Here is a 72,089-nt window from a genome sequence, read left to right on the forward strand (position 1 = left end):
AATTCGGTTTATAAACGTGCACCAACTTTAACTAATTAGGTGGGAATTATTTGATTTAAATAAATGGACTGGAGTACTTTGAGTAACGGCGGAATATTGGAGGCGCGCTGGGACGAGAAGCAGCTCCTCACAGCTCCTCAAAAAGGTAGAGTTGCGAGGGGAGGGGCTGGAGAGAGCGAAAGTGTGGCTTTTGGAGCCAGAAAAGACTGGCAGTTGGCTGGGAACGCATGTGGGTATCTGACGAGAGAATGTCCTAAACTTGCTCACCGAGCGTAGACGTGCGTTGGGTGAGAAAGTAGAGAATGTTTACATTTGCATTTTTGGTAATTTGGCAGGTGCTCTTGTCTAGAGCGATTTATGGGAGCAATTGGGGTTGAGTGCCTTGCTCGAGGGCACATCGGCAGATTTTTCGCCTGGTCGGCTCGGGGATTGTAATCGGTGACCTCTCGGTTGTTGGAGCGGCGCTATTGGTCACTAAACTGTCGGCCGCCCCATATGAGTTTAAGATTGTGGCGTTGTTGGATAATATGATGGCGGAATAAACTGACCATAAGTAATGTTGTTTTAGACGTAATGTATAATATAGTACAAAACAAATAGAGGGTTAAATTGAACTAATTATCATGGTAGAGCTAACGTAGTACAGTGAGGGAACTTCATTTTGTGTCAGAGGGTAAGATGAGATCATTAATGGTACTATTAGTGGAAATCTATTTATCATTTCAAGGCATGGAGTAACAATCTGCATTTATGAGTGTAAATTCCACGGCTGATGTGTTGATTGAATGGGTACGATGGAGTATTTGGTTTGGTAATGTTGAATGGACTATTTGTAGCGTGTTTATGGGTTAAATAGAAAAACTAAATTATACAATAGGGAATCAAAAGGAGAGAGAGTTTTTTGCTGAGGTGAAAGCTACTGCGATTTTCATTTGGTGACGTCACTTGCTCTATGAGCTGGGAGTAGTTACTTTGAGAGCATCGCAGATGGTGTGAAGTGACTGGCGATGTCCCTGGTTCGAATACAGGTAGGGACAGTAGACAAAGCTTTCGCAGTGGGGCTATATACCTAAATTACTATGTGGATTGAGAAATGTGAAAGATTGAATTACATAGCTTAAATAGAAGTATTCTAGAAAAGTCTATGAAAATATGTTATAAGGTTACCATGCGCTCTCCCCGAAGGAGCAAGGGGAGGGTGAGAGACAGTATAGTTCAGATGATAAGAATGTCATTAAGCGTATGCTGACCAACGATAGCAAGTATTTGTTTTATTAATTAGGGCATAATCAGAGAGAACAGTTAAATACATTGAATAGCGAACTGAAATGGGTTAGCGGGAAAATACAGAATAATTGGACGATTTTAAAACAATAATTTATTTTGGTTAGGATGAAAGTATGCATTGGCTGTTGTGCTGGGGAATAGCGCCAGCCTGTAGTGGGTTATGGATTTGTTACATAAACTTATATTTTAAATTAAAGTGATGGAATAGGCTACAATTATAACATTATCAGAAAAAAGACACAATTTAATGTGAAATAGTTATTACAAGTATTATTGATAGTTATTACAGTTATTATCATTGATCCAGTAATGATATAAGGATAGTAGAGGAAGGCAGGGGATTTAATCTCATTTAGGGAAGTTATATTAGGAAGAAAATACCATTAAATGAGGGAACATTTGATGTAACCGTGATTGTATTGGCTAAAAACTCAAATATGACATTTACAGGGAGGACAGGAACAATAGAAGGGAAGACAGGTTTTCCTAGGGGGTTGAATAAATAATTGATAAATGGATCATTTGAGATGAGATCACATGTAGCAGAGTTAGGGTAATCAATTAAATAATCATTGTATACTCGAGGAATTTTGAGTGGTTTAATGGATTAGTTAGGAGGAATTAGAATGATACAAACAATTATTGATGGGTTAAGACTGGGAATATCTATCATGTTTTGTGTGTACTACCATCTTTAGATTATAACTAGGAGAAAGAGATTAGCTCATCTCAGTTAGGCAGTATTTAGGTCATAAAAGTGAGCTATCAAATTGAGTGAGGCCTGGCTATTTGTGATTGTCGTTTTTTCAAATTGGGTTAAAATGGGTTCACAGAGCCAGAGGCTGTACAGAGAAAGTTGGAGCCCCCATGTTGCCCTAGTGAAAGAACATTCAGAGGAATGGTTAACACTAGGTACATGGATAAAACAGGGGAAAAACATTACTGACTGGCAGAATACACCAAATGGGGATCAGTATGGCCACTCCACTGGGAGATATAGAAGAAAGTTAAATTGGAGAGCAAAAACCCAGCCCAGTGTCCATCTGGAGATAAGTTTTAACGGATGACAGGAAGAGATTTTCTTAACTCAGGAACAGGAGGCTGAGTTAGAAGCAATTCCGTTCAAATTATGGTCACAAGGATAACAGATGTAGGACTAATTAAGGGGGTAGCTCCAGTACAAGTGATTCCTCGATTCGATAATAGACCATACCAAAAGCAATATACTATGAAACCAGAAGCAATAAAAGGGATAACACCTACATTTGAGCATTTACTTAAGGGAGGGGTGATAATTCCTGGAGATGAGGTACAATGAAACTCTCCAATATTTCCTGTTAGAAAGGAGGCACCTAGCGCCGACTGGAGGATGGTCATGGACTTGCAGGGGGTTAATAGAAATATCATTGCTGAAATACATTGCTGAACCAATTGAAACCAGAGAACTCCTATTTTACAGTGATAGATTTAGCTAATGCTTTCTTTAGTATCCAAGTTCGTCCGGATAGTCAGGGGTGGTTTGGCTTTACATTTCAGGAAAGGAAATGGACTTAGGCTAGGATGCCTCAAGGCTACTCGGAAAGTCTTACAATCTTAGCCCAGGCTATAACTAAAAATTTGGGAAAGTTTGAACCTAGGGAAGGAAGCAAATGTTAGTTTATGTAGATGATATTCTATTGGCTAATCCCACTCAGGAGGGATGTAAGAGGGATACAATCCAATTGTTAACCTTCCTGGCAGAACAGGGACACAAAGTGAGCAAAAGAAACTTCCAACTTTGGTAGAGCGAGGTCATTTACCTAGGACACACTATAACACAGGAGGGGCGAATGTTAAACTCATCCAGGAAAACTGCTATATTTGGCGCGCCAAAACCGTTAAAACAAAAAACAAATGATGAGCTTATTGGTAATGATAAAGTGCTGTAAAGTTTGCATACTCCATTATGTACTGCATACGGGTAAATTAAGTGATCTTATCTATGGGAAGGCAATGGTAGCCCATGGTAAAGTAATTTGGAACTCTAAGGAGGCATACATACATCAGGGATGTTATCCAAATGGTAGAGAGTAACGAGGGATATGACATTGGTAGTGATTTAAAGATGATGAAGATTTTTGGTGGGCTATTAGATATAACTGGGTTAATCATGATTTTAATCAAGATTTTTATTCTTTGTTGCTAGACAGAAGACTTAGGTGACTTAAAAAATAGACTTGTCATGTCCAACAATTAGTCTTCAGGTCAAGCCCGGGAGAGCCTGGGTAGAACAGAGTTTGAACTAAACATGAGTGTTTTTACAAGATAAGAGATTGAATGATTGGATTACTAATTGATTCTGAACTGGATGAAAGTTGAATTTAGCTGCCATAAAAGACAAAGGAAGTGGGAGGAGTAATAAAGAAGCAAAAGATAATCTAAAAAATGAAAGGCATGGCAATTGGATGATACATTGCATAAGGAAGGGTTTAGAAAGGTGGTAATATTGACACATGGGCAAATCATGTGTCAAAAAAGGGGGAGTGATAGGATTAGATAATAAAGATAGGATTAAATAAAAATAAAAAAACAACAATAGAAATTGAGAGCTCAACATGTATGTGTGAAGATAGTTTATTAACCACACCCGTATGTCAGAGGTTTTGTGCCCCACAGGTGAACTAAAGGAGAAGGTGACCCACTCTATCTCACCAGGAGACTGGGTGTGGATCCAGTCCCTAAAAGAAGAAATACTGGAAGCAGGCCTGTTGGAAAGGGCCCTATCAAGTTCTATTAGATCCATCTGGGTGCATGTCACACACTGCAAAAAGGTAAACCCAGTTACACCTGATGAACAAACACAGAGTTAGGAGAAAGATCCGATCACCATTAGGGCTCGGGGGTTGGCTCCTTAACGAAGATTCCCTTACCCTGTCTGATCATCCCTGTGTGAGTTTGGTAGAAGGTGAAGTAATGGGTTGGCGTCTGACATGTTCTCAGGGCAAGGGTGGGGATTCACAGGTCTCCTGACGGTAGGTAGCTGTCTGATTGTGGGGGCCATATTCCTAACACACTCAAACCCTTCTGATCAGCCAAAAGTAGTAGTTAACCTAAAACAAGTTGATAAAATAATACCTGAGCACAGTCTATGAAGGCATAGGAGACAGCTAGACGTAGGGAAAGGGGAAGATTAGGGACTTTAGGGGAGGACATCACTGTATGTGTGTCGCCGTGTACATCCTGGGACTATGTAGTTGCTTATGTCGAGAGCGTGGGGGATGTGTAGGTCTCCGTGCACAGTTTAGGGACAGGTGAAGTATTGTGAAAATAGGGAATTACCAGAAATGGCAGTGCGACCCATAGAAGGGTAGGTACTGTCTGAAAGTCTGAAGTACGCAAAAACAGGTTACAGACCTGACAAGTGAGATATCCTCTTCAACTGGGGCACCCTATAGAGTAAACCTCTCTGAGGGAGGTAGTGAGACAGTGCAACCTATAGACCTGAAGAAAGTAGGACAGGTGGAGATGGGGTGTAGGAATCTTGACCGGTGGTTGGAATGGATTTAGTATACGGCAAGAACTATGTCTAAAGAGGACTGTTATGCCTGTGGGACAGCCAAACCAAGGTTAACAACTACTCCGTTCCCCTTGACAGGCTTTGACTCTCTGACAGGTTTATCCTCCATACAAGCCACCTGGGAATGTGGTGAAAGAGTCTTGTAGTAACTTGAACTATCAGTATCCCCCGATAACAAAGTCATTCCGACCTAGGTTGCCTACGTTTGAAGTCTCAGGGGATTCTAATTGTTATTCTAGGACTAGTAAGATAGGATACAGAGTAGGGCATCTTAGCTCTGCTCCTACACAGAGAATATCACAACTGAAAGAGACCATGACTAATCTCTCCTCTTTGTTGCAGCCAGAGGATTGTAGGAACTAAAACCAGGCCCGTGCTGACATCTGATGGTTGTGTGGTGATAACTGATTGTGAACTCACCTACATACGCAAACAATCAAACGTGTCAGAGACTGGTGAGTTGTCACGTAGAAAGTATTACCTCCTCCCGGGATCCTTTGATGAAAGGATCCTTTGATGGGGTAGGAGTACCTCGAGAGGTTCCAGAACAATTCAAAGCTAGGAATCAGATCGCAGTTGAGTTTGAATCAAGTATTTTTTGGTGGTCAACAATTAATAAAAACGTAGATTGGATAAATTATATTTACTATAACCAGCAAAGATTTATAAACCACACTTGTGATGCAATAAAGGGATTAGATGAGCAGACAGCGGCAACTATCTTAATGACAAGGCAGAATAGAATAGCTTTAGATATGCTTTTGGCTGAGAGGGGCGGAGTTTGTGTTCTGTTTGGATCTATGTGCTGTATTTTCATCCTCAAACAATATAGCACCGGACGGGTCAGTGACAAAAGAGCTTCATGGGAGTAACTACACTGACGAACAAACTGGCTGAGAGATCTGATATTGATAGCTCCATAAACGGTTGGTTTGATAACATATTTGATAAATGGAAAACTATTGTTGTAACTATTCTGGGTGAAGTTATAGCCTCTATGGGTATACTTGTTCTTTGTGGATGTTGTCTTATTTCCTGTGTCTGAGGTTTGGTGAGAAAGGAGATGGAGAAGGTGATTTCCCACAGATGGTGAGATAAGGCCCAATCCTGGACTCCAACCTAGGAATGGAGGATATGACCTACCAGGCTTGGTGGAGTGACACTAGAGGGTGTCTAAAGGGGGGCAAAATATACTTCTCTGTTTGTGTTTTATGTTTTAATAGTCTTATGTTTTGTGTTCTATTAATCCTGTGTTTTATGCTTTATTAATCAAGTTAACCATGTGAATGTTTGTCTTTTCTTATGTGATGGTTTGAAGTTCCTTGGTGACTGGTAACAATTTGCAAGTGGGGTGTAGATGGACTGAGGGTTTGAATTTTTTAGTATCATTATGGCCTATTAATAAAAGTGTGATTTTTTGTTTGTATTGTATTATAATGAATGACAATCTGTGTTTTCTTATTTTTTGAATCACACCTTATGAGGTGTGAAAAGGGGGACTATTGGGGATTTATTATTTATATTATTAACTTAGAAAGAATGCAGTCTTGACTGGGCTAATGTAGGCTGTGACACCTGGCAAGGCTGTGATTGATGTGAAGAGCTGTTTTAGGGGTTAAAATAAGATAAGGATTGTGTCTTCAAATGCTAGACTATAATAGTTATTTGTGATCTGTGAGCCTTCCTTTGACTAGGAATGATGTCTAAGGGAGCTGGCTCTTCTCACTATGATAGGTTGTTATGATAATCTTGTGCCTGGCTGAAGTGTGTAACAAATGGCGCCGAGGAGATGAGAGCAACCCCTGAATCAACGGATTGGCTGAGAAAGTTTAAACCACGCTCAAGTCTTTACTCTAATTGGCCAGCAGAGAAGTGGGAAACTCCCTCTGTCAGAGTATTTGGGTATTGTTTCTGGAACAATGTGTTAGTTGTCTGGGGTGTTCTGCGAGACATCTCAGAGAGCCCGTATATACGAAACATCATATTTACCATTGAAGGTTTTTGCATTAATTAAAGTAACTAGTATACCTTAGAAGTCGTGTTGACCTCTTTTGTTCCTAATACCAGATTTGAATTGACGCGACTTTGACACTACCTAACAGGGCCAGTTGGCGGTGTCAACTCGTCGTTAACGCTAGCTTGCTCGGAACTTAGCTACGTTAGCTAGCTAGCTATTCTAGCTAACGTTTACATGTGTCCACTTAATTTGCATTACTACCTACCCGTAACAAGCTATCTTTCTACCCTTAGCAAGCTATCTCTGTAGCTAATATTTCTGCTAAAGCTAACTAAATCACCAGTAGCTAGCTAGACACGCCGTTATAACTAGTCAACTAGCTAGGTTATATCAGGGATTTTGCCAAATGTTGCGGTGGGTACCGTTTAGCTAGCTAGTTAACGTTAACTAGCCTACTTTGAAGTAACTTAGTAGCTAGCTAACTACTCTTGCATTGTTTCCATTGCACCGTAGTGATATATTTGCTTGCTATGTTTAAATGCTTTTAACTAATACCTTTCCAGAGGCTTAACAACATTTGGTCATACTGCTGTTAAAGTGGAAAACAAAGGAAGTGCCCATGCTATTCAAACTGGGTTTCCAGGTTGATGTTGGCTTCATGTATCCAACAGCGTAACCAGAGTGAACAGGGAAACAAAACAAAAATGATCAACTACTTGTTACTTAGTGCTTTTTACATATTCTGTAAACGTGGTGGTTTTGATGATCAAATGGTAAAGTACATCAAAGATACTGGTCTGGATTGAATTGATTGGTTAGTGTAGGGTAATTAATAGGCCTGTGACTAGTGGTTGTGTAAGACTGTATATGCAGTTCCTTAGAGTGTTAGCTATTATGAATCATGGCAAAAAAAATGGTTTGCTCTCTGTGAGTGTTTGCATCTGCATCCTCATCATGACTGTATGTATGCTGTGGCCACAGTTCAAACTATGATTTAGGCCTTTCTTGACTTTATTGGGGACCGATAGAATACAGTCAGTCGGATAACATCTCACAAAGTTCTACACCGGTAGCCTGTCTAAGTGAAATTAGCTATAAAGGGAACGCTATAAAGAGATCTGCAATTAGGATAGCTAGTCAACATTAATCTGTCAGTGTCACATCATGATTTACATGGCATTTTGAATATGTCCTCTGTAGCTAAGCTGGTAGTGCACGGCGCTTGTAACGCCAAGGTAGTGGGTTCGATCCCCGGGACCACCCATACACAAAAATGTATGCACGCATGACTGTAAGTCGCTTTGGATAAAAGCGTCTGCTAAATAGCATATTATTATTATGCACGATTGCGTAAGTTAGATGTGAGTACAAGGGCCTGGCCTACACAGCCAGACTGTCAGGGGGGAGTTGGGTGTAAATGTAGTCATGTAATTGTAACCTCACTTTGGTGAAGGAGTCAGATAAGACATAGGCTGTATTTTGTCTAGGCTAGAAATCACTGCTGGATGTTTTGCACCAGTCTGTGATGAGGGTGAAAGACGAAAACATAGAAAGACGAAAACATAGACCTCAAATCTCTGATTTGAGGTCCACGTAATTCAAACTATTGTGCCTGATCTTACATTAACAACGTTTCCAATGTCCAGTTTTTATGTGAGTAAAGTCATACCAAAAAAATGAAAAATGCACCCGCTGTGATAGAAACAGGAAGTGTCAGTACAATTTTATAAATGTCGACAGACAATTTGTTCGTTCGACATGGTGGGATCTTTTTGTGTCGGTAAACTGAATTATGCGACAAATTGCGGTGGAAGCAATTTCCTGCGCAGTTATTGAAAGAATAACCATGTTGAGGTAAATTTGCAGTCACGCAGTGCTATGTTGTGTGGTCCTCCCACTACGACTTGAAAAAGCATGCCCAGTTTATTAGGCTACAGATGCAATAAGTTATAATGAACTTCACAGGGTGGTGAAAGTGCACGGTGATGAGTTTGATGCTCTTTTCCAATAAATATCAAGGGTCTTAATTTGTATGCTAGTGACATGATGATCAGTGATTAGCTGCTGTCGTGTATTGAGATTATGACGTTGTTAAATGTTTTTAAGTGGAACTGAAAGAATGTTGATTTTAGTATCAAGAGGGAATGTTTTAGTGTAACGCCACATACAACAGACAGGAAGTGTGTTGTAGACAGGGGAGACTGGTGATTGGCCAGAAGAGGGAGCCCATCTTTTTGCATTGTTTATAAGTAGGGGTTAAACGATGAAAGGGCAGAACGGCCATTCCAATCTGAGGCGCCGTTCTCCGGATGTCATGACATCTGTCACTCATGCTGAAAGCTTGTGATATGAATAAACTTATGATCAAAGATTCAGTATGAGCGGACTCCTTTGTTTATCAGCAATAATTGCCACCATTCACCCGATACGACAAATGGCGCCCAACGTGGGGCTGGTCTGCAAATCTCCTTTGTTTCATTCAGCCGCCAGGCTAACTCGCTTTGAAGCAATGGCCAGACAAGGGAGAGTTTTTCTTACCGCTTTGGAGCTTGTTAGATTGGATTCTGCTTGTGTACACTGGAGAGATGTACCATACGACCGTGCCTCGGGTGGCGTTATTGCTGTTGACTAGGAGTCTGGTAATAATTATTCTAAAATTGTACAGCAATTGAAGGCAGATATTAACGGCAGATATTGGCAGAATAAAGTAAGGTAGATACGTATATGCAATTAGAGCATTGTGAATCTGGAAAGACCTCGAAACGAGGCGACTCTTTAGGAGTGGGCCATGAAATCCTGGCAACGCGCTAGTGTGGGGTCAGGTTGGTTCTGGGAACCATGAGGTGGACGATGATATGTATGTTATGCTCATCTTATAGTCGACGGATTATTCGTTTGGGGTAACCGCTCATATGATTATCCAGAACTTACGGCAGCATAAAGTTAGCAGGTGATAAATGGACAATGATTTGGGCACAATGCAAGGTTACTTAGGGCGTGGTAGGCCGCAGTTAGCTAAAGGCTAAGGCTAATTCTAAATGCTGGATTGGGTTTCATGCTACATGGTACATAGCGGCTAATGCTAAATGCTAATTGTGTTGTGTGCTACATGCTAATGTATCCTTAGAGGTCCCATTGCGATGGACTAAGCCTCTTAAAATATGTATGTGTGTGTAGAATTCAAAGTTCTACGCAAATGTGAGCTCTGTTATGTGTAATTGTGTGAGTATAAGGTATAAAATAGTGAAGCTGTAGCGTAAGGCTATCGTTCTATTGTCTGGGAATCGTATCATTAGATGCATTTGCGCATGCGTTTAATTTTATGACACTACACTACAAAATGTGGGAGTTGTAGTTTATGGCACGAGATTATGAGACGTTGGGTTCCGGTACTAAAAAACTACGACATGCGGTTATTTGCTAAAACTACAAAAACGGGATTGTGGGTAACGTGTCATATTTCTGGGGGGCTGCGTGCTGCAGGAATAGACACAGACGAGGGAATAAAGAGGAGAGATTTTAACGCAAATCTTATAGTTTAAAGCGGCTGGTGTTTGAATATGAAACTATTTGTTGAGATGTAGTGAATTTATACATTAAGTATATGTTGACGGAGTATAATGAATTAAATTAAATGACGGATTAAAATAAAATAAAAATGTTTTTGAGCGATCGATAATTATTCCTGAGTTAATTCTTAGAGCGAATGTAGAACGAACGAATATTGAATGGTTGCAAATACTCAGTGATTGCATTAACTACTACAATGTTATTCTGTGTTTTTGTTCTTCTGTCATATGAGAGGAACGATAAGCGAGAGGAGAGAGGAGATACAGGAAGTGCTGACGTGACGTCACGTGACGCGGCAGAGGATCAAGTCAAAAAAGGTTTTGAGACTGGTCTGGTTACAAAATATTTGATGTTATGACAATTTCGCATAGGCTTGGCAAACTGATTCATTAAAAATTGCATTTTGGAGGCTATGTGCATCACTTGGGTTAATTACAGATGTGTTGGGAATCAAGGACTGACATTATTCTGTAAAATTAAGATAAGGGTTTATGGGAATTGTAGTGTTGTAGGGTTAGAGGCTTTGTTTATGGGTATTTTAGTCTGAAGTTGACTACTTGCATTTGATGGGTTGTGGTAAGATAGCCACCACTAATTGATAAATTGGTGACATAGGATATAGGAATAAAAATTGGTTTTAATTATTCATAATTTTTAATTGATTTTTTAATTGATTTTTTATTTTAATTGGAAATGGTTTTTGATAAAGAATTTAATGGAATTTTCTTTCATATTCATATTTTGGTTGATTGATTTATTAAAAATATATATATATATATATATATATTTTTTTTTTTTTGGGAGTTGTTAGGTTTATATTAATAATTAGAGGGGGGAAGCCATAGGCTATATAGTCTAAAATAAAATAATTCACGATAAAGGAATATAAAAGGGTTGTTACAATGGGGAAAAACGACATCAAGGCTATAAAAGTCACTACACCGATTGATATAGTACAAAATAGTAACCCTTTAACTAGAGTTGTCACGATCGTCTTGAAGCGAAGTAGACCAATACGCAGCCTGTTGCACGAACATGGTGATCTTTATTATCGACAGTGATAAAAAGCACACTAAACAAAACAAATACACGACTCGTGAAGTCCACGGTAAACAAATACCGACACGGAACAAAAACCCACAACACCCAAGGGAAAACATACAGTTTAAATATGGCTCCCAATCAGAGACAACCAGCCGACAGCTGACACTCGTTGCCTCTGATTGGGAGTCACACAGGCAAACATCGAAACAGACAACCTAGAACACCCAAACAAAGAAACAGAACACATAGAATGAACACACCCTGGCTCAACATATAGAGTCCCAGAGCCAGGGTGTGACAGTACCCCCCCCTAAAGGCGCGGACTGTGACCGCGCCTCAACAAAACCCCAAACAGGGGAGGGCTGGGTGGGCATTCCTCCTCGGAGGCGGCTCCGGCTCCGGCCTTGACCACCACCCTTCCATAATTCCGCCGTAGCGCCCCTGGTCCGGTCTGACCCCGCTGGCTGGATCTGGACTGGACATTGACAGAGCGGATTGCTTACGCTCCGTTGTGGAGCAGCTGACCGGTCTTACCAGGCTGACGACTCGCACCCCGGGCTTGGTGCGAGTAGCAGGAACGGGCTGAACCAGGCTGACGACTCGCACCCCTGGCTTGGTGCGAGTGGCAGGAACGGGCTGGACCAGGCTGACGACTCGCACCCCTGGCTTGGTGCGAGTGGCAGGGACAGGCCGGACAGGGCTGGCGACGCACACCGTAGGTTTGGTGCGTGGAGCAGGAACAGGCCGGGCAGGGCTGACGACGCACACCGTAGGCTTGGTGCGTGGAGCAGGGACAGGCCGGACAGGGCTGGCGACGCACACCGTAGGTTTGGTGCGTGGAGCAGGAACAGGCCGGGCTGGGCTGTCGACGCACACCGTAGGCTTGGTGCGTGGAGCGGGAACAGGCCGGGCTGGGCTGTCGACGCGCACCGTAGGTTTGGTGCGAGTGGCAGGAACAGGCCGGGTCGGGCTGGCGACGCGCACCGTAGACTTGGTGCGGGTGGCAGGAACAGGCCGGACCGGGCTGGCGACGCACACCGTAGGCTTGGTGCGTGGAGCAGGGACAGGCCGGGCTGGGCTGTCGACGCACACTGTAGGCTTGGTGCGTGGAGCAGGGACAGGCCGGACCGTACTGGGAACACACACCACTGGCTTTAAACGGGGATCAGGAACGGGCCGGACCGGACTGGCAATACACCTCAGTACCAGTCGCCGTGCCTCTACGACTTCCTTCCCTCCTCTCGCCAATGGCTCCCGTAACCCGGTGGCCTTCTCTCCTCGTCTCCTATTTCGCCCTGTGGCAGCCTCCTGCTGCCCAGTCGACCACGCCGTGTGCCCCCCCCTAAAAAATTATTGGGGGTGCCTCTCGTCCGTCCGACGATGGCACTGCTGACGCCGCTGCTCCTCTCCTGCCTGGGTCTCCCCCTTCATAGCCCTCCGGTACCGGACGGCCTCCTCCTCGGTAATCTGCCCCCAACCGAGGAGGACATCCACCAGCGTCACCTCCTGCGTGTGTTCCTGGACACGCTGCTTGGTCGTTGTATGGTGGGTTTTTCTGTCACGATCGTCTTGAAGCGAAGTAGACCAATACGCAGCGTGTTGCACGAACATGGTGATCTTTATTATCGACAGTGATAAAAAGCACACTAAACAAAACAAATACACGACTCGTGAAGTCCACGGTAAACAAATACCGACACGGAACAAAAACCCACAACACCCAAGGGAAAACATACAGTTTAAATATGGCTCCCAATCAGAGACAACCAGCCGACAGCTGACACTCGTTGCCTCTGATTGGGAGTCACACAGGCAAACATCGAAACAGACAACCTAGAACACCCAAACAAAGAAAATGAACACACAGAATGAACACACCCTGGCTCAACATATAGAGTCCCAGAGCCAGGGTGTGACAAGAGTATTGCTAGGTTATCCGGCAAATGAAACAAAAGTTCCCCTTCATTCTCAAACAAAAACTGATAAAAGATTCCAGCGATAAGATAAACAAAGCTATAGAGATAAGGCTAAGGGAAGTAGAGCTTAGGGATGTTTATCCTCAGTTTCCAGTGATCATCCAGGAGGGTGATTGTTGCATCAGAGATGAAGATGAATAATAGATAGAGGACAAGCAGAAATGACGATAAAGATGAATCCAAAACTCCAGAAGGAAGAAAATGAGATGTCTGGAAGAGAAGACGAGGATGATGAAGATGAGAGTGATTGAGAAGAGGTCATGGGTGGATATGACTCTGTGATCAGAAGGAAGTTGGCAAGAGAGGAAAGAAGAAGGATACTAGAGATTGGATCTCTGATGGAAGTTGAAGGAAGAAGGATACAAGAGATTCGAGTTCAGATGAAGACAGCGAGAAAGAGGAGACTGAAGGTGCTGTGTATTCAAAAGGAGTTTGTCCTACAAGGACTGGCACAGAAGAAAAGTAAGAAGATGATGGAATATGATATTTTGAGGACAGAACTTAGAATATAAGCTGTTGAAAAATCCTGATATGTCAACAACAAAGAACAGGATGAAGAAACTCTCAGAAAACTCAATCATACAACTGGTGGAGAAGAGAAGCTTTGGTTATGAAGAATCAGAGTGAACCAAATCAACAATCACTGTTACAGCTTCAACTGAACAATATCAAATACAATTGTACCAGCCAAGGGGGGTACCAGGTGTTCCATATCCACAGCCAGTTTCTGGACAGACACAGAATTGGAGAGGAAGAGGACGAGAAGGCTTAGAAGGAGGAGGAAGATTTCAGCTACACTTCCAGCAACTTTCAGAAGACTGTTATAATTATGGACAGGTTGGTCACTTTACCTGTGAGTGCAACAAGTCAGGAGGAAACAACAGAGAACATTTTTAAGGAAGATACAGGGGCCAGTCAAGATCACCTGTTCTCCAGGTGAACCCTAAGGATTCTAGAGTGCCTAGAAGATACGAAGGGGGGTGTCAGCTGATAGCATCGATTAGAGAAGAAGAGAAAATATCCAACAATTGAAGTAAAAACAGGACTATGAGAAGTGATAGTGAATAGTGGAAAAACTTATCTGTGTTCAGCCTAAAGAGGTTAAACATCTCACTATGTAAAATTAACTAATTAGGATAGGGATTTGAGGTAGTAAAACAGTTAATTACTCTTAAGGTACTAATATAAAAAATATACCTATTGCAGTGTTGGGAAGAGATGCATTGTTTAAATTGAATTGTACAATAAGATGTACACTAGACGACTGTCTGGTAGAAGATTTTAAAAAGTAGGGTTTTTGGGAATCATATTTGCTTAAAAAGATAATATCATAGGAAGGATGATAATCTATTAGACTGCCTATTAGACAATCTGTCTGAAAAATAAAGTTAAAAGGGGTGACTGTTATTCTGGGTTACATTCTTACACCAAGAGATTTCAGGCTAGGCTAAAAGGTGTTTAGTCGTTTGCCAAGTCTGTGTGTAAAGAAGTCAGAAGCAGGTGGGGACTTTCCCAATCACATATTCTAAAAATTTGGTGGTAAAGGGATTTTGTGAATAAATCAGTGGAAAAGGTTTTTAAAGGTTAGGAGAAAAGATTAGATTAAAATAAGTTAGGAGAACTAGGTTGAAGGAACTCTAAGACAGTAAGCTAAGTTTCAAAGTTAGTAGTAAGAGAGAGAACAATGGTGAAGGACACTTTAGAGTAGGAAGATCAAGGTAATTGTAGGTGTATTTTTTATAATCAAAAGTTTGAAAGTCAGGGATTAGAGATAGGACTGAGAGTTGGGAAAAAGTGACACTAGTGGTGATAGATGGAAGTACAAGCAAAGACAACTTTTCTTTGGGGAAAACTAGAAGTAACTACGGACATTAACACTTCAATATATTAAAACAACAATGAGAAGCAATTTAACTCTTTCAACATTGATAGTTAGTAAAGCCATAAATATATCGCATTTGATTATAAGTGAACCAATAGCTCCAGCACCAATTTTAGGGGAAAAAATACTTATTAGGGTTAGGATGGGGACGTTCCTCCCACATGGAGAGATAATTATGGAGAATAAGTATTGTTATCAGGACCAGGAGTAGAAGCTGTGGCACCTAATCAAAGGAGGTCAGGAAGAATATGTTACAGTAGTCACTCCAACAGTAAATAATACACATAGGATATCGGTAGCTTTCGCACTAGAAGTAGTTAAGAGTGTTAATACATCAACTAAATCAACTACTTTAATGGTAACTTTGGAAGGGATTTATGATACGATGGCAATAGCAAATGTAGGAAGTATGACACCGACAACAACTTTTCTGAAATTAAATGGGGAATTTTAGACTCAGGGGTTTATGTTACGGATGGAGAGTGCTGTCAATGATAGTACGAATAGGGTTAAAATAGGAGAGCAGATAGTAGTAGAGAACAATATAGATTCATCTGAAATAGTGATACTATCATGGAGGTACAGGATGAGGTCTTTGATTTTAATGACAGACAAGGAGAGGTATCTGCAGTACCGCTCGTTAGGGGAGAGAGAAACTAAAGGGAGTGGTTTGATTCTTCTGTTGTGAAAATTAGAGATAGATGGGCAGGTTCCAGCAGCTCATTCTGTAATATCAGTGAGGAATCTTGAGGGTCCATGTCTGGTTAGAATTCCAGCACCAAACATGTTAGAGACGGTCGCTCGACCTCTATCAAGTATGTGTCAATTTTATGCTTTGTCATGACTGTGGTATCAGCAACAATCAGTAACAGATAAAATAATGTCGTTGTCAAAACATTTGTTTAAGCCTAGGGTTAGGTGTTATTGGGTTAAGTGAATTAACTTGTGTGAATTTGTTAGATGGGAAGAAAACTCAGGTAACAGCAAACCCTGGAGCATTTGAGGTGTAACCATTGAGGGCTAAAAGTTGTTTTTGTTCTAATAAAACATATGAGGTAAGGGGTATGTTTATGGGAATATCAGATTGTGATGTTATATGATAACTTTGGGTATGCATGACCTTAAGGGTAGTAATGAGAAATATGTTACTTTTTATGTACCAGGTAGTAAGAAGAGCAGGACTTTGATGGTAAAAGATTAGCTTTTGCCTGACAATGTGACTATGGGGAATTTTAGAGATATTTGGAGGGTTTGTGGTGATAAAGCATATATATTCTTACCGTATGGATAGACAGGATGTTGTTACATGTCAACGTTGAAGCTTCCATATGAGGTTTCTACCATTATAAGAGGGGTAGCACCGGACACAGAAATCTGAAGCTATATTTGAAATTGGATGAAAAGAGACATGGCTACATGTCATAGTCTTCAAGCCTATCATTGAAGGATAAATCTAAGGGAGAAGGGGGACTTTTTCCATGGTATGGTGTAACATTTGGAAAGATCATATTGATAATATTAGTAGATACTTTGAGTCCAGATAGTTCAGATATTATCACTAGGGTTATATATGCATTGAAGAATATAAGGGATGCGTTTGGGAGATCTGAGAAGACTTGGTTGCAAGATCAGGTAGGCCAGTAGGGGCAGTGATGGGTTACATTTAATGGCAGCTTTGATAACACTGTGTGATGTTTGTAATTTGTTACTGACCTTTGAGAAAGCTATGATATTGAGATAGGTTGGAGTAGTCATGCCTGGAGACAACACTCAGATGCCGGTGTTGACTGTTCCTGATCTGGATGAAGATGGACAAGTGGAACTGAATGGATAAATATCCTTTTTGATTATTTGATCATTTTTCAATTTTTTTTTTCTTCCAATATTAGGGTGATTTTGGTATGATTTTATGAATCAAAGGGGGGAAGTGGGTTAATGTGATTCATGCATCATTTATATATCATTTTTATATTCTTAGTTGATCTTGATGTTTAATTTGAAAGTGTTGTTTTGCAAAAGATACTGTTTGGTCTTTCCTTTTCTTCCAGAAGCATTTGGGGGACATGTGGAGATTGAAATACTCAAACAAGGACAATATGAAGGGACAATATGACTGGAGGAGATGAAACAAGGAGGGTGTGGAAAGATTCCGATTCCATCATCAACAGTCCATTGGAAGAGGAGACTACGGGGAGATGAAGTGTAGTGGACTACATTCCAGTGTCTGCAATGAAATATAGACATGTGTAATACATAATTGTGTCATATTCTTAGGTATTAATTTTTGTAGAATGATGTTTGATGTTATTGAATACATGTGAGGATCTTAGATGTTTTTGTTTATTTCGTGAATGCTTAGGGACAGGGAGTTTAGGCAGGGAGAGGTCCACTTTAGGGTCCAATGGGTTGACCAGCCTTAGAGTGGATATTTTTTGGATAGGATTTTGTTTGCAGGGGCTTACATGTGTATTTAATTGCATCATAGTTTCAAATGCATTTACATGGTTTATGAGTTTATTTGGAGTATCTAGGTGGTTGCCTGGGGCAGAGGGACCGTGAGAGAATTTTACTGTCTTGATTGATGGATGGATATCTGAAAAGATGGCTGCCGGACAGTTTTTCGCTCTTACACTCCATAAAGATTTGTTCATATTTCATAGTAATGTATTCACACTTCATAAACAGTTATTCATATTTCATAGAAAGGTATTTACACTCTAGAGAAGAATGTTTTTGGTTTAATGTTAAAGATACTCAATAAGATAAATTGTTACTTGTCATAATCCTATTCTGTTTGTTTTCGAGACTGTTCGTCTCGAAGGGGGGATATGTCGTGTATTGAGATTATGACGTTGTTAAATGTTTTTAAGTGGAACTGAAAGAATGTTGATTTTAGTATCAAGAGGGAATGTTTTAGTGTAACGCCACATACAACAGACAGGAAGTGTGTTGTAGACAGGGGAGACTGGTGATTGGCCAGAAGAGGGAGCCCATCTTTTTGCATTGTTTATAAGTAGGGGTTAAACGATGAAAGGGCAGAACGGCCATTCCAATCTGAGGCGCCGTTCTCCGGATGTCATGACATCTGTCACTCATGCTGAAAGCTTGTGATACGAATAAACTTATGATCAAAGATTCAGTATGAGCGGACTCCTTTGTTTATCAGCAATAATTGCCACCATTCACCCGATACGACACTGCCAATTAACAAATAAAAATGATCTTGCTCTTATCCATCTCATCATATAACCTAACCTGTCCAGTGTCCACTTTATCAGCGAACTGTTGTCTAGAGAGCATGCGGCTAGAGAGCATGCACGAAAACTAGATTGGACAAGTTTGCCATTTATTGCAACAGTTTTTGTGACAAAACTATCGATATAGTGAAAAATGCAATGGAAACACTCATGTTCGGTACATGAGAACTTCAACGCAAATGTGTTTTTTATGTGAACTAACTTTACGTCATCACACACAGCCTTGTATCCGCAACAAATCCGTTTGGTGGAAACAAACCTCTAGTGGGAAAATGCGCAAATACAAAAAAATAAGAATAAAGGTGGACAAAACTGCCGCTCTGCACTTGAGCAAGGCAGTTAACCCCCAACAACAACTGCTCCCTGGGCGCCGATGACGTCGATTAAGGCAGCCCCCCGCACCTCTCTGATTCATTTACATTACAGTTTAGTCATTTAGCAGACGCTCTTATCCAGAGCGACTTACAGTTAGTGAATACATATATTTTTTTTTTGTAATTTTTTTTTTTTCATACTGGTCCCCCGTGGGAATCAAACCCACAACCCTGGCATTGCAAACACCATGCTCTATCAACTGAGCTACATCCCTGCCGGCCATTCCCTCCCCTACCCTGGACAACGCTAGGCCAATTGTGCACCGCCCATGAGTCTCCCGGTTCACGGCCGGCTGCGACAGAGCCTGGATTCGAACCAGGATCTCTAGTGGCACAGCTAGCACTGCGATGCAGTGCCTTAGACCACTGCGCCACTCAGGAGACGTAGGGGTTGGGTTCAGAGGGGTTGGGTTAAATGCAGAAGACACATTTCGGTTGAATGCATTCAGTTGTACAACTGACTTGGTATCCCCGTTCCCTCAATTGCCCTATTTCAAGTAGTTGTATTTTATGGACAAGGCTGCACTACATTCACTATCTATTAGGTCTTGTGTTGTTAGATCACGTGCAGACAGCCTACCTATTACACCATTTTGTTTTGTCCAGAAGCATTAAAGGAAATGACAGATGGCCTTCTGCTACTGCATTTCTAGTGGAACCAGAGCCGTCCCAGGCAGTGACCTCAATGTCTATCAGCCTTCTCAGAAACACATAGGGATATGTATCTCTTCTCGGTGTTGATTAGTATATAGTTGAATTTATAAGAGGGTATTTTCCCACCTTCTGTCAGACACTGACTGAGGAAATGTCCCTGTTGTTCCATCACATGTCACCTGTTACAGCCAATTCCCAGCACTTAGGCTAAACACTCTCAAATCCTGGGCCACTCACCAAAGCACCACTGTGAGGGTGTTTCCTGCTCCTATTTCATACGAAACACTTGTGTTGCTACCTACGCCACAGCCCTACTCTGATTGGTAACTCACCCACTGAGTCCACCCCTCTGGCTATTTTCATCCTGTGAAATCCTCGTTCAGGTCGAAGACACCTGCCTGTGACATCGGTTGTGACTTTTTTGACACTGGCCACAATACCAAATTATGCCATAGTGACGGGGCCAGCGGTGGCACGGGCACGTACGCAAACAAAATAGATAATTTGAATGTTACACATGTCCATCTTGAACCAGATACAAGGATAAGTGCGGGCTTTAGGCAAATTCTTATTAAAATTTTGTTGAGTTTGTTTTTGCTTGCGGGAGCATAAATCAACTGAGAACCTCTTCCTCATTGTAGTGACATGTCAGGTGAGAAAGTGGCAGCACTGGGCGCATAGTGTTTCTATCTGCAGACTAGCTAACCAGTACCAGCATCATGGAGTAGACTACCTCGTACATTGGAAAGAATCAACAAACTAACGAGTGATTAGCCTCTGTCTCTCCACTCATGTTGCACCAGATGCATTTTCTTCATATTATCCATAACTTCTTGCGGTGAGTCTTTTTTTTTGGGGGGGGTTGGGCTGTGTCTTGTTTCGATGCATTTGAGAGCACTACTTGTATAAGAGAGGTTTACACAGCAGACTTTTGTATTGGCATCCTAGATATTGTTCTTGATGTTCAAATCAATTCTAGTAGAAAAGGGAGTTGATACGGGCTAATGGGTCACAGCAACATAGCAGCAGAAGTGTGTTTTGTCTACAGGCTCAGACATGCTTATGAAGTGAATCATAGTTCGGGATGTGATTACATAAAGAGCTGTGACAAATAATGTGAAACTCCATGCTTTGTTATGTGGTGAGACAGTCGAAATTATGTTTCTTTCCACTCCTCACTCATCAATTGCAGTATTACATCTAGGCTAGGGTTTCACTTCTGCAGCTGAAATTTGGATATTCAGTTACGGTAACCTGTTCGTATACAGCAACAAGAAGCTGTCTCCCAATTGAAGCCCCAAACTTCCTGTTTTCAGATGAGCGCTGTTTATTGGACACAGGAAGGGTCTTAAAATAGCCACTGTAAGTAACTCATCAGCCTGCTGGCATTTAGTGAACACGACTGCTGCTGGGGGACACCCCAACACTCCCAGACCACAGAGTGAAGACAACAGGGGAGTCTCATTGACGTCCTGCTGGTTTTGTCCTTTACTGAAAGGGCAGACAAGTGAATCAAATTCAGAACATCTGCTGCACCATTGCTGCTTTTAGCTGGTCATAGCATAGTTAGGTAGTTAAGCAAATGTGGATGTTCTTTTCTTCCCACAGGATGAATCTGTTTGCCATTTGGGTTTGGTGTATGTAGTTGACTGTTCTCTCTTTCTTTTGTCTTTCAGGTCATACCACATACTGAATGTTCATGATGTCTGAACGTTTAGAAGAAAATTGATGTTCAGAAGAGGTTTTGATTCCAGTGGAATTTGTCAGATCTTTTGCATCACTTTGTTTTGAAAATAAAACACCCTACGTGGCAACGCACCAACACACTGAAGGATCGACCTTTATTTGAAAGGGAAGGCATTTGTCGAAGCCACAGTGCTTCCCCTAGAGACCTCTGTGGGTTACAATGCCTGTGCAAGCGCCGCAATGGACGGAATTCCTGCTGTGTCCCATCTGCACCCAGTTGTGAGGAGAGTGTCCGCAAGCCCATCAGCCTGGGCTGTGGACACACCGTCTGCAAAATGTGCCTGAACAAGCTGCACCGCAAGGCCTGCCCCTTTGACCAGACAGCCATCGCCACCGACATCGAGCTGCTGCCTCTCAACACTGCCCTACTGCAGCTGGTGGGAGGACAGGTGAGACATGGGCTAGGCTAGGTAGGTGCTACTCAGGTACTAATCAGGTGAGACGCTAGGCTAGGTAGGTGCTACTCAGGTACTAATCAGGTGAGAGGTAGGTACTACTCGGATGAGATGCTAGGCTAGGTACTCACTCAATTTCACATTCATAAGATTATGGATATTGTTACTGTTGGGACAGTACCCCACATTCGCATTGGACAATTACTCCCCTTATTCTCTCCACTATTCTCCTAATGACAGTTTGTGTATCACTTGGTGAGGTGACTGCAGGTTATGTTTATGTAGCATGGGAACAGCACTCTATTTGTATTGCTCATACATGGACTGGTGATGACTGACAAACCAAACATCTGTTTTGGGAATTTGGTGTCTGTCATTTGTCTTGTGTAGTAGTAGTTTACCCGATTCTGGATTGGGCCAGATTTTATTCTGCCAGTCAATGGGATTTTCCAATTACAGTTACAGACTAAATAACTTTCACTTGTCTTATTCTGGCTGTTGTACCTAAGTCTTAAAGGGTTCATATTTTGAATCTTCTTGTGGGAGAGCTACAGTGCATTCGGAAAGTATTCAGATCCCTTGACCTTTTCCACATTTTGTTACATTACAGCCTTATTCTAAAATTGATAAAATGTTTTTTCAATACCCCATAATGACAAAGCAAAAACAGGAGCGTCGCTCCACAGCTATTTTCAGGTCTCTCCAGAGATGTTCAATCGGGTTCAAGTCCGGGGTCTGGCTGGATCACTCAAGGACATTCAGAGACTTGTCCCGAAGCCACTCATGCGTTGTCTTGGCTGTGTGCTTAGGGTTGTTGTCCTGTTGGAAGGTGAACCTTCGCCCCAGTCTGAGGTCCTGAGCGCTCTGGAGCAGGTTTTCATCAAGGATCTCTCTGTACTTTGCTCCGTTCCTCTTTCCCTCGATCCTGACTGGTCTCCCAGTCCCTGCCGCTGAAAAACATCCCACAGCATGATGCTGCCACCACCATGCTTCACCGTGTCATTGTGGATATCAGACACTGTACCAAATTACACAATCTTAAAGCTTTAGAACAGGAGTTCTCAACCTTTCTTACCCTGTTGATTTCAGATCCAGAAGCTACTTGAGGCCCAAGGGAAAGGAGAGAGCTCCTCTCCATCCACTGAGCAGGCAGCCATCCAGACACAGACCTCCCCAGGACAACAGACCAAGAGAAGTGTTAGCATCGCTGTTGGCACAGGTACTGGACTCATTCATCACCGCTTCTAGCAATCTTGGTCATTGTTTGTCTATCCACTGCATTTTGATCCAATTCTAGGCTTATCACTTTCCCGTTTCGAACTGTGCTTGTTTTTGCAAGACCGTGTGACGCTCTAGTCTCTTCAAGCACTGTGAAAATCGTATTTCTCACTTTATGGTTCATTTGCGATCTACTGAGAACATGGCCTTTTTTTTTCTCCAGGTCTCCTGAATAGAAAAAGTGAATTCGGACTAACCAGTGTCAATACACAGTATCAATACACCTATGGTTACTCTTTTGTTGTGTAACTGTCTTGATAAGACATTTTGCTTACTACACATATCGGGTATGTTCGTAAATTCACTCTGGAGTGCCAGACTGCGTTCTGGGCGTAAATTCAGAGCGTTGATATTGTCCGTTTGTAAATTCAGTGTTTCGCTCTCGGAGCGTTCAGAGCGCACACTGGACGCTCTGGCCGAGGAGTAGGGTTGATCCGAGCGTTCCTCACGACGGCAGTCAAGCACCCAAGCTAACTGGCTAAAGTTGGCTAGCTTGCTAGCTACTTCCAGATACAAATGAGAGAAACTCCCTCTGACCATTTTACTTGCCCTAGCAGAGCTGGTTATCTAGAGCGTTCGATACTACTGCACTGTTGTTAGATACTACTGCACTGTTGGAGCTAGGAACACAAGCATTTCACTACACCCGCAATAACATCTGCTAAATACAGGTGCAGCTCAATAAATTAGAATATTGTGGAAAAGTTAAGTAATTTCAATAATTCAACTGACAAAGTGAAACTCATATATATTGTGGATTAATTACACAAAAAGTGAAGTAGTTCAAGGCTGTATTTGTTTTAATCTTGATGATTGCGGCTTACAGCTCATGAAAACCCCAAAATGTGAATATTGTGAAAAAGTTCAATATTGTAGACTCAAGGTGTCACACTCTAAACAGCTAACTAACTCAAAACACCTGCAAAGGTTTCCTGAGCCTTTAAATGGTCTCTGTCCAGTTCAGTAGGCTTCACAATCATGGGGAAGCCTGCTGACTTGACAGTTGTGCGGAAGACAGTCATCAACAACCTCCACTAGGAGGGAAAGCATCAAAAATTCATTGCTAAAGAAGCTGGCTGTTCACAGAGTGCTGTTTCCAAGCATATTCATGGAAATTCGAGTGGAAGGAAGACGTGTGGTAGGAAAAGGTGCACAAGCAACAGGGATAACCGGAGCCTTGAGAGGATTGTCAAGGAGTGGACTGAGGCAGGAGTCAGTGCATCAAGAGCCACCACGCACAGACGTATCCAGGAAATGGCCTACAACTGTCGCATTCCTCGTGTCAAGCCACTCCTGAACCAGAGCCAACGTCAGAAGCGTCTTACCTGGGCTAAGGAGAAAAATAACTGGTCTGTCGCTCAGTGGTCCAAAGTCCTCTTTTCAGATTAAAGTACATTTTGCATTTAATTTGGCAATCAAGATCCCAGAGTCTGGAGGAAGAGTGGAGAGGCACAGAATCCAAGTTGCTTGAAGTCCAGTGTGAAGTTTCCACAGTCAGTGATGATTTGGGGAGCCATGTCATCTTCTGGTGTTGGTCCACTGTGTTTCATCAAGTCCAAAGTCAACTCAGCCGTCTACCAGGAAATGTTAGAGCACTTCATGCTTCCTTTCTGCTGACAAGCTTTATGGAGATGCTGATTTCATTTTCCAGCAGGACTTGGCACCTGCCCACACTGCCAAAGGTCCCAATACCTGGTTCAATGACCATGGGATTACTGTGCTTGATTGGCCAGCAAACTTGCCTGATCTGAACCCCATAGAGAATTTATGGGGTATTGTCAAGAGGAAGATGAGCGACACGAGACCCAACAATGCAGATGAGCTGAAGGCCGCTATCGAAGCAACCTGGGTTTCCATAACCCCTCAGCAGTGCCACAGGCTGATAGACTCCATGCCACGCCGCATAGATGCAGTGATTCATGCATAAGGAGCCCCAACCAAGTACTGACTGCATGTACAAGAACATACTTTTCAGAAGGCCGACATGTCTGTATTATGTCATATTCTAATTTTCTGAGATACTGAATTTGGGGTTTTCATGAGCTGTAAGCCGTAATCATCAAGATTGTAAAAAATACAGCCTTGAACTATTTCACTTTTTGTGTAATTAATCCACGATATATATGAGTTTCACTTTGTCAGTTGAATTATTGAAATTAATTAACTTTTCCACAATATTCTAATTTATTGAGCTGCACCTGTATGTGTATGTGACCAATAACATTTTACTTTATTTGACTAACTGTGCTGTTGGCAACAACTGAATTATGTTTTTTTGCTGACGTTTACTGACACTGGTCATATTCAACGAGTTCGTAAATTCATCAGTTATTCTGCGCTCTGGCACACTCAGACGAGAGGGCTCTGAAATCGGAGTAGATGGCCAGAGTGAATTTACAAACGCACCCTTAGTTGACTAACTGCATCTCTCCCTGCTGTGTAGGTGCTAGTCTGTTCTGGGGCGTCCCTGTCGATGCCCCTGCTCGCGATGAGGAGCGCCCACAGCCAGAGTGGCACACCGACACAGGGCCTGGCGCTCCCGATGGCAGCAGGGCCTCCTCTAGTCGGAGCTCTGGCAGTGCCAGCCTTACCCACAGCAGGCACATAGATGGCTCGGAAGAAGAGAGCGGGGTCAGAGAGAGACGGGTGTCAGGCACACCATCCAACCAGTCAACGCACCAAAGGTAAGAGAACGGTTGGCTGCATTTCAAACTGAACGCTTGTTTTCTTCCATTGGCCCAGCCCTCAGTTTGAATTGACTGGAAGAATGCAAGAAAGTAATGGTTGTAGTTCACCACCTAGAACTCTGAACGGCAGTTTACACCATTTTACTCCCTCCATTTCACAAGAACGAGGCTTCAGTGATTGAATGGAATAGACCAAGCTTTCAATCTGAAACCCAGCCACAGGAGAACATGGGTGATGTGAAAATATGCACGTGAGGGTGAGCCCTCACAACTGGCGTCAGAAGTGTGATACCACTTCTGTCACCAACTGTGACGGCTCACCCGCTGAACACCATCTGAACACTGGTGCCACCTTGTGGCCATTTCAGTAAAGTATTTTTTTAACCGTAGTATGAACAGCATGTGTTTTTGTGCATTTCCTGCAGGACTCAGTCAGCATTTGGAGACTGTTCTTTCCAGAGTCCAGTGTTGGGGGAGAGTGCCAGCATGTACTACCAGTCCCAGTCTCCACAGAGGGACGGCACCAAGAGTCAGGAGCCCAGGGCGGTGGAGGACGATCAGCGGTTTTATCAGGATCTACTGGTAAGAGTCATCTTTTATAGGGACTTTTATTTGCTCCATGTATGTCAACAGGAGACCATGATTTGCGGAATAAAAAAAATATACTTATGAGCACGGCTCCAAGTAATTAGGCTATGTATTTGTATTTGCACCGTCTTTCATCCTGGTATACTTCTTTTGGAGAATGTTTCAACAGAACCTAGTATTGCAGTGAAATGCTTAATACAACGTGTTATGTGGCCAGCCTCCCTCCTGTGAAATCCCTTTGACTATCTGTCACTTGGACCTAAACATATGAAAAGCGCTTATAAATAAAGATCTGACGTTCTTCATCCTTCCACAGGGCCAAGTGAACAGCCGTCTCCAGGGATCAGTGAACGAGGAGGTCAAAGAGGAAGAAGATCGAAGCACCTCGTACACACTGCGAGAGAGACACAGCTTGTCCCCTAGACAAGTGTCCCACTGTCAGTCCCAGCAGTCATCCCCTAGCCCTGTTCCCGTCAGCTCCCGGAGGCCGGAGCCCAAAGTAGAGCAGCAGCCAGGAGGAAGGGACCAGGTGCTCCACGCCACGCTGCGCCAGCTGCAGCAGCTAGGGGTCAACGTGGACCTGGACTCTGCCGACCCCCGGGGGCAAGACCACGCGCAGCTCTGTAGAGAGTGCCAGGTATGTTTGCCTTGAAGTTTCAGGTTTACTTGACCATCTTTGCACGTAGGTCATAGAGGTAGTAGTATTATGGTATAACAAGAGGATGTTTCAGTTGTGGGAAATGGACCCGTTATGATGGTTACAGCCATTCTAACATGACAATAGGGGCCATTACAGTGGCTGTTTCTCTTACTTTCTTGCTCATTCTCATGTAAGCTCGACATAATTTAGCTACGTAGGTTACATTATGCAGAAGGTGTTCCTGTAACTTTGATTTAAAATGCAGCTTCCGTTTCCTTCTCCCCAGTACCCTGGCCGGCATCAACCCAGAGGCGGTCATCAGCAGACTGACCCTCCCAGAGTCGATGGGGACCAGCATGTGGGGCGGCAGCGTGGACCTCAGCCTGGAGGCCAACGCCATCGCCCTCCGATACCTAAGCGACCAGCAGCTCTCCAGGCTCTCTGTAGGGGGAGGGCAACAGCCCCCCGGGGCCCGTCCCAGGTTCAGCCCCTGCACACTGCTCTCAGAGAAGCCCCCAACGGAGAAGAGCGCCATGGGACAGAGCAGTATTCTGTCTCCGAACAACATGTCTTTAGCCACCCGCAAGTACATGAAGAGATACGGCTGATAGAGGAGGGGAGCGGGAGTGAGGAGGAGGAGAGGGCCGAGGGGGAGCAATCGGAGATGGGATACATTGTACAGTTCCATGTTCAACCGGAACAAGAAGGACTAGGAGAGTGGGAGCACAAAGGTTTGGTTCTGAAAAACATCACAAACGAGTTGCCCCACTCCGACCCTGTCCACCCCCAGGCACTGCATGCAGACTCTCAAAGCCAGCTACTCAGAGACTTGCGTCCTAAAATGCAGCTTTTGGCCCGCGGCGCCAAACACAGTTTGGAGAAGGAGAATGGCGCCAAACAGCGGCCATCTTTTGGAAAAATGCAGAGGGAGTGTCCTCAACCAGAAGGGTCGATGGGAAATTTCTTGGACCTAAGTAGACTTCGACAGCTGCCGAAACTCTTCTAAAGGACCCATGGGAACTAATGCAAAGGGAACTCAAAATGACAAATGAAATGTATTGTCGAATCCATTGGGATTTGTCAGTTTGCTTGTTTCCTTAGTAAGAGGTTTTTAAATGCTTCCATACATTTTTGTTTACAATAAAAACAATTATGCCTCTTTATTTTAATCTTCATGGTGCTCATTGTAATGTATACATGTGTGTGTGACCGCTGATTGACAGAGATTGTTACCAAATCACCACAGTGCTCTTTTGTCTGTGAGCAAAATGATTCTCCTCTTTCTACTACTACCACTTGGAGGGTGTAGTGTCATGATGTAGCTCTTTTCAATGGTGGCAGCTAGGTCCTTTTTATCTATTTTTATTTTAAATGCTTTTGATTTTCAACATGCCATGGATGCCAATTGTCTGAACCGTTGTAAAAGCTATTTAATTTACAGTTTGGCCGTTTATTGATAACCACTATACCAATCTCGTGGTAATTGATGTGCACCTATTTATAGTCAATGTTGGGATTTTTTAAAGTCTGATTACATGGTGAAACAGACTACATTCATGCCAAATTGTTGTACTTTTTAATGTTGTAAATATTTACGTTTCTTTCATGCTGCATTGTTTTTCTTGTGTGTGTTTACATGAAATGCCTCGAGCATTATTTCTCATTTCCAACTTGAACTTTCTATTTAAGATTGCCTCAATAAATATGTACCTGATTCATTTACGTTTTCCACAGAAGGTTGTTTCTTTCTTTTGTGAATGTACATTTGTGTTCTATTTAGTTAGCCCTCTACAGTCCCCCAAGGCCCACCCCAACCCAGCCTTCAGCCTTCAATCCCTGCAGTATTTTCACACCCCTCCGACAGACACTGTTAACCTCTCCTCACCGCTCTTCAAAAAATTGCCATGTCACAACAGGCATATATAGAAGAAATTGAGAGAAGTACTAGAGATTTCAATTGTGAAATGTTGCTTATCTGTGCTAGAACTAGGCTCCTGGTTAAAGCTAATGTTGTGGGGGGAATGGCCTATTCTGGGCTCAATGGAAAATGTGGTTAATCTCATATGCTAACAGCATGTCGGCACAGAGTAAGAGTGTAGCTCAGATATATTCATCCTATCCCTGCACCTGTCACTGATTTCTCTTTCTCCATCACATCTGTTTACCAGAACTACAGTTTTCACTCATCCATGTAGTAATGCAGCTGCAGGAGTATTCTAGTACTGGATACAAAGTTGGAGGGATTAAAGAATAAAAGGAATGCCGGAATAAAGTATTTTAATGTTTTCACACTTATGAATCGTGAGGTGAAGATAATTGTTCACCAACATCTTTCATGTGTGGTTTCACCAGTTGTCATCATTCTGCAGCCAGGTGCCCTGGTCTAGCACAATGCCGTGCTCCTCGGTAATTGCCCACTTGGCCTTATAGCGATGGTCCCCTGCGCCCTCCCCGAGGTCCCACACCTCTATAAACAGCGTCTCCTCAGGCACCTTCATGAAATCAGAGGTCAGGATCTGGAGGTCAGAGGTCATCGGTATGGTATGGAGTCCAGATACTGGCCCAGGGCGTGGCTGAGGTGATTGCCTGGTGAAGTCTGCTGAGGCTGGCGTTGCACACTGCTGCCCCACAGGCCTGTCTGGTTCTTCATAACCTCAAGACGACAAGGTTCTTCCGCTCTATGGGATACACACAGCCTGACGTAACACCTTGTTCCTGGTCTGGTTCCATACTGTACTGGATGTGCTGTAGACAACTATCATCGTACAGTATGGGACCAGACTACCTTTTTCATAGTCTTCAAGGGAAATCAGAACTATTGAATTCTATTGGGTCATTAAATTAAAAGATCATACAAGTACCATAATGCAGTATTCGCTGTAATGATGTTTACCTAATGTCTGAAGTGTTCCAGGCATCTCCCATGGACTGACCAGGCTTGAGCAGGGCGAGATCACCAAAGATCTCCTCTGTCATGGTTGTGTTTTGCTCCAGGGGTGGTGAGGGCAGGAGGTTTGGAGGGAAGTATGGCCAATGGTCAGCTGTGTAATCTAGCAATGGACCAAACTGGAGAATAAGTGGACTCTCCTTTTGCGGAGAAGGGTTGGTCGGGTAAAAAGGCTGGGCCTTACAGTCCTCAACAGAAAGGTGACCAGGTGACTCTTTGTTCAAGGTATTATTTGAGGTCTTGCTGCTTGTTGGAGTGTCCTTTTTGAATGTCTCAGGTGATTCATTCTTTGTTGTGCTAGATAGTTTGCATGATCCATTGAATGAAGTGTTTTTCCCAAGGTCAGTCAATTCGATAAATTCAGTCTCTTTGATCTTTCGCTGTTTTCTTCCATTTCTAGTTCTGGTTCTGGTTTTGGTCTCGGTGGTGCTAAAGCAGCATACAAAGAAAAAAGAACACCAAGCTCGAAACCATGTTTTACCTGCTTTCTTCATTTTGATAATGAGAATTTTACATAAAAAAATGTAGAATTGGAACTAACAAACAGGTTTGCATGGTAACGGTAAACATTCCAAATCATGTAACCTTTGTGACATCTATATGATGAGAATTTGAATTGTATGTTGACATCTAAGTTCTAATCAAAGAATTCTCATCTCGCAGTTTTGATTGAATATTGTTCCACTGAATTCAGACCCCAAAGGTGATACCCCACATCTGATGTGGTGGCATAATTGACATCATCAACATCACTAGGGGCACCCCTCTCTTACTGGTGTTAAATAATTGTACATTAATCATTTGATTCAATGCAATTCCCCCTACTGCAAATCAAAAAGGTTATCTGTTCAGCTCCATATGTCCAGTGGTAACATCCCGCTGGGCACACACTGGTTGAATCAACGTTGTTTCAACGTAATTTGTCAACATATTGTGGAAATATATTTGAAAAAAAATCATCAACCGGGACTGTTCTCATCTAATTTCAATCAGCTTTGTAAACATTGAAATTAGGGTAAAACCTAAACACATTAACTTAACCTGACTAACAGGTTGTTACATCAATCTAATTTCAACATAATCATCAGAACTATGTATATGTTGAAATTGAGTTGAAAATTCCACATAGAATTGTGGAAAACATCCCCACAGCATGATGTTACCACCACCATGCTTCACCGTAGGGATGGTGCCAGGTTTCCTCCAGACGTGACGCTTGGCATTCAGGCAAAAGAGTTCAATCTTGGTTTTATCAGACCAGAGAATCTTGTTTCTCATGGTCTGAGAGTCTTTAGGTGCCTTTCGGGCAAACTCCAAGCATGCTGTCATGTGCCTTTTACTGAGGAGTGGCTTCAGTCTGGCCACTCTACCACAAAGGCCTGATTGGTGGAGTGCTGCAGAGATGGTTGTTCTTCTGGAAGGTTCTCCCATCTCCACAGAGGAACTCTAGAGCTCTGTCAGAGGGACCATCGGGTTCTTGGTCACCTCCCTGACCAAGGCCCTTCTCCCCCGATTGCTCAGTTTGGCCGGGCAGCCAGCTCTAGGAAGAGTATTGGTGGTTCCAAACTTCTGCCATTCAAGAATGATGGAGGCCACTGTGTTCTTGGGGACCTTCAATGCTGCAGAAATATTTTGGTACCCTTCCCAGATCTGTGCCTCGACACAATCCTGTCTCGGCGCTCTACGGACAATTTGTTCAACCTCATGGCTTGGTTTTTGCTCTGACATGCACTGTCAACTGTGGGACCTTATATAGACAGGCCTTTCCAAAACATGTCCAATCAATTGAATTTGCCACAGGTGGACTCCAATCAAGTTGTAGAAACATCTCAAGTCAATTTTAGAATAAGACTGTAACATAACAAAATGTGGAAAGAGTCAAGGGGTCTGAATACATTCCGAAGGCACTGTATATATATATATATATTGGGTGGTTGATATTATGTTGAATTTCATATTTGATAAGACATTATATTTGACCTTGTTTCAATGTCGATAGTAATGTGGTATGTTTGAATCAATGTCATTGTTTCAATGTTATGCCATCAACCTAAATAAAGAGGTACATTGAAATAAAATTGGAAGCCAACATTGACGCCTACTGGTATATGAGGGGTAATGCACTTCAGTCATAACAAGTCGACCATCCAGATGCCTCCCTCTATATATATATCCTGCTTAGCTTTGGAAACAAGCTGTGCTTGATTCAGCTTAGCCATCGTGTCAACACATTTAGATGTTGATCAGCTTCCATACTCATTTGCATACACTGCCAAACATTGACTAGTTGAAAGTAACTCCTCTAACTTTTCTACACAAGCAGTATGTGAAAAAAATTAGGAGTAAGGTTGGGTTTATGTAGGCTACAGTGGCATCTGCTTTGCACAAAGGATACCATCATTTCAACATGAAGCATGGTTGATTGGATCTTTGGAAGTTTAGAAGTAGTTACCACTAGCCATATAATTCATTATGTTAATAATAAACTTTACGTTGGATATTGTCTTTTATATATGTTATTCATAATATTGAGTATATATACTATCCAAGCAGTTTGTCTACAAATACATTATTGATATGTTGGATTCATGGCTCCATCTCAACCAAAAATCTAAGTTAAAGAATAGCACAAAATCAAATCAAACTTTAAATGCACTTCAAATAAAGTTCGATTTGATTTAGTCCTATTCTTCAACTTAGATTTTTGGTTGAGATAGAGATGTGAATCCAACATATTAATAACTTGTAGATTACATTTGAAATCAACCAACCAGCCTTCATATACAAGACAATATCCAAACATAAAAGTGGATTATTAATATCATGAATTTAGCATCATATTTATAGCGCTAATGGTAACTACTTCTAAACTTCCAAAGATCCAGTCACCCATGGATGAATGATAGTATACCTAGCTACAAGTTTAAATGATGGTTTCCTTTGTTGGGTAAATCAGATGTCAATATAGCCTTCATCAACCCAACCTCACTCCGAATTTACATTCACATACAGCTTGTGTAAGAAAATGTAGAGGAGTTACTTTCAACTATTCAACGTTATTTAGGTAGTCTACGCAAATGAGTATGGAAGCTGATCAATGTCTAAATGTGTTGTCATGATAGCGCAGCTGAAAAGAACACATCTTCTTTCCTAAAGCGTAGCAGGGTATGCAAAGGTAGACATTTGGATGCTGGACTTGTTCTAACTGAAGTGCATTACCCCTCGTAGACGTCACTGTTCAGGCAGAACGCATTGACTGTAGCTAAACGTTTTATTTCAATATACCTCTTTATTTAGGTTGATAGCATGACGTTCAAACAATGGCGTTGAGTCAAACACACCATTTTACTATCAACATTGAAAGGTCAAATAAAATATGTTTAAACAAATCTAAAATTGAACATAATTTCAACCACCCAATTCAATACAGGATGAAAAATATTTTTTACGTTTCTATGTGGGATTGTCTACGCAATTTCAACGTATACATCCTGTAGTTCTGATGATTATGTTGAAATTAGATTGATGTAACAATGTATTTAAGTTGAAGTTTTACCCTAATTTCAATGTTTACAAAGCTGGTTAAAATTAGATGAAAAAGGTACTGGTTGATTACTTTTTTCAAATCCAATGTATTTTCCACGTTGATATCACGTCACAATACGTTGACAAACTAGTTGAAACAACATTGATTCAGCCAGTGCGTGCCCAGTGGGTTGAGACATTATAATGAGACATATTGAGATACTGTATGATGCTGGCGATGTGCGTCACTGTTGTCCTGGGTCTTCTCTCAGTGGGCGGCTCCCAGATGGCCCCTTTAACCTGTGAGGGACTCCTGAGACCACTGGAGCAGCGCTGCCTTAATCAAATGCTGTGGAAGTGTCTATGGTTGTGGTATGTGGTTGTCTATTGTGGGCCATCTTTGTGGGTGTCTATTGCTGAGTTCAGACCATCTTTTCTGGCAGTTATTACACAGGTCCTGGATAGAGGTCTCTGTCCTTACCTGAACAACACTGTTGACGTCACCCAGTTCCATGACTTAGGAGGAAAATACTTCAGAATCATCTCTAACTTGACGGAGTCTGATGTTTACATACACTTAGGTTGGAGCCATTAAAACTTGTTTTTCAAACACTCCACAAATTTCTTGTTAACAAACTATAGTTTTGGCAAGTCGGTTAGGACATCTACTTTGTGCATGACACAAGTAAACCGTCATCTTGAACTTCTTCCATTTTCTAATAATTGCGCCAACAGTTGTTTCCTTCTCACCAAGCTGCTTGCCTATTGTCCTGTAGCCCAGCCCAGCCTTGTGCAGGTCTACAATTTTATCCCTGATGTCCTTACACAGCTCTCTGGTCTTGGCCAGCCATTGTGGAGAGGTTGGAGTCTGTTTGATTGAGTGTGTGGACAGGTGTCTTTTATACAGGTAACGAGTTCAAACAGGTGCAGTTAATAAAGGTAATGAGTGGAGAACAGGAGGGCTTTTTAAAGAAAAACTAACAGGTCTGTGAGAGCCGGAATTCTTACTGGTTGGTAGGTGATCAAATACTTATGTCATGCAATGAAATGCAAATTAATTACTTAAAATCATACATTGTGATTTTCTGGATTTTTGTTTTAGATTCCGTCTCTCACAGTTGAAGTGTACCTATGATAAAAATTACAGACCTCTACATGCTTTGTAAGTTGGAAAACCTGAAAAATCGGCAGTGTATCAAATACTTGTTCTCCCCACTGTATGTGTCACGCCCTGATCTGTTTCAACTGTCTTGTGTTTGTCTCCACTCCCCACCAGGTGTCTCCCATTTGTCCCCATTTATACCAGTGTTTTCTGTTTGTCTGTTGCCAGTTCGTCTTGTCCCGTCAAGTCTTACCAGCGTGTTTTCCCGTTTTCTAGTTTTTCTAGTTGCTGTTTTCTAGTCTGAGTCTGCCTGCCGTTCTGTACCTGTTTAAAGCTGCCTTGGATTTCTGACCATTCCGCCTGCCCTGACCCTGCCTGCCGTTCTGTACCTTTGTGACTCTGCCCTGGATTACTGACCTCTGCCTGCCCTTGACCTGTCCTTTGCCTGCCCCCTGTTTTGTATAAACATCTGTGATTCGAACTGTCTGCATCTGGGTCTTGTCCTGATACTATGGTTACCCCATTATTTTTGTCTGCTTGTTTTAGTCAATTACAAAACTACATTTAAGCCAAGTAAAACATGTCTAAAGATGACTTTTTAACATTGCCTGTTCCCGAGTGTTCTCACTACTTAGAAAAACGTAATATTGTAGGGCTTCCCTCATGCTCCTTTTTGTGATGGTGTGAGTGAGTGAGTGCTCACTGCTAGCAAAGATTATGAATATCCTGAAAAGATAAGTCTCTCCGCCCTAACAATGGGAGTCGTTGTCCACAAAGCGACATGGCGGGCTGTCTAGCTCCCGCCTATGCTTTATTTGGATTGGTGGATACATCTCATTATTGTAATTATTTTTTTAATATTCAATAAGGGTTTTTGACGTCAACCGCCTGTATTCAATTGAGAGAGATGCTATGCTACTAGCCTCATACCATGAATATGCATAGCCATCTCAAGACAACTCTGATTTAAAGTGTTTTTTCTCAAAATTGCCTGGATGTCACATGTTCTACTTATATCAGTAAACTCGTCACAACTTAAGCATTACGAAACTTCTATTAGATCAAATAAACCTCACGCAGCAAATAAGACAGTTTTTTTTTTTTTTTACAAATTCGATATGCTCTCATTGACATCCATACAAAAACAGACTAAATAACTTTCACGTGTCTTATTCTGGCTGTTGTACCTAAGTCTTAAAGGGTTCATATTTTGAGTCTTCTTGTGGGAGAGCTACAGTGCATTCGGAAAGTATTCAGATCCCTTGACCTTTTCCACATTTTGTTACATTACAGCCTTATTCTAAAATTGATAAAATGTTGTTTTCCCCTCATCAATCTACACACAATACCCCATAATGACAAAGCAAAAACAGGAGCGTCGCTCCACAGCTATTTTCAGGTCTCTCCAGAGATGTTCAATCGGGTTCAAGTCCGGGGTCTGGCTGGATCACTCAAGGACATTCAGAGACTTGTCCCGAAGCCACTCCTGCGTTGTCTTGGCTGTGTGCTTAGGGTTGTTGTCCTGTTGGAAGGTGAACCTTCGCCCCAGTCTGAGGTCCTGAGCGCTCTGGAGCAGGTTTTCATCAAGGATCTCTCTGTACTTTGCTTCGTTCCTCTTTCCCTCGATCCTGACTGGTCTCCCAGTCCCTGCCGCTGAAAAACATCCCACAGCATGATGCTGCCACCACCATGCTTCACCGTGTCATTGTGGATATCAGACACTGTACCAAATTACACAATCTTAAAGCTTTAGAACAGGAGTTCTCAACCTTTCTTACCCTGTTGATTTCAGATCCAGAAGCTACTTGAGGCCCAAGGGAAAGGAGAGAGCTCCTCTCCATCCACTGAGCAGGCAGCCATCCAGACACAGACCTCCCCAGGACAACAGACCAAGAGAAGTGTTAGCATCGCTGTTGGCACAGGTACTGGACTCATTCATCACCGCTTCTGGCAATCTTGGTCATTGTTTGTCTATCCACTGCATTTTGATCCAATTCTAGGCCTATCACTTTCCCATTTCGAACTGTGCTTGTTTTTGCAAGACCGTGTGACGCTCTAGTCTCTTCAAGCACTGTGAAAATCGTATTTCTCACTTTATGGTTCATTTGCGATCTACTGAGAACATGGCCTTTTTTTTTCTCCAGGTCTCCTGAATAGAAAAAGTGAATTCGGACTAACCAGTATCAATACACAGTATCAATACACCTATGGTTACTCTTTTGTTGTGTAACTGTCTTGATAAGACATTTTGCTTACTACACATATAGGGTATGTTCGTAAATTCACTCTGGAGTGCCAGACTGCGTTCTGGGCGTAAATTCAGAGCGTTGTCATATTGTCCGTTTGTAAATTCAGTGTTTCGCTCTCGGAGCGTTCAGAGCGCACACTGGACGCTCTGGCCGAGGAGTAGGGTTGATCCGAGCGTTCCTCACGACGGCAGTCAAGCACCCAAGCTAACTGGCTAAAGTTGGCTAGCTTGCTAGCTACTTCCAGATACAAATGAGAGAAACTCCTCTGACCATTTTACTTGCCCTAGCAGAGCTGGTTATCTAGAGCGTTCGATACTACTGCACTGTTGTTAGATACTACTGCACTGTTGGAGCTAGGAACACAAGCATTTCACTACACCCGCAATAACATTTGCTAAATACAGGTGCAGCTCAATAAATTAGAATATTGTGGAAAAGTTAAGTAATTTCAATAATTCAACTGACAAAGTGAAACTCATATTGTGGATTAATTACACAAAAAGTGAAGTAGTTCAAGGCTGTATTTGTTTTAATCTTGATGATTGCGGCTTACAGCTCATGAAAACCCCAAAATGTGAATATTGTGAAAAAGTTCAATATTGTAGACTCAAGGTGTCACACTCTAAACAGCTAACTAACTCAAAACACCTGCAAAGGTTTCCTGAGCCTTTAAATGGTCTCTGTCCAGTTCAGTAGGCTTCACAATCATGGGGAAGACTGCTGACTTGACAGTTGTGCGGAAGACAGTCATCAACAACCTCCACAAGGAGGGAAAGCATCAAAAATTCATTGCTAAAGAAGCTGGCTGTTCACAGAGTGCTGTTTCCAAGCATATTCATGGCAATTCGAGTGGAAGGAAGACGTGTGGTAGGAAAAGGTGCACAAGCAACAGGGATAACCGGAGCCTTGAGAGGATTGTCAAGGAGTGGACTGAGGCAGGAGTCAGTGCATCAAGAGCCACCACGCACAGACGTATCCAGGAAATGGGCTACAACTGTCGCATTCCTCGTGTCAAGCCACTCCTGAACCAGAGCCAACGTCAGAAGCGTCTTACCTGGGCTAAGGAGAAAAATAACTGGTCTGTCGCTCAGTGGTCCAAAGTCCTCTTTTCAGATTAAAGTACATTTTGCATTTAATTTGGCAATCAAGGTCCCAGAGTCTGGAGGAAGAGTGGAGAGGCACAGAATCCAAGTTGCTTGAAGTCCAGTGTGAAGTTTCCGCAGTCAGTGATGATTTGGGGAGCCATGTCATCTTCTGGTGTTGGTCCACTGTGTTTCATCAAGTCCAAAGTCAACTCAGCCGTCTACCAGGAAATGTTAGAGCACTTCATGCTTCCTTTCTGCTGACAAGCTTTATGGAGATGCTGATTTCATTTTCCAGCAGGACTTGGCACCTGCCCACACTGCCAAAGGTCCCAATACCTGGTTCAATGACCATGGGATTACTGTGCTTGATTGGCCAGCAAACTCGCCTGATCTGAACCCCATAGAGAATTTATGGGGTATTGTCAAGAGGAAGATGAGCGACACGAGACCCAACAATGCAGATGAGCTGAAGGCCGCTATCGAAGCAACCTGGGTTTCCATAACCCCTCAGCAGTGCCACAGGCTGATAGACTCCATGCCACGCCGCATAGATGCAGTGATTCATGCATAAGGAGCCCCAACCAAGTACTGACTGCATGTACAAGAACATACTTTTCAGAAGGCCGACATGTCTGTATTATGTCATATTCAAATTTTCTGAGATACTGAATTTGGGGTTTTCATGAGCTGTAAGCCGTAATCATCAAGATTTTAAAAAAATACAGCCTTGAACTATTTCACTTTTTGTGTAATTAATCCACGATATATATGAGTTTCACTTTGTCAGTTGAATTATTGAAATTACTTAACTTTTCCACAATATTCTAATTTATTGAGCTGCACCTGTATGTGTATGTGACCAATAACATTTTACTTTATTTGACTAACTGTGCTGTTTGCAACAACTGAATTATGTTTTTTTGCTGACGTTTACTGACACTGGTCATATTCAGCGAGTTCGTAAATTCATCAGTTATTCTGCGCTCTGGCACACTCAGACGAGAGTGCTCTGAAATCGGAGTAGATGGCCAGAGTGAATTTACAAACGCACCCTTAGTTGACTAACTGCATCTCTCCCTGCTGTGTAGGTGCTAGTCTGTTCTGGGGCGTCCCTGTCGATGCCCCTGCTCGCGATGAGGAGCGCCCACAGCCAGAGTGGCACACCGACACAGGGCCTGGCGCTCCCGATGGCAGCAGGGCCTCCTCTAGTCGGAGCTCTGGCAGTGCCAGCCTTACCCACAGCAGGCACATAGATGGCTCGGAAGAAGAGAGCGGGGTCAGAGAGAGACGGGTGTCAGGCACACCATCCAACCAGTCAACGCACCAGAGGTAAGAGAACGGTTGGCTGCATTTCAAACTGAACGCTTGTTTTCTTCCATTGGCCCAGCCCTCAGTTTGAATTGACTGGAAGAATTCAATAAAGTAATGGTTGTAGTTCACCACCTAGAACTCTGAACGGCAGTTTACACCATTTTACTCCCTCCATTTCACAAGAACGAGGCTTCAGTGATTGAATGGAATAGACCAAGCTTTCAATCTGAAACCCAGCCACAGGAGAACATGGGTGATGTGAAAATATGCACGTGAGGGTGAGCCCTCACAACTGCCGTCAGAAGTGTGATACCACTTCTGTCACCAACTGTGACGGCTCACCCGCTGAACACCATCTGAACACTGGTGCCACCTTGTGGCCATTTCAGTAAAGTATTTTTTTAACCGTAGTATGAACAGCATGTGTTTTTGTGCATTTCCTGCAGGACTCAGTCAGCATTTGGAGACTGTTCTTTCCAGAGTCCAGTGTTGGGGGAGAGTGCCAGCATGTACTACCAGTCCCAGTCTCCACAGAGGGACGGCACCAAGAGTCAGGAGCCCAGGGCGGTGGAGGACGATCAGCGGTTTTATCAGGATCTACTGGTAAGAGTAATCTTTTATAGGGACTTTTATTTGCTCCATGTATGTCAACAGGAGACCATGATTTGCGGAAGAAAAAAAATATACTTATGAGCACGGCTCCAAGTAATTAGGCTATGGTCCTCTGTAGCTCAGCTGGTAGAGCACGGCGCTTGTAACGCCAAGGTAGTGGGTTCGATCCCCGGGACCACCCCATATACAAAAATGTATGCACGCATGACTGTAAGTCGCTTTGGATAAAAGCGTCTGCTAAATGGCATATTATTATTATTATTATTATTTGTATTTGCACCGTCTTTCATCCTGGTATACTTCTTTTGGGGAATGTTTCAACAGAACCTAGTATTGCAGTGAAATGCTTAATACAACATGTTATGTGGCCAGCCTCCCTCCTGTGAAATCCCTTTGACTATCTGTCACTTGGACCTAAACATATGAAAAGCGCTTATAAATAAAGATCTGACGTTCTTCATCCTTCCACAGGGCCAAGTGAACAGCCGTCTCCAGGGATCAGTGAACGAGGAGGTCAAAGAGGAAGAAGATCGAAGCACCTCGTACACACTGCGAGAGAGACACAGCTTGTCCCCTAGACAAGTGTCCCACTGTCAGTCTCAGCAGTCATCCCCTAGCCCTGTTCCCGTCAGCTCCCGGAGGCCGGAGCCCAAAGTAGAGCAGCAGTCAGAAGGAAGGGACCAGGTGCTCCACGCCACGCTGCGCCAGCTGCAGCAGCTAGGGGTCAACGTGGACCTGGACTATGCCGACCCCGGGGGCAAGACCACGCGCAGCTCTGTAGAGAGTGCCAGGTATGTTTGCCTTGAAGTTTCAGGTTTACTTGACCATCTTTGCACGTAGGTCATAGAGGTAGTAGTATTATGGTATAATAAGAGGATGTTTCAGTTGTGGAAAATGGACCCGTTATGATGGGGTTCAGCCATTCTAACATGACAATAGGGGCCATTACAGTGGCTGTTTCTCTTACTTTCTTGCTCATTCTCATGTAAGCTCGACATAATTTAGCTACGTAGGTTACATTATGCAGAAGGTGTTCCTGTAACTTTGATTTAAAATGCAGCTTCCGTTTCCTTCTCCCCAGTACCCTGGCCGGCATCAACCCAGAGGCGGTCATCAGCAGACTGACCCTCCCAGAGTCGATGGGGACCAGCATGTGGGGCGGCAGCGTGGACCTCAGCCTGGAGGCCAACGCCATCGCCCTCCGATACCTAAGCGACCAGCAGCTCTCCAGGCTCTCTGTAGGGGGAGGGCAACAGCCCCCAGGGCCCGTCCCAGGTTCAGCCCCTGCACACTGCTCTCAGAGAAGCCCCCAACGGAGAAGAGCGCCATGGGACAGAGCAGTATTCTGTCTCCGAACAACATGTCTTTAGCCACCCGCAAGTACATGAAGAGATACGGGCTGATAGAGGAGGGGAGCGGGAGTGAGGAGGAGGAGAGGGCCGAGGGGGAGCAATCGGAGATGGGATACACTGTACAGTTCCATGTTCAACCGGAACAAGAAGGACTTTTCAACATGCCATGGATGCCAATTGTCTGAACCGTTGTAAAAGCTATTTAATTTACAGTTTGGCCGTTTATTGATAACCACTATACCAATCTCGTGGTAATTGATGTGCACCTATTTATAGTCAATGTTGGGATTTTTTAAAGTCTGATTACATGGTGAAACAGACTACATTCATGCCAAATTGTTGTACTTCTCAGTTTTTAATGTTGTAAATATTTACGTTTCTTTCATGCTGCATTGTTTTTCTTGTGTGTGTTTACATGAAATGCCTCGAGCATTATTTCTCATTTCCAACTTGAACTTTCTATTTAAGATTGCCTCAATAAATATGTACCTGATTCATTTACGTTTTCCACAGAAGGTTGTTTCTTTCTTTTGTGAATGTACATTTGTGTTCTATTTAGTTAGCCCTCTACAGTCCCCCAAGGCCCACCACAACCCAGCCTTCAGCCTTCAATCCCTGCAGTATTTTCACACCCCTCCGACAGACACTGTTAACCTCTCCTCACCGCTCTTCAAAAAATTGCCATGTCACAACAGGCATATCTAGAAGAAATTGAGAGAAGTACTAGAGATTTCAATTGTGAAATGTTGCTTATCTGTGCTAGAACTAGGCTCCTGGTTAAAGCTAATGTTGTGGGGGGAATGGCCTATTCTGGACTCAATGGAAAATGTGGTTAATCACATATGCTAACAGCATGTCGGCACAGAGTAAGAGTGTAGCTCAGATATATTCATCCTATCCCTGCACCTGTCACTGATTTCTCTTTCTCCATCACATCTGTTTACCAGAACTACAGTTTTCACTCATCCATGTAGTAATGCAGCTGCAGGAGTATTCTAGTACTGGAAACAAAGTTGGAGGGATTAAAGAATAAAAGGAATGCCGGAATAAAGTATTTTAATGTTTTCACACTTATGAATCGTGAGGTGAAGATAATTGTTCACCAACATCTTTCATGTGTGGTTTCACCAGTTGTCATCATTCTGCAGCCAGGTGCCCTGGTCTAGCACAATGCCGTGCTCCTCGGTAATTGCCCACTTGGCCTTATAGCGATGGTCCCCTGCGCCTCCCCGAGGTCCCACACCTCTATAAACAGCGTCTCCTCAGGCACCTTCATGAAATCAGAGGTCATCGGTATGGTGGTGGAGTCCAGATACTGGCCCAGGGCGTGGCTGAGGTGATTGCCTGGTGAAGTCTGCTGAGGCTGGCGTTGCACACTGCTGCCCCACAGGCCTGTCTGGTTCTTTATAACCTCAAGACGACAAGGTTCTTCCGCTCTATGGGATACACACAGCCTGACGTAACACCTTGTTCCTGGTCTGGTTCCATACTGTACTGGATGTGCTGTAGACAACTATCATCGTACAGTATGGGACCAGACTACCTTTTTCATAGTCTTCAAGGGAAATCAGAACTATTAAATTCTATTGGGTCATTAAATTAAAAGATCATACAAGTACCATAATGCAGTATTCGCTGTAATGATGTTTACCTAATGTCTGAAGTGTTCCAGGCATCTCCCATGGACTGACCAGGCTTGAGCAGGGCGAGATCACCAAAGATCTCCTCTGTCATGGTTGTGTTTTGCTCCAGGGGGTGGTGAGGGCAGGAGGTTTGGAGGGAAGTATGGCCAATGGTCAGCTGTGTAATCTAGCAATGGACCAAACTGGAGAATAAGTGGACTCTCCTTTTGCGGAGAAGGGTTGGTCGGGTTAAAAGGCTGGGCCTTACAGTCCTCAACAGAAAGGTGACCAGGTGACTCTTTGTTCAAGGTATTATTTGAGGTCTTGGTGCTTGTTGGAGTGTCCTTTTTGAATGTCTCAGGTGATTCATTCTTTGTTGTGCTAGATAGTTTGCATGATCCATTGAATGAAGTGTTTTTCCCAAGGTCAGTCAATTCGATAAATTCAGTCTCTTTGATCTTTCGCTGTTTTCTTCCATTTCTAGTTCTGGTTTTGGTCTCGGTGGTGCTAAAGCAGCATACAAATAAAAAAAGAACACCAAGCTCGAAACCATGTTTTACCTGCTTTCTTCATTTTGATAATGAGAATTATACATTAAAAAATGTAGAATTGGAACTAACAAACAGGTTTGCATGGTAACGGTAAACATTCCAAATCATGTAACCTTTGTGACATCTATATGATGAGAATTTGAATTGTATGTTGACATCTAAGTTCTAATCAAAGAATTCTCATCTCGCAGTTTTGATTGAATATTGTTCCACTGAATTCAGACCCCAAAGGTGATACCCCACATCTGATGTGGTGGCATAATTGACATCATCAACATCACTAGGTGTAACGATCCCGGCAGTCTGAGTCAGGTCCTGTCTGTGGACTAGTTTTTTCTGCTCGGGATCTCCAGTTTCCCGAGGGTTCTGGAACGCTCCGGGGAGCTCTCTTGATTTCCGCACCTGCATCCCATCAGCAATCTGCACACCTGGTCCTGATCATCACCCTTCTTAGGCTCTGGCCTAACATCCATTCCCTGCCGGATCGTTAGCCATGAACAGTAGGTTTACCAGAGTATCAGTCTTAGAGCTTCTAGCGTTAGTTTTGTTGTTTTGCACCTTGTTGGTTTGTTGTTTACTTACCTCCGTTTTGTTCCATCTGCAGTCACTCGTCCGGAACCTTCATCCAACCTCTGCCTGGTGGTCGGCGGCTGCCGAGCCATGATTGGATCAACCACTGCACCCCCAACAACTAATCAACGCCGCCCGCTCTGTTCCCTGGATTATTCAGCATCACTCTTGAATTTGTAAATAAACACTCACCTTCGTTTCAACTTACCTTGTCCTGGTCTGCTTCTGGGTTCTGGCTTTGTAACTCGTGACAGAACGATCCGGCCAGTAATGAACCCAGCGGACCTGGACTCTGTTCGCCATGCCATTACCCATCAGGAGAAGATGTTGGGCCATCATAGCACGGAGCTACAGGAGATCGCGTTGGCAGTTCGGAACCTTTCTACCGGTCTGACGGAGGTCCAGAACCAGCGCAAGTTTCCGGTGGAGGATCCACTACCGGTTTCACCCATCTCGCCTGCCGCGTCTGAAGCGGTGTCCTTCCGTGAGCCCAAGGTTCCGACGCCGGATAAATATGAGGGGGAGCTGGGAAGATGCCGTTCTTTCCTTATGCAGTGTGGGTTAGTGTTCGAGCTACAGCCCTACTCTTATGCCACAGACAAGGCTAGGATAGCCTTTGTGATTGAGTTGCTGCGTGGTCGAGCGCTGGAGTGGGCTTCAGCCGTTTGGGAACGACAAGACCCCTGCATGGCTTCATACCAGGGGTTCACGGCCGAGATGAGGAAGCTCTTCGACCATTCCGTCCGAGGGAGGGACGCAGCTAGGCGCCTGTTTTCGCTCCACCAAGGAACTCGCAGCGTGGCCGACTTCGTGATCGAGTTCAAGACGTTGGCTGTGGAGAGTGGGTGGAATGAGGAGTCTCTGCAAGCGGCCTTTTACCAGGGTCTGTCGGAGCAGCTCAAGGATGAGCTGATCTCCTATCCGAGCCTAGTGACCTGGACAGCTTGGTAGCCTTGTCTATTCGGGTGGATAATCGAGTCCGAGAGCGAAGGGAGGGAGAAGCAATGGGGTCCGTCCAGTCGATCAGCTTCTCAGTTCCCAGTCGGGTCGGGTGGTGGACCAGAACACGTCGATCATTCTCCACCACAAAGGATTAGTGGAGAGGTCCTCTCTCCCGATTCTGAACCCATGCAAGTGGGGCGGCACGGGTTAACCAAGGAGGAGCGTCAACATAGACGTAAGACCAACTGCTGCCTCTACTGTGGTAGCTCGGGACATTACATCTCCACTTGTTCCCGGCGGTCGTCAAACTGCCCGGCTCGCTAAAGTTGGGAGGACTTTTAGCGAGCCAGTTTCAACCTCTCAGTACCTCTGTCAGACCCCGTTTCCCGGCTACCCTTGTGAACAGGAATCAGAGCTTAGCGATTAACGCTTTTATCGATTCAGGTGCCGATGGAAGCTTTCTTGATGCCGAGTTGGTGGAACAGCTGGGGCTTTCCAAGGAGCAATTGCCGGAAGCCATTGAAGCGACCACTCTGAACGGCAGTAGTCTGGCACGTATCACGATGAGGACTGAACCGGTTAAGATGCTGTTGTCGGGGAATCATTCGGAGATGATTTCATTCTTCATTCTGCCGTCTTCCCATGTTCCTCTGGTCCTTGGATACCCCTGGCTGAAGGAACACAATCCCACGTTCGATTGGGTGACGGGCAAGGTAACGAGTTGGAGCCTTGATTGTCATGCTAACTGTCTCAAGACTGCCTGTCCCCATTCGGTTCCCAGTCAGGTGATTGAGGCTAAACCCCCAGATTTGTCCCTGGTTCCCGAGACATATCACGATTTGGGGGAAGTGTTCAGTAAGCAGAAGGCTCTGTCACTCCCTCCCCACCGACCATATGATTGTGCCATCAACCTGTTCCCTGGAGCTGTCTACCCCAAGGGAAGGTTATACAGTATCTCCCGCCCTGAACGTGAGGCTTTGGAGACCTACATCAAGGAGTCCCTAGCTGCTGGTCTCGTTCGTCCCTCGTCATCACCCCTGGGGGCAGGATTCTTCTTTGTGGGTAAGAAGGATGGCTCTCTTCGACCGTGTATTGATTATCGGGGGGTTGAATGACATCACGGTCAAGAACAAGTATCCCCTGCCCTTGATGAGTTCTGCCTTCGACTCCTTACAGGGGGGCTACGGTGTTCACCAAGCTAGACCTACGCAATGCGTATCACATGGTCCGGATCAGAGAGGGAGACGAGTGGTTGACGGGTTTCAATACACCGATGGGTCACTCGAGTATCAGGTGATGCCGTTTGGACTGACCAATGCTCCAGCGGTATTCCAGAGTATGGTGAACGACGTCCTGAGAGATATGATCGGTCTCTTTGTGTTTGTTTACCTGGATGACATTCTGATCTTCTCGAAGGAACCTTCCGACCACGTCCAGCATGTCCGGCAGGTTCTGCAGCGATTGTTGGAGAATCGCCTGTTCGTGAAGGCCGAGAAGTGCGAGTTTCACGCCCACACGACATCCTTTCTCGGGTACATCATCTCCAGGGAGAGATTAGGATGGACCAGGAGAAGGTTAGAGCGGTTCTGGAATGGGCCCAGCCCGGTACGAGATTGCAGCTCCAGAGATTTTTTTTTTTTTTTAATTTCTACCGCAGATTCATCCGGGATTACAGCCGTGTGGCCGCTCCGTTAACTGCCTTGACTTCCAGTATCAGGAGTTTCAAGTGGAATCCGGAGGCGGATCGAGCGTTTCTGGATTTGAAGAGGCGATTCACCAACGCACCGATTCTCTCTCAACCAGACACGGCCCGTCAGTTCGTCGTTGAAGTGGACGCGTCTGATGTGGGAGTTGGCGCCATCCTGTCGCAGCGATGCTCCACGGACAGTAAACTCCATCCCTGCGCCTACTACTCTCGTCGCCTTTCGCCTGCGGAGAGGAATTACGATGTGGGTAACCGGGAGCTTCTCGCGGTGAAACTTGCCTTGGAGGAGTGGCGCCACTGGTTGGAGGGGCGGAGCAACCGTTTATTGTCTGGACGGACCACAAGAATCTTGCTTACGTGCAATCGGCTAGACGTCTCAACTCCCGTCAGGCCAGGTGGTCGTTGTTTTTCGGACGATTCAATTTTTCCCTGACGTTCCGACCTGGATCTAAGAACGGCAAGGCGGACGCCTTGTCTCGGATGTTCTCCAAGACGGAGGAGAGTGGGTCCAAGACCGAGACAATTCTCCCCGGAACTGCGTCGTGGGAGCTGTTAGGTCGAAGATTGAGGAGGAGGTGATGGCGGCTCTTCGGACGCAGCCCGGTCCCGGTAACGGTCCACCCGGTCGGGTTGTTTGTGCCTGAGTCGGTTCGTCCTGCGGTCCTCAAATGGTCCCACGCCAGCAAGATGGCTTGTCACCCTGGCGTGGCTCGGACGATGGCGTTTCTTCGCAGACGTTTTGGTGGCCTGCCATGGCCGAGGATACTCGGGGTTATGTTGCTGCCTGTCCAGTGTGTGCGCAGAATAAGGGTACCAATCGGCCCAGCTCTGGACTACTTCACCCCCTTCCTATTCCCGCGCGACCATGGTCGCATCTGGCCCTGGACTTTGTCACTGGGTTGCCCGCTTCTGAGGGGAACACGGTCGTTCTGACTATCGTGGACAGATTCAGCAAGTTCGCCCACTTTGTGCCAATTGCCAAGCTTCCTCTGCCTCGGAGACGTCCGAGATCCTGGTTAGGGAGGTTTTCAGGGTCCACGGGTTGCCCAGTGATATCGTTTCCGACCGTGGCCCTCAGTTTACCTCTCTGCTGTCTGGAAGTCCTTCTGTTTGGCCATTGGAGCTACAGTCAGTCTCACATCTGGTTTTCACCCCCAATCTAATGGTCAGGCGGAGAGAGCCAACCAGAAGATGGAATCCACGCTACGCTGCCTGGCCTCTTCCAACCCCACCTCCTGGGTCTCTCAGTTGCCTTGGGTTGAGTATGCCCACAATACTCTCCCTACATCTGCCACTGGGATGTCTCCCTTCCAGTGCCTGTATGGCTATCAACCTCCCTTGTTCCCTTCTCAGGAGAAGGAGCTCTCAGTGCCTTCTGTTCAGGCCCATATTCGTCGTTGCCACCGGACCTGGCATCGGGCCAGAAAGGCACTCCTTAGAGTTTCGGACCGGTATCAGCTCCAGGCGAATCGTCGCCGGATCCCCGCTCCCACCTACACCATCGGAGATAGGGTCTGGTTGGCCACACGGGATCTTCCTTTACGGACGGAGTCTAGGAAGTTGTTACCGAAGTTCATTGGTCCGTTTGTGGTGGAGAAGGTGATCAACCCGGTGGCAGTTCGACTCAAACTCCCGAGGACGCTCAGAGTCCATCCCACCTTTCATGTCTCCTGCCTCAAGCCTGTTTTCCTCAGTCCTCTGTTGCCTCCTCCGCCTCCTCCTCCTCCTCCTCGGATGATCGGAGGTGGTCCTGCCTACACGGTGCGACGCATCATGGATTCCAGACGGCGGGGCCGGGGTTTCAGTATCTCGTGGACTGGGAGGGGTATGGTCCTGAAGAGAGGAGTTGGATTCCGCGCGACAGATCCTAGATGCTGACCTCATCCGTGACTTCTACCGCCTCCATCCTGGCGCTCCGGGGAGTCCGCCCGGTGGCGTTCGTCGGAGGGGGGTACTGTAACGATCCCGGCAGTCTGAGTCAGGTCCTGTCTGTGGACTAGTTTTTTCTGCTCGGGATCTCCAGTTTCCCGAGGGTTCTGGAACGCTCCGGGGAGCTCTCTTGATTTCCGCACCTGCATCCCATCAGCAATCTGCACACCTGGTCCTGATCATCACCCTTCTTAGGCTCTGGCCTAACATCCATTCCCCTGCCGGATCGTTAGCCATGAACAGTAGGTTTACCAGAGTATCAGTCTTAGAGCTTCTAGCGTTAGTTTTGTTGTTTTGCACCTTGTTGGTTTGTTGTTTACTTACCTCCGTTTTGTTCCATCTGCAGTCACTCGTCCGGAACCTTCATCCAACCTCTGCCTGGTGGTCGGCGGCTGCCGAGCCATGATTGGATCAACCACTGCACCCCCAACAACTAATCAACGCCGCCCGCTCTGTTCCCTGGATTATTCAGCATCACTCTTGAATTTGTAAATAAACACTCACCTTCGTTTCAACTTACCTTGTCCTGGTCTGCTTCTGGGTTCTGGCTTTGTAACTCGTGACACTAGGGGCACCCCTCTCTTATTGGTGTTAAATAATTGTACATTAATCATTTGATTCAATGCAATTCCCCCTACTGCAAATCAAAAAGGTTATCTGTTCAGCTCCATATGTCCAGTGGTAACATCCCGCTGGGCACACACTGGTTGAATCAACGTTGTTTCAACGTAATTTGTCAACATAATGTGGAAATATATTTGAAAAAAAAATCATCAACCGGGACTGTTCTCATCTAATTTCAACCAGATTTGTAAACATTGAAATTAGGGTAAAACCTAAACACATTAACTTAACCTGACTAACAGGTTGTTACATCAATCTAATTTCAACATAATCATCAGAACTATGTATATGTTGAAATTGAGTTGAAAAATTCCACATAGAATTGTGGAAAACATCCCCACAGCATGATGTTACCACCACCATGCTTCACCGTAGGGATGGTGCCAGGTTTCCTCCAGACGTGACGCTTGGCATTCAGGCAAAAGAGTTCAATCTTGGTTTTATCAGACCAGAGAATCTTGTTTCTCATGGTCTGAGAGTCTTTAGGTGCCTTTCGGCAAACTCCAAGCATGCTGTCATGTGCCTTTTACTGAGGAGTGGCTTCAGTCTGGCCACTCTACCACAAAGGCCTGATTGGTGGAGTGCTGCAGAGATGGTTGTTCTTCTGGAAGGTCCTCCCATCTCCACAGAGGAACTCTAGAGCTCTGTCAGAGGGACCATCGGGTTCTTGGTCACCTCCCTGACCAAGGCCCTTCTCCCCCGATTGCTCAGTTTGGCCGGGCGGCCAGCTCTAGGAAGAGTCTTGGTGGTTCCAAACTTCTGCCATTCAAGAATGATGGAGGCCACTGTATTCTTGGGGACCTTCAATGCTGCAGAAATATTTTGGTACCCTTCCCAGATCTGTGCCTCGACACAATCCTGTCTCTGCGCTCTACGGACAATTTGTTCAACCTCATGGCTTGGTTTTTGCTCTGACATGCACTGTCAACTGTGGGACCTTATATAGACAGGCCTTTCCAAAACATGTCCAATCAATTGATTTTGCCACAGGTGGACTCCAATCAAGTTGTAGAAACATCTCAAGTCAATTTTAGAATAAGACTGTAACATAACAAAATGTGGAAAGAGTCAAGGGGTCTGAATACATTCCGAAGGCACTGTATATATATATATATATATTGGGTGGTTGATATTATGTTGAATTTCATATTTGATAAGACATTATATTTGACCTTGTTTCAATGTCGATAGTAATGTGGTATGTTTGAATCAATGTCATTGTTTCAATGTTATGCCATCAACCTAAATAAAGAGGTACATTGAAATAAAATTGGAAGCCAACATTGACGCCTACTGGTATATGAGGGGTAATGCACTTCAGTCATAACAAGTCGACCATCCAGATGCCTCCCTCTATATATATATCCTGCTTAGCTTTGGAAACAAGCTGTGCTTGATTCAGCTTAGCCATCGTGTCAACACATTTAGATGTTGATCAGCTTCCATACTCATTTGCATACACTGCCTAAACATTGACTAGTTGAAAGTAACTCCTCTAACTTTTCTTACACAAGCAGTATGTGAAAGAAAATTAGGAGTAAGGTTGGGTTTATGTAGGCTACAGTGGCATCTGCTTTGCACAAAGGATACCATCATTTCAACATGAAGCATGGTTGATTGGATCTTTGGAAGTTTAGAAGTAGTTACCACTAGCCATATAATTCATTATGTTAATAATAAACTTTTACGTTTGGATATTGTCTTTTATATATGTTATTCATAATATTGATTATATATACTATCCAAGCAGTTTGTCTACAAATACATTATTGATATGTTGGATTCATGGCTCCATCTCAACCAAAAATCTAAGTTAAAGAATAGCACTAAATCAAATCAAACTTTAAATGCACTTCAAATAAAGTTTGATTTGATTTAGTCCTATTCTTCAACTTAGATTTTTGGTTGAGATAGAGATGTGAATCCAACATATTAATAACTTGTAGATTACATTTGAAATCAACCAACCAGCCTTCATATACAAGACAATATCCAAAGTGTTAGAAATTGCGTAATTCAAATCTGGTATTGGAATAAGAATCAAGAGATCTTCAATCCAAGCTTAATTTATTATATGCAAAATGTATGTATGATAAGTATGAAGGTTCGTATATACGGGTCCGCTGAGATACCACGCAGGGCACTCTGAGAACTGATCCATTGTTCTAAGTTCTTCTTCAAATACTCTGACAGAAAGCCTCCACTTCTTCTGTTGGCCAACCAGAGCAAAGGACTGAGTGTGGTTCAGCCAATCCGTTGGCGCAGGGGTTGGTCCCAACTCCTCGGCACTCCATTTGTTGCCAGGCATAGTTGCTATGATAATAACCTGCGGAGTCAGCACCCAAAAGACACCATTCCACTGTACTCCATGTTCAAGGACAGTTTCACAGACTACAAAGAGAGAGTGTTCGTATCTGTAAGAAATACAAGTCTTATCTGTCCTACCCCTAACGTTCCTTACATGAATAACAACAGCCTGTTATGTGAAACAATTTATATCAGTATAGTTCATTAATGCATTCCTTCCAAGCTATTCATCACATACAGATCCAATTATGAGAAAAATAGAACCCAACAATTCCCCCTTTTGACGCCCTCTAGGGTGTCACTCATTAAAATACAATACAAACAAAAATAAACACTTTTATTAATAGACAATTTGATAATAAAAGGCCTTCAGTCCTTCCATCTACACCCAACTTGCAAACGGTTGGCTACAAGTCACCCAGGCACTTCAAACCTTCACATAAGGAAAGACAAACATACCCAATGGTTAACTTGATTAATAAAGCATAAAACACAGGATTAATAGAACACAAAACATAAGATTATTAAAACATAAAACACCAACAGGGAAGTAAATTTTGGCCCCCTTTAGACACCCTCTAGAGTGTCACTCCACCAAGCCTGGTAGGTCATATCCTTCATTCCCTTAGGTCGGAGTCCGGGATTGGGCCGTATCTCACCATCTGTTTGGAAACCACCTTCTCCATCTCCTTTTCTCACCAACCCTCAGACACAGGAAATAAGACAACATCCACAAAGAACAAGTATACCCATAGAAGCTATAACTTCACCCAGAATAGTTACAACAATAGTTTTCCATTTACCAAATATGTTATCAAACCAACCGTTTATGGAGCTATCAATACCAGAGTTCTCAGCCAGTTCGTTCGCCAGCGTGGTGATGGTCACTCAAGCGCTTTGGTCACGGGGCCCGTCCGGTGCTGTATTGTTGGGGATGAAAGTACAGCACATATATCCAAACAGAACACAAACCCCGTCCCGCTCAGCCAAAAGCATATCTAAAGCTATTCTATTCTGCCATGTCATTAAGCTAGTTGCCGCTGTCTGCTCAGCTAATCCCTTTACTGCATCACGAGTGTGGTTTATAAATCTTTTGCTGGTTATATTAAATATAATTTATCCAATCTACATTTTTATTAATTGTTGACCACCAGAAAATACTTGATTCAAACCCAGCTGCGATCTGATTCCTAGCTTTGAATTGTTCTGGAACCCCTCGGGGTACTCCTATCCCATCAATATATATATCCTTTCATCAAAGGATTCCTGGAGGAGGTCCTACTTTCTACGTGACAACTCACCAGTCTCTGACACGTTTGATTGTTTACATATGTAGGTGAGTTCACAATCAGTTATCACCACACATCCATCAGATGTCAGCACGGGTCTGGTTTTGGTTCCTAAAATCCTCAGGCTGCAACAAAGAGGAGAGATTAGTCATGGTCTCTTTTAGTTGTGATATTCTCTGTGTGGGAGCAGGAGCTAAGAGGCCCTACCCTGTATCCTGTCTTACTAGTCCTAGAAAAACAATTAGAATCCCCTGTGACTTCAAACTGAGGCAACCCAGGTTGGGATGACTTTGTTATCGGGGGAAACAGATAGTGCAAGTTACAATAAGACTCTTTCACCACATTCCCAGGTGGCTTGCATGGAGGATAAACCTGACAGAGAGTCAAAGCCTGTCAAGGGGAACGGAGTAGTTGTTAACCTTGGTTTGGCTGTCCTACAGGCATAACAGTCCTCTTTAGACCGTATACTGAATCCATTCCAACCACAGGTTAAAATCTATTTACTCCATCTCCATCTGTACTACTTCCTTCAGGTCTATAGTTTGCACTGTCTCACTACCTCCCTCAGAGAGGTTTACTCTATAGGGTGCCCCAGTTGAAGAGGATATCTCACCTGTCAGGTCTGTAATCTGTTTTAGCATAATTCAGACTTTCAGACAGTACCTACCCTTATATGGGTCGCACTGCCATTTCTGATAATTCCCTACTTTCACAACCCTAAACTGTGTATGGAGATTGGTGATGTCCTTCCCTAAAGTCCCTAGTACTTCCTCTTTCCCTACGTCTAGCTGTCTCCCTATGCCTTTTCAACTTGTGTTAGGTTAACTACCACTTCTGGCTGAAACAGGAGGGTCCGTGTGTGTTAGGAATATGGCCCCCACAATCAGACAGCTACCTACCGTCGGGAGACCTGTGAATCCCCACCCTCGCCCTGAAAACATGTCAGACGCCAGAGGCCAACCCATTGCTTTACCTTCTATCGAACTCACACAGGGATGATCAGACAGGGTAAGGGAATCTTCGTTAAGGAGCCAACCCCCGAGCCCTAGTGGTGATCGGATCTTTCTCCTAACTCTGTGTTTGTTCGTCAGGTGTAGCTGGGTTTACCTTTTTGCAGTGAGTGACATGCACCCAGATGGATCTCTCAGCTATTCTGCTGGCAAAGGCAGTACTTGGTAGGGCCCTTCCCGCCAGGCCTGCTTCAGTCTCCTGGTTAGATAGAGTGGGTCACCTTCTCCTTTAGTTCACCTGTGGGGCACAAAACCTCTGACATACAGGTGTGGTTAATAAACTATCATACGTGTTGTTGTTTTTTTAAAGTATTTTGTCCTCTCCTTCGTATATATTTAATATTTAATCCAACCATCCCCCCTTTTTTGACATATGATTTGGCCATGTGTCAATATTACCACCTACCTAAACAATCACTTTAGTTAATATTGGTAATTCATTATCCAATTGCCATTCCTCCACTCTCTCTTCTGTTATTTTATGGTTCAAATCAAATATACTATTACCAAACTATAATCTTCTTCACAATTTGCACAGTATTACAAATTACCCTCAACTTAGTAAAATAAACTATCTTAAAGTCCTCCTCTCATGCCTTTAGAATTTACTGGTGTGGATGATTAATTAACACCAGAATGTTAAAACAGAGTTCAGAGGCAATTGAAATCATTTAACGAACTGTTTAATCCCATAGTATACTAAACATTACCATTATTCTAAATATTTCATAAATGTTAGTTATCCCAAGTGTTCATTAAGTCCTCATGACATTCATTCTCATAAGAAATCATATATACCCCAAACTCAGCCAAAAGCTAAAAAACTCCATAAAATTCACTGTGTGCTCCTCTAAGACCTATCACCCTTGACCTGCTGAAACCCCCCAAAATTGAAACAACAAGGCTTTATAAACATCATACTAGGTGTGTTGTTTTTTGTTTGAAAAAAACCCAATTTGAAAAACAACCACAAATAGCCAGGCCTTAATTTGGTAGCTCACTTTTATGACCTAAATACTGCCTAACTTCACTACTGCTCCCCTAGCCCTAGGCAACATTCCAACGAGATGAGCTAATCTCTTTCTCCTGGTTATCCCCAGTCTTAACCCATCAATAATTGTTTGTATCAATCTAATTCCTCATTTCCCGCTAAACCATTTCAGTTCGCTATTCAATTTATTTAACTGTTCTCTCTGATTATGCCCTAATTAATAAAACAACTACTTGCTATCGTTGATTAGCATACATTTAATGATGTTCCTACTATCTGAACTGTACTGTCTCTCACCCTCCCCTTGTTCCTTCGGGGAGAGCGCATGGTAACCTTATAACATATTTTCATAGACTTTTCTAGAATACTTCTATTTAAGCTATCTAATTCAACCTTTCACATTTCTCAATCCACATAGTAATCTAGGTATATAGCCCCACTGCGAAAGCTTTATCTACTGTCCCTACCTGTGTTCGAACCAGGGACATCGCCAGTCACTCCACACCATCTACGATTCTCTCAAAGTAAATACTTTCACGTCGCACATCCAGCCACGTCATCACCCCCGTCTAGCCAGCCCTTCCGTCTCAAACACCCTAGTAGCCAAAATAAAACACACTCTAACAGCGTTCTGCATTTTCCTCTATCATCGGGTTTAAGAACTAACGTAACAACATTAACTATTCTCTATTGCTGTAGTAACGTCTTGTTTGGTTCAGTTTATTTATTACGGAGTGTCCATAATACTATAATAATACATAATCGAATTCCCTTCATGCATACAGATTTCACCTTATGCCATTGAAATGCCAAATAAACCATAATAGTTCAATGGAGCCCCCTATTGGCTCTCCCCTACCTATACATTACTTCTATAACCACTTTAGTTATGGTCCGATTACAAATTAAACCTTATCACATGATCAAACAACGCCACAACCTTAAACTCATATGGGGCGGCAGGCAGCTTAGTGATCAGTAGCGCCGCGCCAACAACCGAGAGGTCGCGGTTCCAATCCCCGAGCCGACCAGGCGAAAAATCTGCCGATGTGCCCTCGAGCAAGGCACTCAACCCCAATCGCTCCTGCAAGTCGCTCTGGACAAGAGCGTCTGCCAAATCACCAAAAATGCAAATGTAAATATTCTCTACTTTCTCACCCATCTCATCCCTCGTCAGAAACCCACAGGCACCTCTCAAATAATCACCCCGTGGTGTTCCCAGCCAACTCCAGTCTTTCCTCGCTCCAAAAGCCACACTTTCGCTCTCTCCAGCCCCTCCCCTCACAACTCTCTCTCCAGTGCTCGGTGGGAGCAGGCTCTTTTGAGGAGCTGTGTTAGTGTTTCCAATATTCTGTCGTTATTTAAAGTACTTTAATCTAATTATTTAAATCAAATTATTCCCACCTAATTAGTTAAAGTTGGTGCATGTTTATATTTAAATGATAAACCAAATTATTTCAGTCTAATTGTTTAACCAGTATTTTGCAGGGTCAAACATTACATCAAATAATCAACAAAAAAGAAGCCTCAACCCAAGCACCTAAAACCAGTATTATGCTATGTCAAACATCAAACACTGAATCAAATAATAAACCAAATTGTTTCAACACAACTATTCAAAACCAGTTCAGTCACACAATTAATCACTTTAGCTTTATGTTCCCAATTGTTATTGATGGGTTATATGGTTTAAACAATCACGAACCCAACAGTTATCCCCAAATGTATACAGTTTGGACAGTCACAGACGTCTTTGATTCCCAATTAGTTTTCTATCAAGGTATACAGGTTTATCATTCACACTCTCATGCATACGTCACCCCTGTCTTAAAGAATTTTAAGTGTCTCCTTTGAACCTAGTCATATCTAGTCTGAACTGATATGTGCCATAGCGTCGCACTGCCTATTTATTTAAAGTACCTCCTATGGGTGTCTTTTGTTAACGTTTGCACAATTCAAACTTTATTTCCTAATTGTAATTCTCATTATTTACTGTTTTAAAATATTGTTTGTATTCTCAGCCAAAATGGTACACAGTTATTACACAGTTAAACGTAGTATACAGTTATCACACTCACTCACAATACACAGTCATAATCCTATCACAGTCATAAATGACACACTTACACTCGACACACAATCGTAATTCTTTGTCACACAACTAAAGTTTCTTAGGACACACAGATAACAAAGGTATACAATGGGGCACACAGCCACCTCTACTATGGGGCACACAGCCACCTCTACAATGGGGCACACAGCCACCTCTACTATGGGGCACACAGCCACCTCTACTATGGGGCACACAGCCACCTCTACTATGGGGCACACAGCCACCTCTACTATGGGGCACACAGCCACCTCTACTATGGGGCACACAGCCACCTCTACTATGGGGACACAGCCACCTCTACTATGGGGCACACAGCCACCTCTACTATTCCATGGGTTTAACCATCACAATTATCAAACATTTGCATAGTACATTATGAAATCGAAGTAGTATACTGTAATTGTTATTTATAGTAGAATAGGGTTCACTAACATCAAACAGGTGTTTCACAAAATTAATTTGGATAAAGCCAATGTGCAAAACTTTAGTTATATTACAATAGGTGTTTTGCTTACCTTTTTAGAAGCCCGGGCAATTTGTGAAACACAGTTCGATGACAGTGATGTCCAATAGGCTGGGTGAATTCCAGCGAAGTGAAGTTCCGCTACCAGATCACGTCGGGGTCACCAATTGTTAGAAATTGCGTAATTCAAATCTGGTATTGGAATAAGAATCAAGAGATCTTCAATCCAAGCTTAATTTATTATATGCAAAATGTATGTATGATAAGTATGAAGGTTCGTATATACGGGTCCGCTGAGATACCACGCAGGGCACTCTGAGAACTGATCCATTGTTCTAAGTTCTTCTTCAAATACTCTGACAGAAAGCCTCCACTTTTTCTGTTGGCCAACCAGAGCAAAGGACTGAGAGTGGTTCAGCCAATCCGTTGGCGCAGGGGTTGGTCCCAACTCCTCGGCACTCCATTTGTTGCCAGGCATAGTTGCTATGATAATAACCTGCGGAGTCAGCACCCAAAAGACACCATTCCACTGTACTCCATGTTCAAGGACAGTTTCACAGACTACAAAGAGAGAGTGTTCGTATTTGTAAGAAATACAAGTCTTATCTGTCCTACCCCTAACGTTCCTTACATGAATAACAACAGCCTGTTATGTGAAACAATTTATATCAGTATAGTTCATTAATGCATTCCTTCCAAGCTATTCATCACATACAGATCCAATTATGAGAAAAATAGAACCCAACAATTCACCCTTTTGATGCCCTCTAGGGTGTCACTCATTAAAATACAATACAAACAAAAATAAACACTTTTATTCATAGACAATTTGATAATAAAAGGCCTTCAGTCCTTCCATCTACACCCAACTTGCAAACGGTTGGCTACAAGTCACCCAGGCACTTCAAACCTTCACATAAGGAAAGACAAACATACCCAATGGTTAACTTGATTAATAAAGCATAAAACACAGGATTAATAGAACACAAAACATAAGATTATTAAAACATAAAACACCAACAGGGAAGTAAATTTTGGCCCCCTTTAGACACCCTCTAGAGTGTCACTCCACCAAGCCTGGTAGGTCATATCCTTCATTCCTTAGGTCGGAGTCCGGGATTGGGCCGTATCTCACCATCTGTTTGGAAACCACCTTCTCCATCTCCTTTTCTCACCAACCCTCAGACACAGGAAATAAGACAACATCCACAAAGAACAAGTATACCCATAGAAGCTATAACTTCACCCAGAATAGTTACAACAATAGTTTTCCATTTACCAAATATGTTATCAAACCAACCGTTTATGGAGCTATCAATACCAGAGTTCTCAGCCAGTTCGTTCGCCAGCGTGGTGATGGTCACTCAAGCGCTTTGGTCACGGGCCCGTCCGGTGCTGTATTGTTGGGGATGAAAGTACAGCACATATATCCAAACAGAACACAAACCCCGTCCCGCTCAGCCAAAAGCATATCTAAAGCTATTCTATTCTGCCATGTCATTAAGCTAGTTGCCGCTGTCTGCTCAGCTAATCCCTTTACTGCATCACGAGTGTGGTTTATAAATCTTTTGCTGGTTATATTAAATATAATTTATCCAATCTACATTTTTATTAATTGTTGACCACCAGAAAATACTTGATTCAAACCCAGCTGCGATCTGATTCCTAGCTTTGAATTGTTCTGGAACCCCTCGGGGTACTCCTATCCCATCAATATATATATCCTTTCATCAAAGGATTCCTGGAGGAGGTCCTACTTTCTACGTGACAACTCACCAGTCTCTGACACGTTTGATTGTTTACATATGTAGGTGAGTTCACAATCAGTTATCACCACACATCCATCAGATGTCAGCACGGGTCTGGTTTTGGTTCCTAAAATCCTCAGGCTGCAACAAAGAGGAGAGATTAGTCATGGTCTCTTTTAGTTGTGATATTCTCTGTGTGGGAGCAGGAGCTAAGAGGCCCTACCCTGTATCCTGTCTTACTAGTCCTAGAAAAACAATTAGAATCCCCTGTGACTTCAAACTGAGGCAACCCAGGTTGGGATGACTTTGTTATCGGGGGAAACAGATAGTGCAAGTTACAATAAGACTCTTTCACCACATTCCCAGGTGGCTTGCATGGAGGATAAACCTGACAGAGAGTCAAAGCCTGTCAAGGGGAACGGAGTAGTTGTTAACCTTGGTTTGGCTGTCCTACAGGCATAACAGTCCTCTTTAGACCGTATACTGAATCCATTCCAACCACAGGTTAAAATCTATTTACTCCATCTCCATCTGTACTACTTCCTTCAGGTCTATAGTTTGCACTGTCTCACTACCTCCCTCAGAGAGGTTTACTCTATAGGGTGCCCCAGTTGAAGAGGATATCTCACCTGTCAGGTCTGTAATCTGTTTTAGCATAATTCAGACTTTCAGACAGTACCTACCCTTATATGGGTCGCACTGCCATTTCTGATAATTCCCTACTTTCACAACCCTAAACTGTGTATGGAGATTGGTGATGTCCTTCCCTAAAGTCCCTAGTACTTCCTCTTTCCCTACGTCTAGCTGTCTCCTATGCCTTTTCAACTTGTGTTAGGTTAACTACCACTTCTGGCTGAAACAGGAGGGTCCGTGTGTGTTAGGAATATGGCCCCCACAATCAGACAGCTACCTACCGTCGGGAGACCTGTGAATCCCCACCCTCGCCCTGAAAACATGTCAGACGCCAGAGGCCAACCCATTGCTTTACCTTCTATCGAACTCACACAGGGATGATCAGACAGGGTAAGGGAATCTTCGTTAAGGAGCCAACCCCCGAGCCCTAGTGGTGATCGGATCTTTCTCCTAACTCTGTGTTTGTTCGTCAGGTGTAGCTGGGTTTACCTTTTTGCAGTGAGTGACATGCACCCAGATGGATCTCTCAGCTATTCTGCTGGCAAAGGCAGTACTTGGTAGGGCCCTTCCCGCCAGGCCTGCTTCAGTCTCCCTGGTTAGATAGAGTGGGTCACCTTCTCCTTTAGTTCACCTGTGGGGCACAAAACCTCTGACATACAGGTGTGGTTAATAAACTATCATACGTGTTGTTGTTTTTTTAAAGTATTTTGTCCTCTCCTTCGTATATATTTAATATTTAATCCAACCATCCCCCCTTTTTGACATATGATTTGGCCATGTGTCAATATTACCACCTACCTAAACAATCACTTTAGTTAATATTGGTAATTCATTATCCAATTGCCATTCCTCCACTCTCTCTTCTGTTATTTTATGGTTCAAATCAAATATACTATTACCAAACTATAATCTTCTTCACAATTTGCACAGTATTACAAATTACCCTCAACTTAGTAAAATAAACTATCTTAAAGTCCTCCTCTCATGCCTTTAGAATTTACTGGTGTGGATGATTAATTAACACCAGAATGTTAAAACAGAGTTCAGAGGCAATTGAAATCATTTAACGAACTGTTTAATCCCATAGTATACTAAACATTACCATTATTCTAAATATTTCATAAATGTTAGTTATCCCAAGTGTTCATTAAGTCCTTGTCACACTCTGGCTCCAGGACTTGTGTATTTGAGCCAGGGTGTATGTTGTTTGTGGGGTTTTGGGTGATTTTTAGGTTTGCAGGTCTGTCACGGTTATTTCTATGTGGGGAGTTCTGTTGGGTCTATTTCTAGGTTGTGGTTTGTTTCCTTGTTTGTAGTTAATGACTCCCAATCGGAGGTAACGAGTGTCAGCTGTCGGCTCGTTATCTCTGATTGGGAGCCATATTTAAGCTGTAGGTTTTCTTGTGTTTATTGTGGGTTATTGTTCCATGTTTCAGTCATTGCGACTGTGGACTTCACTTCGTCATTTGTTTGTTGTTTTTTCGTGGTTGCTTTAATAAATAAAGTCATCATGTTCACTCCACGCGCTGCGTATTGGTCCGCTCCTTTCGACGATCGTGACAGAATAACCCACCTTAAAGGAACCAAGCAGCGCGTCCAGGAACAAAGGGTCTGGACATGGAAGGAACTGGTGGAAGGTAAAGGGTCCTGGACTTGGGAGGAGATCCTAGATGGTATGGATCGCCGACCATGGAACGAGACGGTGGAGAGGCGACGGCGAGAGGAGCAACGGCATCAGCAGGGCCATCATCGTCGGAAGGACGAGAGGCAACCCCAAGAAATTTTTGGGGGGGGGCACATGGCTTGGGCGACGGAGCAGCAGGAGGCTGCCACAAGGCAGAGTCAGAGGGCTGCCAGGTTAAGGGGGCTGACGGAGGCAGAGAAGGGACGGATTCAGTGGGCTACCAGGTCAAGGGGGCAACTGGGTAAAGCAGGGAAGGAAAGTGTTGAGGCACGGCGTGAGGTACTGGGGTGTGTAACCAGTTCGGTCCGGCCCGTTCCTAGTCCCGTGGTGCAGCCAGTAGTGTGTGTTCCCGTGACGGTACGGCCTGTTCCGGTCCCTCGCACTAAGTGTACGGTGCGCGTCGCCAGCCCAGCCCGGCCTGTTCCTACTCCTCGCACCAGGGATACGGTGCGCTTCGCCAACCCGGCCCGGCCTGTTCCGGCCACTCGCACCAGGGATACGGTGCGCGTCGCCAGCCCAGCCCGGCCTGTTCCTACTCCTCGCACCAGGGATACGGTGCGCCGCCAACCCGGCCCGGCCTGTTCCGGCCACTCGCACCAGGGATACGGTGCGCGTCGCCAGCCCAGCCCGGCCTGTTCCTACTCCACGCACCAGGGATAGGGTGCGCTTCGCCAGCCCGGCCCGGCCTGTTCCGGCCACTCGCACCAGGGATACGGTGCGCGTCGCCAGCCCCGCCCGGCCTGTTCCTGCTCTCCGCACTAGGCGTGAGGTGAGTCCCCAGGGTCCAGCATGCCCTGTTCCGGCTCCCCGCACTAGGCGTTATGGGAGTCCCCAGGGTCCAGCATGCCCTGTTCCGGCTCCCCGCACTAGGCGTTATGGGAGTCCCCAGGGTCCAGCATGCCCTGTTCCGGCTCCTCGCACTAGGCGTCATGTGCGTTCCCAGGGTCCAGCAAGCCCTGTTGCTTCTCTCCGCACTAGCCCTGAGATGCGTGTCTCAGCCCGGTACCTCCTGTTCCGGCACCACGCACCAGGCCTACGATGCGCCTCAGACGGCCAGAGTCTGCCGTCTGCCCAACGGGGCCTGAACTGTCCGTCTGCCCAACGCCGTCTGAACTGCCCGTCTGCCCAACGCCGTCAGAGCCTTCCGCCAGACAGGATCAGCCAGAGCCTTCCGCCAGACAGGATCAGCCAGAGCCTTCCGCCAGACAGGATCAGCCAGAGCCTTCCGCCAGACAGGATCAGCCAGAGCCTTCTGCCAGACAGGATCAGCCAGAGCCTTCTGCCAGACAGGATCAGCCAGAGCCTTCTGCCAGACAGGATCAGCCAGAGCCTTCTGCCAGACAGGATCAGCCAGAGCCTTCTGCCAGCCAGGATCCGCCAGAGCCGTCCAGCCAGGATCCGCCTGAGCCAGCCAGCCAGGATCTGCCCCTCAGTCCGGTGATGCCCTTTAGTCAGGTGCTGCCCCTTAGCCCGGTGCTGCCCCTTGGTCCGGTGCTGCCCCTTAGTCCGGTGCTGCCCCTTAGTCAGGTGCTGTCCCTTAGTCCGGTACTGCCTACTAAGCAGTTTGTGACTGTGGTGGGGTGGGGATCACGACCGGGGCCAGAGCCACCACCGTGGACAGACGCCCACCCAGACCCTCCCCTAGAGCGTATGCTGGTGCGCCCGGAGGTCGCACCTTTAGGGGGGGGTACTGTCACACTCTGGCTCCAGGACTTGTGTATTTGAGCCAGGGTGTATGTTGTTTGTGGGGTTTTGGGTGATTTTTAGGTTTGCAGGTCTGTCACGGTTATTTCTATGTGGGGAGTTCTGTTGGGTCTATTTCTAGGTTGTGGTTTGTTTCCTTGTTTGTAGTTAATGACTCCCAATCGGAGGTAACGAGTGTCAGCTGTCGGCTCGTTATCTCTGATTGGGAGCCATATTTAAGCTGTAGGTTTTCTTGTGTTTATTGTGGGTTATTGTTCCATGTTTCAGTCATTGCGACTGTGGACTTCACTTCGTCATTTGTTTGTTGTTTTTTCGTGGTTGCTTTAATAAATAAAGTCATCATGTTCACTCCACGCGCTGCGTATTGGTCCGCTCCTTTCGACGATCGTGACAGTCCTCATGACATTCATTCTCATAAGAAATCATATATACCCCAAACTCAGCCAAAAGCTAAAAAACTCCATAAAATTCACTGTGTGCTCCTCTAAGACCTATCACCCTTGACCTGCTGAAACCCCCCCCAAAATTGAAACAACAAGGCTTTATAAACATCATACTAGGTGTGTTGTTTTTTGTTTGAAAAACCCAATTTGAAAAACAACCACAAATAGCCAGGCCTTAATTTGGTAGCTCACTTTTATGACCTAAATACTGCCTAACTTCACTACTGCTCCCCTAGCCCTAGGCAACATTCCAACGAGATGAGCTAATCTCTTTCTCCTGGTTATCCCCAGTCTTAACCCATCAATAATTGTTTGTATCAATCTAATTCCTCATTTCCCGCTAAACCATTTCAGTTCGCTATTCAATTTATTTAACTGTTCTCTCTGATTATGCCCTAATTAATAAAACAACTACTTGCTATCGTTGATTAGCATACATTTAATGATGTTCCTACTATCTGAACTGTACTGTCTCTCACCCTCCCCTTGTTCCTTCGGGAGAGCGCATGGTAACCTTATAACATATTTTCATAGACTTTTCTAGAATACTTCTATTTAAGCTATCTAATTCAACCTTTCACATTTCTCAATCCACATAGTAATCTAGGTATATAGCCCCACTGCGAAAGCTTTATCTACTGTCCCTACCTGTGTTCGAACCAGGGACATCGCCAGTCACTCCACACCATCTACGATTCTCTCAAAGTAAATACTTTCACGCCGCACATCCAGCCACGTCATCACCCCCGTCTAGCCAGCCCTTCCGTCTCAAACACCCTAGTAGCCAAAATAAAACACACTCTAACAGCGTTCTGCATTTTCCTCTATCATCGGGTTTAAGAACTAACGTAACAACATTAACTATTCTCTATTGCTGTAGTAACGTCTTGTTTGGTTCAGTTTATTTATTACGGAGTGTCCATAATACTATAATAATACATAATCGAATTCCCTTCATGCATACAGATTTCACCTTATGCCATTGAAATGCCAAATAAACCATAATAGTTCAATGGAGCCCCCTATTGGCTCTCCCCTACCTATACATTACTTCTATAACCACTTTAGTTATGGTCCGATTACAAATTAAACCTTATCACATGATCAAACAACGCCACAACCTTAAACTCATATGGGGGCGGCAGGCAGCTTAGTGATCAGTAGCGCCCGCGCCAACAACCGAGAGGTCGCCGGTTCCAATCCCCGAGCCGACCAGGCGAAAAATCTGCCGATGTGCCCTCGAGCAAGGCACTCAACCCCAATCGCTCCTGCAAGTCGCCTCTGGACAAGAGCGTCTGCCAAATCACCAAAAATGCAAATGTAAATATTCTCTACTTTCTCACCCATCTCATCCCTCGTCAGAAACCCACAGGCACCTCTCAAATAATCACCCCGTGGTGTTCCCAGCCAACTCCAGTCTTTCCTCGCTCCAAAAGCCACACTTTCGCTCTCTCCAGCCCCTCCCCTCACAACTCTCTCTCCAGTGCTCGGTGGGAGCAGGCTCTTTTGAGGAGCTGTGTTAGTGTTTCCAATATTCTGTCATTATTTAAAGTACTTTAATCTAATTATTTAAATCAAATTATTCCCACCTAATTAGTTAAAGTTGGTGCATGTTTATATTTAAATGATAAACCAAATTATTTCAGTCTAATTGTTTAACCAGTATTTTGCAGGGTCAAACATTACATCAAATAATCAACAAAAAGAAGCCTCAACCCAAGCACCTAAAACCAGTATTATGCTATGTCAAACATCAAACACTGAATCAAATAATAAACCAAATTGTTTCAACACAACTATTCAAAACCAGTTCAGTCACACAATTAATCACTTTAGCTTTATGTTCCCAATTGTTATTGATGGGTTATATGGTTTAAACAATCACGAACCCAACAGTTATCCCCAAATGTATACAGTTTGGACAGGCACAGACGTCTTTGATTCCCAATTAGTTTTCTATCAAGGTATACAGGTTTATCATTCACACTCTCATGCATACGTCACCCCTGTCTTAAAGAATTTTAAGTGTCTCCTTTGAACCTAGTCATATCTAGTCTGAACTGATATGTGCCATAGCGTCGCACTGCCTATTTATTTAAAGTACCTCCTATGGGTGTCTTTTGTTAACGTTTGCACAATTTAAACTTTATTTCCTAATTGTAATTCTCATTATTTACTGTTTTAAAATATTGTTTGTATTCTCAGCCAAAATGGTACACAGTTATTACACAGTTAAACGTAGTATACAGTTATCACACTCACTCACAATACACAGTCATAATCCTATCACAGTCATAAATGACACACTTACACTCGACACACAATCGTAATTCTTTGTCACACAACTAAAGTTTCTTAGGACACACAGATAACAAAGGTATACAATGGGGCACACAGCCACCTCTACTATGGGGCACACAGCCACCTCTACAATGGGGCACACAGCCACCTCTACTATGGGGCACACAGCCACCTCTACTATGGGGCACACAGCCACCTCTACTATGGGGCACACAGCCACCTCTACTATGGGGCACACAGCCACCTCTACTATGGGGCACACAGCCACCTCTACTATGGGGCACACAGCCACCTCTACTATTCCATGGGTTTAACCATCACAATTATCAAACATTTGCATAGTACATTATGAAATCGAAGTAGTATACTGTAATTGTTATTTATAGTAGAATAGGGTTCACTAACATCAAACAGGTGTTTCACAAAATTAATTTGGATAAAGCCAATGTGCAAAACTTTAGTTATATTACAATAGGTGTTTTGCTTACCTTTTTAGAAGCCCGGGCAATTTGTGAAACACAGTTCGATGACAGTGATGTCCAATAGGCTGGGTGAATTCCAGCGAAGTGAAGTTCCGCTACCAGATCACGTCGGGGTCACCAATTGTTAGAAATTGCGTAATTCAAATCTGGTATTGGAATAAGAATCAAGAGATCTTCAATCCAAGCTTAATTTATTATATGCAAAATGTATGTATGATAAGTATGAAGGTTCGTATATACGGGTCCGCTGAGATACCACGCAGGGCACTCTGAGAACTGATCCATTGTTCTAAGTTCTTCTTCAAATACTCTGACAGAAAGCCTCCACTTTTTCTGTTGGCCAACCAGAGCAAAGGACTGAGAGTGGTTCAGCCAATCCGTTGGCGCAGGGGTTGGTCCCAACTCCTCGGCACTCCATTTGTTGCCAGGCATAGTTGCTATGATAATAACCTGCGGAGTCAGCACCCAAAAGACACCATTCCACTGTACTCCATGTTCAAGGACAGTTTCACAGACTACAAAGAGAGAGTGTTCGTATTTGTAAGAAATACAAGTCTTATCTGTCCTACCCCTAACGTTCCTTACATGAATAACAACAGCCTGTTATGTGAAACAATTTATATCAGTATAGTTCATTAATGCATTCCTTCCAAGCTATTCATCACATACAGATCCAATTATGAGAAAAATAGAACCCAACAATTCACCCTTTTGATGCCCTCTAGGGTGTCACTCATTAAAATACAATACAAACAAAAATAAACACTTTTATTCATAGACAATTTGATAATAAAAGGCCTTCAGTCCTTCCATCTACACCCAACTTGCAAACGGTTGGCTACAAGTCACCCAGGCACTTCAAACCTTCACATAAGGAAAGACAAACATACCCAATGGTTAACTTGATTAATAAAGCATAAAACACAGGATTAATAGAACACAAAACATAAGATTATTAAAACATAAAACACCAACAGGGAAGTAAATTTTGGCCCCCTTTAGACACCCTCTAGAGTGTCACTCCACCAAGTCTGGTAGGTCATATCCTTCATTCCTTAGGTCGGAGTCCGGGATTGGGCCGTATCTCACCATCTGTTTGGAAACCACCTTCTCCATCTCCTTTTCTCACCAACCCTCAGACACAGGAAATAAGACAACATCCACAAAGAACAAGTATACCCATAGAAGCTATAACTTCACCCAGAATAGTTACAACAATAGTTTTCCATTTACCAAATATGTTATCAAACCAACCGTTTATGGAGCTATCAATACCAGAGTTCTCAGCCAGTTCGTTCGCCAGCGTGGTGATGGTCACTCAAGCGCTTTGGTCACGGGCCCGTCCGGTGCTGTATTGTTGGGGATGAAAGTACAGCACATATATCCAAACAGAACACAAACCCCGTCCCGCTCAGCCAAAAGCATATCTAAAGCTATTCTATTCTGCCATGTCATTAAGCTAGTTGCCGCTGTCTGCTCAGCTAATCCCTTTACTGCATCATGAGTGTGGTTTATAAATCTTTTGCTGGTTATATTAAATATAATTTATCCAATCTACATTTTTATTAATTGTTGACCACCAGAAAATACTTGATTCAAACCCAGCTGCGATCTGATTCCTAGCTTTGAATTGTTCTGGAACCCCTCGGGGTACTCCTATCCCATCAATATATATATCCTTTCATCAAAGGATTCCTGGAGGAGGTCCTACTTTCTACGTGACAACTCACCAGTCTCTGACACGTTTGATTGTTTACATATGTAGGTGAGTTCACAATCAGTTATCACCACACATCCATCAGATGTCAGCACGGGTCTGGTTTTGGTTCCTAAAATCCTCAGGCTGCAACAAAGAGGAGAGATTAGTCATGGTCTCTTTTAGTTGTGATATTCTCTGTGTGGGAGCAGGAGCTAAGAGGCCCTACCCTGTATCCTGTCTTACTAGTCCTAGAAAAACAATTAGAATCCCCTGTGACTTCAAACTGAGGCAACCCAGGTTGGGATGACTTTGTTATCGGGGGAAACAGATAGTGCAAGTTACAATAAGACTCTTTCACCACATTCCCAGGTGGCTTGCATGGAGGATAAACCTGACAGAGAGTCAAAGCCTGTCAAGGGGAACGGAGTAGTTGTTAACCTTGGTTTGGCTGTCCTACAGGCATAACAGTCCTCTTTAGACCGTATACTGAATCCATTCCAACCACAGGTTAAAATCTATTTACTCCATCTCCATCTGTACTACTTCCTTCAGGTCTATAGTTTGCACTGTCTCACTACCTCCCTCAGAGAGGTTTACTCTATAGGGTGCCCCAGTTGAAGAGGATATCTCACCTGTCAGGTCTGTAATCTGTTTTAGCATAATTCAGACTTTCAGACAGTACCTACCCTTATATGGGTCGCACTGCCATTTCTGATAATTCCCTACTTTCACAACCCTAAACTGTGTATGGAGATTGGTGATGTCCTTCCCTAAAGTCCCTAGTACTTCCTCTTTCCCTACGTCTAGCTGTCTCCTATGCCTTTTCAACTTGTGTTAGGTTAACTACCACTTCTGGCTGAAACAGGAGGGTCCGTGTGTGTTAGGAATATGGCCCCCACAATCAGACAGCTACCTACCGTCGGGAGACCTGTGAATCCCCACCCTCGCCCTGAAAACATGTCAGACGCCAGAGGCCAACCCATTGCTTTACCTTCTATCGAACTCACACAGGGATGATCAGACAGGGTAAGGGAATCTTCGTTAAGGAGCCAACCCCCCGAGCCCTAGTGGTGATCGGATCTTTCTCCTAACTCTGTGTTTGTTCGTCAGGTGTAGCTGGGTTTACCTTTTTGCAGTGAGTGACATGCACCCAGATGGATCTCTCAGCTATTCTGCTGGCAAAGGCAGTACTTGGTAGGGCCCTTCCCGCCAGGCCTGCTTCAGTCTCCTGGTTAGATAGAGTGGGTCACCTTCTCCTTTAGTTCACCTGTGGGGCACAAAACCTCTGACATACAGGTGTGGTTAATAAACTATCATACGTGTTGTTGTTTTTTTAAAGTATTTTGTCCTCTCCTTCGTATATATTTAATATTTAATCCAACCATCCCCCTTTTTGACATATGATTTGGCCATGTGTCAATATTACCACCTACCTAAACAATCACTTTAGTTAATATTGGTAATTCATTATCCAATTGCCATTCCTCCACTCTCTCTTCTGTTATTTTATGGTTCAAATCAAATATACTATTACCAAACTATAATCTTCTTCACAATTTGCACAGTATTACAAATTACCCTCAACTTAGTAAAATAAACTATCTTAAAGTCCTCCTCTCATGCCTTTAGAATTTACTGGTGTGGATGATTAATTAACACCAGAATGTTAAAACAGAGTTCAGAGGCAATTGAAATCATTTAACGAACTGTTTAATCCCATAGTATACTAAACATTACCATTATTCTAAATATTTCATAAATGTTAGTTATCCCAAGTGTTCATTAAGTCCTCATGACATTCATTCTCATAAGAAATCATATATACCCCAAACTCAGCCAAAAGCTAAAAAACTCCATAAAATTCACTGTGTGCTCCTCTAAGACCTATCACCCTTGACCTGCTGAAACCCCCCCAAAATTGAAACAACAAGGCTTTATAAACATCATACTAGGTGTGTTGTTTTTTGTTTGAAAAACCCAATTTGAAAAACAACCACAAATAGCCAGGCCTTAATTTGGTAGCTCACTTTTATGACCTAAATACTGCCTAACTTCACTACTGCTCCCCTAGCCCTAGGCAACATTCCAACGAGATGAGCTAATCTCTTTCTCCTGGTTATCCCCAGTCTTAACCCATCAATAATTGTTTGTATCAATCTAATTCCTCATTTCCCGCTAAACCATTTCAGTTCGCTATTCAATTTATTTAACTGTTCTCTCTGATTATGCCCTAATTAATATAACAACTACTTGCTATCGTTGATTAGCATACATTTAATGATGTTCCTACTATCTGAACTGTACTGTTCTCTCACCCTCCCCTTGTTCCTTCGGGGAGAGCGCATGGTAACCTTATAACATATTTTCATAGACTTTTCTAGAATACTTCTATTTAAGCTATCTAATTCAACCTTTCACATTTCTCAATCCACATAGTAATCTAGGTATATAGCCCCACTGCGAAAGCTTTATCTACTGTCCCTACCTGTGTTCGAACCAGGGACATCGCCAGTCACTCCACACCATCTACGATTCTCTCAAAGTAAATACTTTCACGTCGCACATCCAGCCACGTCATCACCCCCGTCTAGCCAGCCCTTCCGTCTCAAACACCCTAGTAGCCAAAATAAAACACACTCTAACAGCGTTCTGCATTTTCCTCTATCATCGGGTTTAAGAACTAACGTAACAACATTAACTATTCTCTATTGCTGTAGTAACGTCTTGTTTGGTTCAGTTTATTTATTACGGAGTGTCCATAATACTATAATAATACATAATCGAATTCCCTTCATGCATACAGATTTCACCTTATGCCATTGAAATGCCAAATAAACCATAATAGTTCAATGGAGCCCCCTATTGGCTCTCCCCTACCTATACATTACTTCTATAACCACTTTAGTTATGGTCCGATTACAAATTAAACCTTATCACATGATCAAACAACGCCACAACCTTAAACTCATATGGGGCGGCAGGCAGCTTAGTGATCAGTAGCGCCGCGCCAACAACCGAGAGGTCGCCGGTTCCAATCCCCGAGCCGACCAGGCGAAAAATCTGCCGATGTGCCCTCGAGCAAGGCACTCAACCCCAATCGCTCCTGCAAGTCGCTCTGGACAACAGCGTCTGCCAAATCACCAAAAATGCAAATGTAAATATTCTCTACTTTCTCACCCATCTCATCCCTCGTCAGAAACCCACAGGCACCTCTCAAATAATCACCCCGTGGTGTTCCCAGCCAACTCCAGTCTTTCCTCGCTCCAAAAGCCACACTTTCGCTCTCTCCAGCCCCCCCCCTCACAACTCTCTCTCCAGTGCTCGGTGGGAGCAGGCTCTTTTGAGGAGCTGTGTTAGTGTTTCCAATATTCTGTCGTTATTTAAAGTACTTTAATCTAATTATTTAAATCAAATTATTCCCACCTAATTAGTTAAAGTTGGTGCATGTTTATATTTAAATGATAAACCAAATTATTTCAGTCTAATTGTTTAACCAGTATTTTGCAGGGTCAAACATTACATCAAATAATCAACAAAAAAGAAGCCTCAACCCAAGCACCTAAAACCAGTATTATGCTATGTCAAACATCAAACACTGAATCAAATAATAAACCAAATTGTTTCAACACAACTATTCAAAACCAGTTCAGTCACACAATTAATCACTTTAGCTTTATGTTCCCAATTGTTATTGATGGGTTATATGGTTTAAACAATCACGAACCCAACAGTTATCCCCAAATGTATACAGTTTGGACAGGCACAGACGTCTTTGATTCCCAATTAGTTTTCTATCAAGGTATACAGGTTTATCATTCACACTCTCATGCATACGTCACCCCTGTCTTAAAGAATTTTAAGTGTCTCCTTTGAACCTAGTCATATCTAGTCTGAACTGATATGTGCCATAGCGTCGCACTGCCTATTTATTTAAAGTACCTCCTATGGGTGTCTTTTGTTAACGTTTGCACAATTCAAACTTTATTTCCTAATTGTAATTCTCATTATTTACTGTTTTAAAATATTGTTTGTATTCTCAGCCAAAATGGTACACAGTTATTACACAGTTAAACGTAGTATACAGTTATCACACTCACTCACAATACACAGTCATAATCCTATCACAGTCATAAATGACACACTTACACTCGACACACAATCGTAATTCTTTGTCACACAACTAAAGTTTCTTAGGACACACAGAT

General features: G+C 43.7%; 2 protein-coding genes across 2 annotated transcripts; both read left to right on the top strand.

Moving 5' to 3' along the window:
- The first annotated feature begins 21,535 nt into the window (after positions 1–21,535).
- On the top strand, positions 21,536–27,499 carry LOC121565542 (SCL-interrupting locus protein homolog). The gene is made up of 7 exons (XM_045217702.1): positions 21,536–21,692; positions 22,788–22,917; positions 25,420–25,660; positions 26,089–26,245; positions 26,568–26,750; positions 26,818–26,888; positions 27,178–27,499. The coding sequence occupies exons 1-7, from the start codon at positions 21,579–21,581 to the stop codon at positions 27,497–27,499; spliced, it is 1,218 nt and encodes a 405-aa protein (XP_045073637.1). The 5' UTR covers positions 21,536–21,578.
- Positions 27,500–33,726: 6,227 nt separating this feature from the next.
- Positions 33,727–42,240, top strand: LOC121565541 (SCL-interrupting locus protein homolog). Its single transcript, XM_045217703.1, has 7 exons — positions 33,727–33,735; positions 36,258–36,387; positions 38,888–39,128; positions 39,557–39,713; positions 40,194–40,513; positions 40,804–40,997; positions 42,206–42,240. The coding sequence occupies exons 1-7, from the start codon at positions 33,727–33,729 to the stop codon at positions 42,238–42,240; spliced, it is 1,086 nt and encodes a 361-aa protein (XP_045073638.1).
- The last annotated feature ends 29,849 nt before the right edge of the window (positions 42,241–72,089 follow it).

Source organism: Coregonus clupeaformis, unplaced genomic scaffold (assembly GCF_020615455.1).
Source record: "Coregonus clupeaformis isolate EN_2021a unplaced genomic scaffold, ASM2061545v1 scaf1189, whole genome shotgun sequence".
Taxonomy (NCBI): domain Eukaryota; kingdom Metazoa; phylum Chordata; class Actinopteri; order Salmoniformes; family Salmonidae; genus Coregonus; species Coregonus clupeaformis.

What these genes read in the sequence shown, in the direction of transcription:
- LOC121565542 (XM_045217702.1), top strand. Translation starts at nt 21,579, where the DNA reads ATGTGCCTGAACAAGCTGCACCGCAAGGCCTGCCCCTTTGACCAGACA. An exon ending in TAGCATCGCTGTTGGCACAG is followed by an intron (nt 22,918 to 25,419) that starts GTACTGGACTCA and finishes CCTGCTGTGTAG; the next exon opens with GTGCTAGTCTGTTCTGGGGC. An exon ending in GGTTTTATCAGGATCTACTG is followed by an intron (nt 26,246 to 26,567) that starts GTAAGAGTCATC and finishes ATCCTTCCACAG; the next exon opens with GGCCAAGTGAACAGCCGTCT.
- LOC121565541 (XM_045217703.1), top strand. An exon ending in TAGCATCGCTGTTGGCACAG is followed by an intron (nt 36,388 to 38,887) that starts GTACTGGACTCA and finishes CCTGCTGTGTAG; the next exon opens with GTGCTAGTCTGTTCTGGGGC. An exon ending in AGCTCTGTAGAGAGTGCCAG is followed by an intron (nt 40,514 to 40,803) that starts GTATGTTTGCCT and finishes CCTTCTCCCCAG; the next exon opens with TACCCTGGCCGGCATCAACC.